The sequence below is a fragment of the Impatiens glandulifera genome, chromosome 5 (genome assembly GCF_907164915.1).
Source record: "Impatiens glandulifera chromosome 5, dImpGla2.1, whole genome shotgun sequence".
NCBI lineage: Eukaryota > Viridiplantae > Streptophyta > Magnoliopsida > Ericales > Balsaminaceae > Impatiens > Impatiens glandulifera.
The window spans coordinates 12,604,004-12,676,092 of record NC_061866.1 but is presented as its reverse complement, the minus strand read 5'-3'; the positions used below and the strand labels follow the sequence as shown (position 1 = coordinate 12,676,092).

Here is a 72,089-nt window from a genome sequence, read left to right as displayed (position 1 = left end):
TTCTATTATTATTATTTAAATCAACTTCTATAATGATTTTAGTTGTAGATTTCTCACAAGGTCACATGTTCTATCTTCAATTTTTATTTATTTATTTATTTATTTAGCTTCTTGTTATTACAACTTTAGTGAATTTAACACACTTATAATTTCTTTTCTAGGTTCTACTCAAGAAACAATTTGAATTACCTAACTTGGAGATCTAGCTATGAACTAGATTTGCCAATACAATCTGATCAAATGATGTCAATGAACGGAGAAGCAAAAGAGAAGAAGATAGCTCGATATTAGAAGTTTAGAAACTATTTTTGTAAATATTTTAATGTAATTTTATTATTTTGAAAATGATTGAGAATATGTAAACTTCAAAATATTGATTAAATGAATTGATGTCAAGTTAAAATGTGTTCTTATATGTGCATGTGTAATGTTTGGGCTTATTTTGAATGAATATTGATTAGTGAATTGGTTTAAGTTTAGTTGAGTTTTAAAACCAGTTTATATATAATTTTTAAAATAAAATTGAATTCAGTTTATTAATTCAAACTAAAATGTGAAACTGGTGGAAATATAATATATTTTTGGAATTAAAGTTTACTGTAAATTAAAAGGTGAAGACAAATAACTCAACCAATAATAATGTCATTGAGTCATCAATAATAACATATTGAAGATTGACATTTAATCAAAAACTGTTGCAATTTGTTAATTAGTTTGTTATGAACAGTTTTATTATGTTTTATATTATGGATGACTCTAAAATGAAATACTAATAACAATGTTTGATGTGTTTTCTTTTGGGTTTGATTGTCTTGTTCGTTTATTAAACATGTCTTATAATTCACTTCTTGTTATTTGAGTTGTGAATGGATTGATAGACAGTTTCATCCAAATGTTTTATAACATATTATATATTCTACCTAGGTTTAATGGCTATGTCCATGACCAGGCCATTTTGTGTCGTTTTATTAATGTTTTGGTTCTATTCATAAATCAAATGTAGTTCGTTGTCTTTTTGATAAGAAATAATTTCATTCATCTGTCATTATTTGGTGGATCGCTTGGATTAATAATCAAACACTGCAAACTAACGGTAAAATCGTAATATGTAACTGTTAGGATCTAGGTCGCTGCTGGGGAACCGGGGGTTGGACCGGTTAGCGGTTCACACTCGAAGGGTGGTGGTTAATCTGGTTAGAGATTAACACCGGGGTTTCAATACTACACAACCTGTCACAAGCCCTTGAACTAGGTTCAAGCGCGGAAGAGGTTTGCTTTCAGGTTGAAGCAGCACACTTGTTTGATAGACAAGGCCGGTTTCGGATGATGGAGATTTGGAAATGGTGGGTCGGTTTCGGTAATCTGGATATTCGGTATGGTTAGTATAAAGTCGGTTTGGAGCAGTGTGGTTAAGTTAGTCGGTTAGATAATGAGGCCGGCAGAAAGTAAATAACAAGACAGATTTTATGGATGTTCGGAGATAAAACTCCTACGTCACCCCTTCCTCTCGAAACCGCGAGAAGGATATTCACTAAGGAATACAAGTACAGGCCGATCGAGACTTATTTCCTGCTCGATAACACTCTTACAATTTACACCGAAATTGTAAAACACACTTTAACTTTCAACACTTAGGCTTTCTAAAACAGCACACTCTTATCACTTGTAGTAAATGCTCTTAGCGCTTGTTATCTCAATAATGTGTCTCTTAATATCTCAATATCACACTGTTTTCCCTTAATGTCCCGCATTTACTCTTCTGCAACTGCCTCCTTTTATAGGTGAAATATGCCAACGGTCATATTTCACTTCCTTGAATCTGATTGGCTGAGCAGAGGTGCAGTGATTCAGTGTTTCAGAGGTTCAGACCTGCGGTCGCTTCCTCAGACCTGGTATTCTGTCTCAGACCTGCCGGTCTGTTCTTCCGGTTTGTAAGACAAACCTCCCGGGTTTGTCTTTTACTTGATGTAGGCACTGTCTGTTGGACAATTGTCTGTACTTGGAAGATTTCCTTTCTGGCTTATCCCGAAGTAGAAGGATCCGGTAGTACTGTTTTCTGCAGCCTACAGTCTTTCCTCAGACTTGCATGAATATGGAAGTATTCAGTCTGTTCCTTTGGTATCATTCTCAACAGATACCCAAATTGTCTTCTTGTACTGGTCGGCCGCTTGACTTAGCCAAAAGGCTTTTGGTATGAGTGATGTAACCGGACTTCTTCCGGTTGTTTCTCTGCATTTTGGATGATCGGCTATTTGATGATTCCGGTTTTAAGCTTTGGCCGATCATTTCTTTGTGCGGTCACGTTCCAAGTATTCTTGATCGGTTTGGTAGCTTGACCGGTTGGTTTTCTTTAGCTGGTTCCGGTTCGGTTCCTTGTTCCTGCATGGAAAGTTTATTTTAAGTTAGGTTTATTTGAACCGGTCTTATTTTATCTAACAATTTCTCCCTTTTTGATTATTTTATTTAAAATTATCAAAATCATGTAGGTTTGCAACCGTAGGCCGGTTGTTTTGTTTGGCCGGATTTTTGAAACTGACTTGGGAGAATTTTTCGAAAAATGTTTGAGAAAATTTTTGGAAGAGTCTTTATAAGAATCTTTATCATTTATCTTATCAATTTCTCCCTTTTTGATTATTTTATTTAAAATTATCAAAACTAAGTAGAAATGCAAAAGATGGTCGGTTTCAAAAAGTAACTTTATATATATATAGGTAACCGAAAGAGACAAAATATATATAAAAGTACTAAGGCAATAAGAGGAAAGGTAGTCCCTATTCAGAGTCCGTGAGGTCATATATGCTCTTCTTCTTCGGTTGCTGTCGACCGGTCGGTTCGAAAGATCGTCATCTTGTAGACCGAGACCGCAGTTGTGCTTCGACTTCATCTTCGATTTGGTCGTCCTGCTGCGATGTACTCGGGATGACCGGTTTAGAGACCTCTCTGAGCAGCTCGGCAATCTGAACCTTCTTAAGGGCCTCCTTTTTAGGAGCTTCCCTCTTCCGCTTTTTCGGCGCTGAGGCGGAGGCGGCCGCCTTCTTCTTCTCGTTTTCCTTTGCATAGCCTTCCAGCCTCAGTGCCTCCCTTTCCAACCGTTCAGCATCCTCTACTGCTAGAGTGGCTACTTTTTCAGCAAACCCTAGGAACAGGGCCTCTCCTCTTTTAATCCGCGCGGCTTCCTCTTCCGCTTCGGTCAGCTGAGATGAGCGCGGTGCCTCTTTATCTTTTCCTACTTCGGCATCCAGCGCATCCTGGACCCTCTTAGCTACTTGAGCATCAGCCGCTACAGCCGCGGCGTCCGCGTTTACCTTGGCCCTTAGAATTTCTGCCATTTGTTCGGAGAGCGCCTTCACTTCGGCCACGAGATTCCCATTTATCTTCTCGAGTTCAGAAACCCGGTTAAGTGTCGTGCCGATCAGATCCTCACTCATCGCAGTCAGCCGTTGATCGGTATCTCTCTCAAGCCGGTCGAGGTCATCCTTTAAATCGGAGGTCATATCCTCCAGAATTGCGGTTCGCTGAACACATTTATCTCGCTGAACCGTCTCTTCCCGCATATCATCGCCGATTTCTGAGATTCGGTCCCGATTGGAATTCAAAAGAAACCATGTGGCATCGGCGAAATTGAGTGCCGAGCCAGTGATTCTTTGGAATCTATCCTTGAATGGTTGAACCACTGTACCTTCGAACTCTTGAAGTCGGTCCTCAACCCATTCTTTAGTAAAGTCTGAAACGGGGACTTCCGGCTGTGGTAGAGGCGATTGCTCGGTGAGATTTGGATCGGCCCTGTCACTGGATTATATAGGTGCCGCATTCTCTTTTGGAGGAGTTGAACAGTTGACCGGAAACCTTTCGATCTCGGGAGCAGTATAGACCGGTACTTGCATTCGGCTGCATATGGCTTCCAACCGCTCGACTTCTTGAATTAGTTCCCCTTTGGCTTTTTCAAGCTTTGCTAACACCCGCGGCGCTAGGGTGTCCACCGATTGATAACATTTCGTTTTTTAATGCAAATTTTACAGAACTGCAATCCACATTGCAATAAAAATTTGAAATATTGCAAATATTTCAATTATATTTTCAACCAAAACGTATTTTTATGAAAAATATAATCTGAAAAATATTTAATGCAAAAGATATTACTAAAAATGAAAAAAATTTAATTTTTTTTAAAATTTATATTAATATATCCTTACAACTAAACTAGTAATAAGGAAGACACAAAATTAATAATACTAACATATATTCACATCAATGTTTGTAAAATCTTTTGCAATAAAATTTATTTTCATTAACTATTATAACAAATGTTCAGTGTTCTAACTGGCGGCCGTGGCAGCCACCTAGGCGATCCAACACCGCTCCGCCTATAAATGAGGCGGTCAAATTATTTAATTATTTATTATTTAATTAATTACTAATATTAATATTAATATATATATATATATATATTTTTTTTAAAAAAAACTTTTTCTCTTCCACTATTTATTTAAATTTTGAAATGACTATTTACATTTCAATTCATTTTTCTTCTTCTTTTTTGTTTCTTATCTCATTCACATCACCTCCCTTGATCATCTACATCTTCTCCGATCATCTAATCATTTATCTCTTCTTCATGTCGTCTAAATACTTATTTTTATTAAATGTTACTATGGTAGAGAATATTAATTTAGTTTTTTTGGTAAAATGATAATTATAGAACATCTTTATTATATTTAAATTTATTTATATTTATATTCAACCGCTTAGGCACCGTCTAAGCATCCGAGGCGGTAGGCAGTCACTTACCGCTCTGCCACCGCCTACCGCCATTTAGAACACTGCAAATATTATATAAATAATATTGTGATTATTGCAAATTAAAATCGCAAATAACTGAGATAATATTGATAAGTAAATATGTAAAAAACATTGCATTAACACAAATAAATAATATATTCGCAACTGGTACGGTAATTCTATTATAATATATTACTACAAACTATATTATAATTTCATATATAATAGTTTTGCAAATATTTTTCGAAATATTCGTAATATTATAGCATTAAGTTATGCATTAATTATATATATAATTTTTTCATAGTCATTTTCTGCAATGGTATGAAATATTATTATTGCAAACTACATTATATATATATATATATATATATATATATATATATATATATATTTATTAGTTTTGAAAATTTCGTTTGACATATTTGTAATATTCCAGCAATATGTTTCGTAATAAAAATTATATATAATTTTTTTCAAGAAGTTCCAATATATCATATTTAATAATTTTGAAAAAAAATTATTAGTAATCTATTACCAATAGGTTTCGCATTAAAAATAATAAATAATACTTTAGCATTAAAATGTGCATTAAACTATATATTAAACTATATGAACTCTTAAAATATTCATAAATATTCAATGCAAGAGTAATGGAGAGTCTTAATAAATTAAGTCTCATCAGTTCTGTTTCACCATCAATTCGGCCAACTATAACCTTCTTTTCAACTTTCACACGTCATCATTAAATTTTCTTCGTCATTTCATCTTTTCCATCTCATAATTTCTTCAACATATTTCTATCTCTTCATCAAATATTTTTTTCAACTCATTTCTCTCTCTATACCTTTCTTTCTTAATTTAATCATGGTTTCAAGCAAGCCAAGTTCATCCACTCCTTGATACGACATAAGCTCCGAAGTTGAGAATGAAACTATATCGGTGTTAGCCACAAATACCGAATCTCCAACCGAGTTGGAGGCTACTAACTTGCTGCTTGGTGAAGAACTAGAAATAATCTTTATACTTGAGTCTGAAATTGAAAGACTCACCACCGGATCGAACGAGAAAGAGACATTGCAAAGGGAGATGAGTTTATTGTGGGCTAATATTTACAGTCTTACCAAAACAACGGTCGAAGTCTTCGAGGGGATGAATAATAAAGTGATGTAAAAATATACTATTTATATATTGATATGTTTTACCCTTTTTGTTTTAATTTGTTTATTATAATGCTAGGTTATAGAATTACTACGGATACAAAGTAACTTGATCAATATTTCGGCAGAAAGCAGAAAGGGAAAGAATATCCATGAAGCAGACGGATCTGATGCAATGAAGAAGAGTAAGTTGGGTTCCGGTGTAGCTGCCCTGACAACTATAGTCGTGGCGAATCATCGTGATCAGCTAGCTGGAATACCGAGGAACAAACTATATTGTTATGCTCTTACGCCTACTAGGTGTATGTCACTTAACATTAGCTTCCAAGTATGCTAACATGATTTCCTCTGTGGTGTTACAGGTAAACACCTTACCTGTTTGTTAAAATGTTTTAGAGAAGAATTCTGGATTTTATATAATTGATCTTTTGACTACAGGATAATTTCTTGCCAAGAACAGCAACACCTTTGGAAGATATCTTTAAATCCATCTTTTGATATCTTTAATTTTTTTCCTCTTTATATTTTGTTTATCTACCCTTGATGATTTGGACAGCTTGCCTTTTTATTGTTAGCGGTTTGCTTGAGAGACATCTTCATACTAGAACTTCATACCAGAAGGCATAAAGCTTAGTGATCGTAGAAGACTATATGCAACTGCTCCTTGTAGAAAGGAAATTTTTCAAGTAAGTCTTAAAAAAAGAAGTAGTTTGATCTTCTATTCTCTTCTCATATTATCTATATGTTTGTTAGATGTGGAATGTTTCCTCCATTAGTAATATATTCTTTGTTGTTCATTTTCTGCCTACAGGGAATGAATACTCGAAAGCTAAGTTAGTTTTCTTTTCATTATATATTCTTCTTAATTAACTCTAGAACCCTAATTCTTCTTCTTTTTTCTTCTACCTACAACCATAAGTCTTCTATTATTGTTGATCTTGGTGTAGAAATTGCATAAACTTTTGCTAAACATTTAACTAAGTGTGGATTTGCGTATAGCTAAACATACTATTCTTAAATTGTTTTCAATAAATTAATAGTTTATTGAAACTGTATGTTATTCTCATTCAATAATAGGTTAAAGTTAATGAGGTGTGAAGAGTTAATATTATATGTCTGTCAAGTTTTCTTTATGTAAGTTAATAGCTATTTGTTTGTTAGTTTTCTTTATGTAAGTTAATAACTATATATCTGTTAGTTTTTTTAGAGTTAACATTTTCTTTGAGAGCAGAAGTAAACTTTCGACAATTATTAAATATTTTCGCCGAGAGTCTTTAAATGATTTCGGTGATAATTTATCTCCGAGAGCTACAAATGCTCTCGCAGATACTCTCTTTTTTCACCGACAAACTTATATCATCGAGACGCTGCGACAAGCTAAGTTAGTTTTCTTTTCATTATATATTCTTCTTAATTAACTCTAGAACCCTAATTCTTCTTCTTTTTTCTTCTACCTACAACCATAAGTCTTCTATTATTGTTGATCTTGGTGTAGAAATTGCATAAACTTTTGCTAAACATTTACCCAAGTGTGGATTTGCGTATAGCTAAACATACTATTCTTAAATTGTTTTCAATAAATTAATAGTTTATTGAAACTGTATGTTATTCTCATTCAATAGTAGGTTAAAGTTAATGAGGTGTGAAGAGTTAATATTATATGTCTGTCAAGTTTTCTTTATGTAAGTTAATAGCTATTTGTTTGTTAGTTTTCTTTATGTAAGTTAATAACTATATATCTGTTAGTTTTTTTAGAGTTAACATTTTCTTTGAGAGCAGAAGTAAACTTTCGACAATTATTAAATATTTTCGCCGAGAGTCTTTAATTGATTTCGGTGATAATTTATCTCCGAGAGCTACAAATGCTCTCGCAGATACTCTCTTTTTTCACCGACAAACTTATATCATCGAGACGCTGCGAGAGCATTTATCGTCCTCGATGAACACTATCACCGAAGTCGTGGCGAATCATCTTGATTAGTTAGCTGGAATACCGAGTAACAAACTATATTGTTATGTTTTTACGCCTACTAGGTGTATGTCACTTAAACTTAGCTTTCAAGTATGCTAACATGATTTACTCTGTGGTGTTACAAGTATGCACCTTACCTGTTTGTTAAAATGTTTCAGAGAAGAATGCTGGATTTTATATAATTGATCTTTTGACTACAGGATAATTTCTTGCCAAGAACAACAACACCTTTGAAAGATATCTTTAAATCCATCTTCTGATATCTTTACTTCTTTTCCTCTTTATATTTTGTTTATCTACCCTTGATGATTTGGACAGCTTGCCTTTTTATTGTTAGCGGTTTTCTTGAGAGACATCTTCATACTAGAACTTCATACCAGAAGGCATAAAACTTAGAGATCGTAGAAGACTATATGCAACTGCTCCTTGTAGAAAGGAAATTTTGCAAGTAAGTCTTGAAAAAAAAGAAGTATTTTGATCTTCTATTCTCTTCTTATATTATCTATATGTCTGTTAGATGTGGAATGTTTCCTTCATTAGTAATATATATTCTTTGTTGTTCATTTTCTACCTACAGGGAATGATGTGTGAGGGAAGTGCTTCAAGCGTCAAGAGAATACTCGAAAGCTAAGTTAGTTTTCTTTTCGTTATATATTCTTCTTAATTAATTCTAGGAACCCTAATTCTTCTTCTTTTTTCTTCTACCTACATCCATAAGTCTTTTATTATTGTTGATCTTGGTGTAGAAATTGCATAAACTTTTGCTAAACATTTAACTAATTGTGGATTTGCATATAGCTAAACATACTATTCTTCAATTGTTTTCAATAAATTAATAGTTCATTGAAATTGTATGTTATTCTCATTCAATAATAGGTTAAAGTTAATGAGGTGTGAAGAGTTAATATTATATGTCTGTCAATTTTTTTTATGTAAGTTAATAGCTATTTGTTTGTCAGTTTTCTTTATGTAAGTTAATAACTATATATCTGTTAGTTTTTTTTTTTTGGGTTAACATTTTCTTTGAGAGCAGAAGTAACCTTTCGGCAATTATTAAATATTTTTGCCGAGAGTCTTTAATTGATTTCATTGATAATTTATCTCCGGGAGTTACAAATGTTCTCGCAGATACTCTCTTTTTTCACCGACAACCTTATATCATTGAGACGCTGCGAGAGCATTTATCGTCCTCGGTGAACACTATCACCGAAGTCGTGGCAAATCATCTTGATTAGCTAGCTGGAATACCGAGGAACAAACTATATTGTTATGCTCTTACGCCTACTAGGTGTTTGTCACTTAAACTTTGCTTCCAAGTATGCTAACATGATTTACTCTATGGTGTTACAGGTATGCACCTTACCTGTTTGTTAAAATGTTTCAGAGAAGAATGCTGGATTTTATATAATTGATCTTTTGACTACAGGATAATTTCTTGCCAAGAACAGCAACACCTTTGGAAGATATCTTTAAATCCATCTTCTGATATCTTTAATTCTTTTCCTCTTTATATTTTGTTTATCTACCCTTGATGATTTGGACAACTTGCCTTTTTATTGTTAGCGGTTTGCTTGATAGACATCTTCATACTAGAACTTCATACCGGAAGGCATAAAGCTTAGAGATCGTAGAAGACTATATGCAACTGCTCCTTGTAGAAAGGAAATTTTGCAAGTAAGTCTTGAAAAAAAAAGAAGTATTTTGATCTTCTATTCTCTTCTCATATTATCTATATGTCTGTTAGATGTGGAATGTTTCCTTCATTAGTAATATATTCTTTGTTGTTCATTTTCTACCTACAGGGAATGATGTGTGAGGGAAGTGCTTCGAGCGTCAAGAGAATACTCGAAAGCTAAGTTAGTTTTCTTTTCATTATATATTCTTCTTAATTAACTCTAGGAACCCTAATTCTTCTTCTTTTTTCTTCTACCTACAACCATAAGTCTTTTATTATTGTTGATCTTGGTGTAGAAATTGCATAAACTTTTGCTAAACATTTAACCAATTGTGGATTTGCATATAGCTAAACATACTATTCTTCAATTGTTTTTAATAAATTAATAGTTCATTGAAATTGTATGTTATTCTCATTCAATAATAGGTTAAAGTTAATGAGGTGTGAAAAGTTAATATTATATGTCTGTCAATTTTTTTTTATGTAAGTTAATAGCTATTTATTTGTCAGTTTTCTTTATGTAAATTAATAATTATATATCTGTTAGTTTTTTTTAGAGTTGACATTTTCTTTGAGAGCAGAAGTAACTTTTCGGCAATTATTAAATATTTTCGCCGAGAGTCTTTAATTGCTTTCGTTGATAATTTATCTCCGAGAGCTACAAATCCTCTCGCAGATACTCTCTTTTTCACCGACAACCTTATATCATCGAGACGCTGCGAGAGCATTTATCGTCCTCGGTGAACACTATCACCGAATGCAATTTTAATTTCTCTGAGGGTTTTTGCTATCCTTAAAAATCAATTTTTTACTAGTGTAGTGTGTACTAATTTTTTTTTGCATTAAACCTTTTAGAAAATTATACTACATTAACGTTTGCATTAAAAATAGAAATTTTATTGCGAGAACTAGTGTATATCGATATACTGTAATTATTTTTGAACTCTTGGATCCAAATCCCCTGTATTAGTTAGTGTAACATTTGCATTAATCCACGTTCATTGCCTCATTGTTGTTATTTTTGCAATAACAATATGTTGTAATTATTTAATAACTCTTGCCCTGTTTGAGAGTGCAGTAAATTTTGCATTAAACAGTGTTCAACGCCGAATTGTTTTAATCTTTGCAAGATTAATAATACGTATTATTGCGAAAACTAGTGCAAAACGAATAGTATTTTTAATAAATATTTTTCAACTCTCTGTTATATTTTCCATGTATGAGAGTCTGATAAATTTTTCGTTAAACCTTTTTCAACCCTGATTTGTTTTAAATTTTATAATAATTATAATACATATTATTGCGAAAACTAGTGTAAACTAAATGACATATATATTATATATATTTATCAACTCTCGGATAGAAATCTTTTGTTTGAAAGTATACTAAATTTGCATTAAATTGTGTTCAAGAAACACAAATTCGAAACAAACTTACTTGGTACAAGTAGTAACAATCACCACGCAAAAATTATGTCAATCTAACATCGTCAAACAAATGCAACCACCTGATGTAACATACAAGTTTTTTGTCCGATTATTCTCTAGAGTGGTGAATAAAAAGTTATTGAGAATTTTATGCATTTGACTAATGTTTTCGAAATTGGTTGTTTCTCTTAAAAACATATAATCTATCAGATAATGATAACAATGAGAACCACTTATTGTCAAACCTAATAGCCTTACATTTATCAAACCAAATCGTCTAAAAAATCATGTTACTTTTGTACATGATCCAACAAGCAAACTATGTTAAATCATGTGATAAGATAAAATGTAATAATTAGAACTAGTATTTCACCCAAACTTAGATCAAGTTAGGCTAGTTGTCATCAGCTTAAGCATCTGACTAATACAAAATTCTATAGTCAATTGTTTTTCAATAAGGAGAGGCTACACTTGACTAATTTCATCACCAACCCTCTTTGTTCTTTTATATATATGATGTTTATATATGTTGCATATGTTCTTAATTAATGTATATGTATGTCTAGCCAAAAAAGAAAAAAGTTGGCATGGCAAAGATTGATTACAAGTTCAATATGCAATGTGTAAGAGAATGGTTAAAACTAAGTATAGAATTAAAAAGCATAAATACTAATAGTTTGAGGATACATTTGGACATATTCAATGATGTATATATATAGGGTTTCTCATTTGCCCTAGTTTTAAGGAGGAAGGTTCTCGACAACTACGCGAAGAGAGAGAGTGTCAGTGTGTGTTTCTGCTCAACAACAATGGTAGCAAGGAATGACAAGGTCCGAATCGATTGGATTATATGAGTTTCTTTAATATTTTCTCCATTTTATTATTATTATTATTTTTACTGAACTAAGTTGAAAACCTAGCTCGAATCCTATAACCCTAAGACATGAGTTCATGTGTCTCCATTTTATTATCTAATAATCTCTTTTGTTGAATCTGTCCATTTTAAAGTCTAATTTCTCTTAATTTTGTAGCTGGGTATGTCTAGGATGGATGTTGCCATTGATGCGATGGGGAGGTTAGGTTACCCAAGAACTCGTGTCCGGAAAAGGGTTAACCAACTTCTTGCTGTGAGTAAAATTCTCATTGAAATTGACATGCTTAGATATGATGATTAATAAAAACACAATTATTCTCTATCTCTTTATAGGCCTAATTCCTCAAGGTAACTCTAATCAAACAGGGTGAAGAAGTATATATGTTATATATAAATGGTTCCAATAAATTTTGAGATTTTAACTGCGCATATGTGTTTATATTTGATGTGTGAATTGATTATAAATATGTTAGTTACATGATACAATTTCCATGACTTCATTTAGATAATTCTTTACTCCCTAAAACATTGGAATAGTTGCAAAATTTAGAGTATAAGCTTTAAAGTAAAAATGTCCTGGTTTGTTTTGATTGTGTTTCTTTAGCATGTCCTCGATTCTTTGGAGATTTTTTTGTTTCGTTTAAGGAAGGGATACCGTCAAGCGGGTGTTAATATATTGGGTTAATTATCCTCGAGTTATTTCAAACTAAATATTCATGATACACTCCCTTGGGGGCAGAATGCACATATTGTATTTGTCCAACTTATCTCTTAATTAGCTCTTCAAATCTTGCTTATGTTAAAATATTGTATTGCATTCAACCTTATCCCATATAATCTTTATATTAATATCCACATGTGAGTTTACACTTCTTATAATAATTGGTCATCTAGGTTTGAAAATCTATATGTTAAGTAATATGTAGGTATATATAGCACAAAGATTCAAATTGCTTCATCTAATTTTATTTAGGAATTATCTTTCTCTTTTATACAATTTGATGTTAAGTGTCATCGACTCTCGTAAGTTAATAGGTCTAAGAAAAATATTTATCCTCAACTTCAAGAGCTTCTAACAAAATATAAATGGGTACAATTCAATCACTTTAATAAATTACTATCTTATTTTACCTCTGATTATCTATAGAAATGATCTACTCAATAATAATAATTAGGACTCTTCTTCCCTAAATATTTTCCGAGAGAAAATTGAGGAACTTCAACTCAGTATAACCCCTATGTAAATTTGTTTCTTGTCATACACTAGCTTTCATATATGATTGGAATCCTCTTGTACTTCTACAAGTTGTCCCTCATTGTAAGACCTTTAATACTTTTACATTACTTTTACATGATTGAAATGTTCAAAAAATAGAGTTAATGCTTTCTACTTGGAAATTGGTCTATTCATTTGGTGGTGAAATGTAAGCAAACAAAGCTTCTTGAAGAGACATAGTATAATTTTGAATAAGTGTTTTATGTTTTAGAACCCAAATTAAATGTTGTTTTAATTAGTACAATTGAAAAGAGGGAACATTTCTAAGTAAATATACTTTTTATCAAACATGTAGAATGTGAATTATGGGATTCACCCTTGATGGTGATTTAAAAAAATAAAATAAGATGAAGTTATGTGTTTCAAAGTGTAAAAATAAGTGATCAAAATTAGGAATATATGAAGATGACAAAATCATAGATGGCTAATGTTTTACTAAAGATATAATTATTGTGAAGTACAAATCAAAAACAAGATTTTATTTACGAGTTTAAGTAAGCTAACGAAGATAATATGTTAAAAGGAATGTGAAGTCTTTTGAATTTTTTCCATAATTTGACTGTTGAATCATATGATATTTTGTATTTCTTCTCGTTGGGAACGATAATTTATTTTATTGTTAGAATATGTTTGTTTTCTCTCGTAAAAGTTCTAAACATAAACCTAAGAAACCAGCTGTTATTGATACTTTCTTTTGATTTCTTCTTCTTTTGAGAACTATTTCATGGCTATAGGGTATATCAATGTTTTAAAAACTATATAAGACAAACAATTTTAACTTCAAATTGTATATTCACACTTTTTTTTATCTAATTTAATGATAACAATGACATAATTTATAGGTTTACGGTGGATTTGAATCGTGGAGGTTCATTGAAGAAGATGCATACAAGGTCCTTCTAGAGTCTCTCCTCAATGAACAAGAGGAGACAACTAACTGCACTGATCAAAAGGTAATTAAACCACCTTTTATTTTCTCAATGGTTCTATGTAATAAATTTGTTAATAATATGTGTCTATGAGTTAAAAAAAAAATGATATATAATGAATTTTGATTTTATTAAGAAGCCGGAGAGAAACAATATAAGGAAAACATTTGATATTTTTTAGTAAATGTTGTTATTGTAGATTGTTAATTAATTAGCTGCTAGCTATATATATGTTACTCAAAAGATTATTTAGTGAAGTGGGGTTGCAATTGAAAACTATCATAAATACTAATTTTTATTTTTATTTTGTAAGAAATGGGTTTTGAGAATAAAATCCAAAACAAAACAAAACAAAAGTGTTAAGAGCATAAATAATGTTTAATTCTAGGAATACTTATTCTTTGTTTTTAGTCTCAATACAATACATATTATTTATTTCCTGTTCAATGTGATTCACATTTTACTTTTCTTTTTTTATTTTGGTGATTGTAATTGTTTCCTTTACTTTATTTTTTTGTTACATATATATATATATATATATATATATATATATATATATATATATATATATATATATATATATATATATATATATATATGTATGTATTGTTTTACTTGTGTTACACTAGGTTTATTATTAAAATCAATACTATTGTTGAGTTTGTTGTAGTTTTAATTATTACCTTTCAAAACAAACATGATCAGTTACAAAAAGGTTTTAGGTTAATTTGTAATCTTGTAATGACTTGCTTATTTTATGCAGGACAACTCATCCGAACAAGAAACAAAAGTTGTCACATATTCTCGTGGAGATGAGAATGCAACTGCAAGTAAGACCGGTCAAATTATAGGCGTTGTTGACAATGTCAATACAATTGACAAGCATATCAAAGACGATGTTGAATCAAGTAAGGATTTGGATAAAAGAAATGACATGTTGATTGAAGAATATGATGAAATGACTTTAGAAGAATTTAAGTCAATTCCTATAGAAAAACGTAAAACTTATGGGATGATACGTCATGAAAGAGATAAAGAAGATGACTTCGAGGACGATGAATATCTCTATTATGCGCGTTATATAAATGAATCAAATACGATAATTCCAAAACAAGAACAAGAGAACGGAAAATAGTAAGGAGTGTACTGCCGGCTGCATAAGAACAAAGTCACTAGAAGAAAAACAAAAGTGGTTAATTTAAAGGTTAATTAGTAGTGTTTATCTTGTTTAAATGATTAAAATATCATTTACATTTTAAGATTTGATAATGAATGATGTAATGTTATTTTGATATTTTATTTTAGTATTAATTTGATAGGACAAATGATTGATAATGTTCTTTTAAAACGCATTGTGAACAAACTTTGGTCTTGTTTCTATTTATCTACTGTTTGACTTCCTTCCATGCATATCAACCGACTTATCGGGCCGGGTACCCAATTTGGTTAGGGTAAATCAGGAATCAAAAATTTGGGTCAAACTCGGGTAGGGTCTAATTCAGGTCGGGTACCCGTTATTGACCCGATAGATAATTGTAATCGAAAAATAGGACATTGTTTTTTTTAAATAAAAACTTTAATATTTTATTTTTATAACATTTAAAATAACATTCTTTTTAATATGGGGTAATAGGTATTTTTGTTACAATTACATTATATTTTGATTGAAATATTTTCATGTACACTAATTTGTTTGATAAATCTCATTGTACATTTATTTTTATTTTTTACTTTAACATGGAATCCGTTAACTTTTTTTTACAGCATAGTGTCATTCAAAATTTATTTTATTTCAATCAAAATATTATCACAAGTTTATTTTGATTTACTTTTTTATAATTTTTAAAAAAAATCTCTCTAAATTTTTTATTTAATCATTAATTAATTAAACTAAATAAACATCAAAATAGCTTACTATTTTATTTTTGTTAGACAAATCTAAAAAAAACCTCCAATAAAAACCAATATATGTAACTTTTTCTAACAATAATACAATATTTATATGAAACTGTAATTTTTAAAAATAGATATCAACTATCTATTATTAGGTATATTTTTAATAAAAAATATTATCTATTTATATAAATTATTTTTTAATTTATAAATATTTTAAATTAATTTAAAAGAATTATAATTATAATTACAAAAACAGGAAAGAAATCAAAATAAAATTTATATAAATTTTTGTTTGTAACTAAAACAAAATTGTAAGGACATGTAACTATGATCTAGACACAAAAAGAAGTTATGGTATTAATAATGAGGAGTAAATCATATAAAAAAAATATACAATTAAGTTTTATAAATAAAAAAAAAGGCCTTCTTCCGATTGGGGATTTAAAAAAACATAACTTCTTATTGGATAATTAAAATTGAATAGTTTTCATATCTAACCTTCTTTCTATAAAATTGAATAAATTAATTAATTTAAGAGATATTTAGCTTTCACCCAGAGGACTTGGGTTCGATTTCTACCATCGGAATATATTTTTTTTTAATTTTTTTTTATTCCACTTAAACAGATTCTCTCATTCTATATGAAACAGAAAAGTTTTTTTTTTTTTAACTTGTGAACTTTCCTATAATTACTAGTTTCAGCTTTTGTGGAATCAAATATTGGCATCAAATTATTCCAATAATCCAAAAAATATGGTGTAAAATGGTATTGCAATGGATTAGATAAGGAATATGGGTGACAACAATTTATAGATAAATCTTGCCATCAAATTACCTCAACCCAAAACATTTGGTGTCAAATCCTATGGTATTGAAACTTTGGATATAACTTTTTATGTTATGACAAATATTTATAACTTTGGAACTTAATTGTTTTCAACAATTGTACCTAATAGCTTCTTCCTTATAATGTTTGGACTCCACCTTCAAACATCTAATTTTAGGTTATTGAGATAACAAGATTACCATTCCCCTTTACTCCATCATCTTTATTTTTACTTTTTATTGGCTATTGTCTTGTATTAACTTTTTTTCAATGTGTTTGTTCTTTATATTTGAAATTTCTTGTTTACTTTACATTTAATCTTCTTTATATAATATTCATTAAATATATTATATCAAAATCCGATGTCGTCCAGCGGTTAGGATATCTGGCTTTCACCCAGGGGACCCGGGTTCGATTCCCGGCATCGGAATTTTTTATATACTATCTTATCTTTTTTTTTCTCAAAAAAATGAGAAAAATAATACCTATAAATTGGAATCAAATTACCTCAATCCACAAAGTATGTTGTAAAATGGTTTGCAATGGATATTAGATGAGGAATATGGGTGATAACTTTGGATGCAAGTTTTTATGTTAAATAATAATAATTCTTGACTTCCTTTGTTTTCATATAATCTTTTTTTTCAATAAAGTAGCAATGGATATTAGATGAGGAATATGGGTGACAACTTTGGATGCAAGTTTTTATGTTACATAATAATAATAATAATAATTCTTGACTTCCTTTGTTTTCATATAATGTTTTTCTTGCAATAAAGTTGTTTTGTGATTTATATTTCTTATTGGCGGACAAAAACAAATGAAATCATTTGTTACTAACATGTCATTGTACAGTGGTGTCTTCTCACATGGAAGGTTAAAAATGTAAATATATATTTTTATTTTATTTTTATAATCCTCGTTACACCTCTTTTTGAGAGTGTACAATGACCCGTTCGTAACAGAGGATCTCATCACCGACAAAAAAAAAAAACACTAATGAAAAGCCTCTCAAAGTAGTGAACTAAGCATTTTGAGTGTACAACTTTTTCGCTAATAAGTTGTTCTTGATATTCAAATCGCTCAAATGTTGTAATTGTTTTGTGCTACATTAAACCTTAACTAGATTTATGGTGTCACAAGCCACATAAAGAAGGTAGACCAAAGAGTGAGGGAAATAGAAGCCAAAATGTATGTCCAAAGCATGATAACTGAACATTCACTCTCTCCAGTTCCAAAAAGCTGAGTTATGGTGCCTGTGTATAATTCAAACAATATAGTTGTAAAACTAATCTGATCTGCTAAAAATTCTACAGCCTATATAATATAACACCTTGTTTGATAAATTAAGTCTTTTTTACATAATAAAAAACTGTCTAAATAATTTTACATCTAGCGAGCTCTTGATTGTCGATAATATTGAGAATTTAAAGCCGTGCATGCAAATTGGTACAAAATTGAGCAATGCACAAGTTATAAAACAACGAAAAATAGATTACTATAAATATAAGAAATAAATGATATTTAGTATAGACGACAATGGAACACAAAAACATGATACCCGCTTTTATTTCACCGATGGGTAATTCAATTCGGGTTTGGGGTCAAGGATATAGAGTAAAATTAATACTCGTCGGTTTGGGAATAAATAGTGGTTAATAACCAGCTCTGAAACCCATACAAGATACATACATAAAAACAACTCATATATATATCTAATCCCACATGGGTACCCAAATACCCGATATTATGACATTTCTCTCCTCAATCTTGTATTTGTCGAATTGAAATAAAAAATTACTAAATTTAAAATTAGAGAGACGAATAGTATATATATATATCGGGTATTTGGGTACCCATGTGGGATTGGATACCCGAATTGAATATGAGGTACCCGTTGGGACGAGATGGGAAATGAGTAACTATATTGAAATTTGGTACGGGATCGGGTATAATACTACTCTACATGTTGTGTTCCCATTTTCATCCCTACATTTTAGTTCATTTAAATTATTTGAATCATATAATGAATTATTTGAGATTAAATTGAAATGACTTAAACCAAACAAGGCCAACTTGAAATAAGACATTTTTAAGATTCTACACACATATTTAATAATTTGGTACAACACTTTATCATTTTGCTTTTGGACATTGAGAAATGATTGTCATTCACCACATGCTACTCGTGTCTTGTTTAAAATTGGTCCAAAATAAGAATTAAAAAGTGTAATGCCCCATATTGTGAGTCCCACAACACATGTGACCATTTAGGATATTTTAATGAAAATCCTAAAACCATGTGAGCATAACATATTTTTTCACATGTTCATCATAATTAGAAAATTCAAACTATCCTACTAATTAGTCTATTTAACATGGTTGAGTAACAACTAATATTATCACATAACCATGTTGATATGTTTTAATCAACATGTGGTTATGGAAAACCTACAACACCACTTCTTAACTTGTCTAAGTAAAAACAACTAAAATTTTCAAATAATCACCTCAGTAAGCTAACTGAATTTTGTTAGTTTTGTTGTGAATCATACCTAATAGGCTTTAAAATTTTGCTGAAATTGCTGTGGTTATTCAGGAACATAATTGAATAGGATAAAAGTTAAGTTAATAAGGAGCATTGGAAGAAGTTTTTGCATACCGATGTTCATTGCAGGAGGAAGGGCAAACTGCAGTAAAAGAACAAATTGATAAAGTGGACTTGGGTTCACTAAACCAATATGCAGTACTCCTTTGACAATGCCAATTCCAATAAGAGGCAATACTATATAACGTGCAATGATAATGCCAACGATAATAGATTTTTGAAGTCCTGCCCCCTTTAGACCTGTAAAAGAAATTCGTCATGAAAAAGAAAATCAATAAATCACAGTTCATTGGAAGAGAAGCAAAAAAGAAAAAAAAAAATGTGTCTAAAGTTGTTTGTTGTTAAAAACACAATTACCTTTCAAAAGGTTCCCTCCAATAATCAAAGTAAGTGTTGGGATAGCTCCATCTCTTAGGGAATTAAGACAATAATTAGTAGGAGCAATTTAGAAACACTTTTTAAAGATGTATTTTCATAATATGTTTTGAATAATTGATATTATCCCAAACAAATGACGAGTCTTGGAATTATACCCGAGCAGAAAAGCAGAATCTTGAATTACACGTAAAGGAGCTTCATCACCAATCAATAACCATTTGATTTGAGGTACAAGGCCTACCACAAATCCAGCAATCTGCATAGATCAAAATTAACATGAAGCTAAGCATTACAAATTTTGTCATCTGATAGAGATCATACAAATTTACCAAAAAAAAACCCTTAAAGTTTCATTTGTAAGAAATTCCAACCAAGTTCTGCTATGGATTTCAATGGGAAAGACTATTCAGTTTTGTAACCATCTTTACCAAACATTGAACCCTCATGTTTCCTTTATTTAAATGAGAAAACAAAGCACTAGAAGCTAAAATAATAAAATAATAGATGACAGCTGATTTTCCACAAACATATAAAGACAAAACTGTTAATAATATACAAAATTACAAAACACAGATCAACTGACATATGAATGATTAAATATTTCATCATACCGCTCCATTAGTTGAAGGTGCAAATAATCTTTTCAGATTCATCTTTTCATCTAACTTTGCAAAATATTGCTTTACCCTCTCTAAGATTGATATCTGTCAGATAATAATTCCATGTATCAGATCTTGAATTAAGTGAATGAATAAATTCAACACTGAACTAAGTAAATAAATAAAGAAATTAAGGGAAAGATACAACTCTTCTATCTTGATAACTGTAACAAAAAAAATATATTGCATTCTCCTTCCTAAAATGTGTAAATTTCTTAATACTAAATAGTACCTGGGATTTGTTTTCAAATATAATTGAAGGAAGATTATCATCAGCAACAGCATATTCAGAAACTATATGTTCCTTTCCTGAAAGTAATGGCTCCTCAATATCCCCTGGTTTTGGTTCTTGGGATGCACTGAAGGCCTTGCTGGCAGAAGAGTTCTTGGCTTCAACCTCTTCTGAGCTTTTCTTACATGAAGATATTCGAACAATGTTGTATACATAAGACCACAAGTAGATTGCACCTATCTAATAAGAATACAAAAACATTGTTTAAAAGAGAATACATAGTATATAAAAAATATAGGTGTTGAGTTGAACAACTTGACCAGACCCTGTAAAATCTTCATAATTGAAATTTCTAAACCCCAATGGAAACATATATATGCATAAAACTTACTGCCATTGACAATGAAGCATAAGTTAGTCCTTTTTCTCGACAAACATCAGGAGATCCAAATGGGCTCCCTTTTTCTTTGCAGACTGCTGGGATTATAATAAGAAGCATGTTTCCTAAATTTCCTGTCAATTACAAGCACAATACAGAATTATGAGTATGGAAGAACTTCTATATTATTACGATGAATGTTAAATGGTTATTATCCTAGTACCTGCAGCACAACACCCTATAATAAGGCCTCGTAAATGTAGAGGAGCTCTTGTCATATGTACAACAACCCATCCAAGTGCCGAACCAACAATAAATGTGAGGAGAATGTTGACAGGCATGAACCATCTGACCATTCAACACTAGGAGAAATCAGGAAAAAATGAATTTCGACAAGGGAAATGTAGTTAGTTTAGAGAAACGAAGAACTCACAACTCAATCATGCTGTCAAATGTTAATGCTTTGGCTAAATTGCTGCAAATAAGTGCTGGACTGAACACATAAAACACTAGCTGTCAACAACCAATGAAACGATGTGAGATTTTTTCACGAAATTCAGTCACGAAATCGTGGAATACAAGTGCATCTCAGCTTATTACATTATTTACATGCTTCCTTGAATCTTCTCCTAGAATGTTAATACGATCTAGAGCAAGATAAGCTCCCAACGCAGTAATCAGCAACACTTTTAGAACCGGCATAGATGCAGCAATAAAAAGTTCCAAAAGCGCCATGTTTGACAACAATTGATATCAAGACTGCAATCTCAAACTTAAATCTTTCTCCTGCATCAGAAAACCCTGTTTTCAATTCCAAAAGAAATTGACAAACTTCTGCAACTTCCGTAAGAATTCAAACCAAAACTACAGAATTGTTACATTAAGTACATACAAGCAATCAAAAGCGATGTAAAGACGATATATTACAATGAATTGGTCATCTCGAAATTATCAATTCATACTAGTAAGCTTAGTCAGGACATCGAGAAGGATTGAAAATGAAAGGAAGGAAGGAAGAAAGCAATGAAATCACCTACTAAGGATTTGTTACAAAAAGGGTTTGATACTCCCTTTTGATTAGGTCGTTCTTCGATTGATTGTTTCCAAATAGGTTGATGAATCTTCTTATAAATGCAATGAATGTGGGGACCAGCTCTTGCTTTGAATTGTATTCAGTCATCTATCATCGTTCATAAGCTGTAGATTGATGGGTACAAGCAGAGCATTAATAAGCACAAAGCTGATTACTGATAGCAACCATGAAAATTGATGAGTAATGAATGTCAAAACAAAAAGGAGATGACAAAACGAGGACAAATATTCTGGGATAAATCACTTTCTTTCTTTTTGTTTACTTTTTAATAAATTTATTAAAATATATTCAAAATAATATTTTTGAAAATAATAGTCATTTAAATATAACAAAAATAAGAGGGTTTACATTGTCACTAATAATTAAGGCGGATAATTTTGGACCCAACACGAAAATATGATCCGAACCGAATATAAAAAAATTAAGTTAGGTCATGTATATTTTTGTTCGGGTCAAAATTAGGTCGACCTGTTTAACTTGATTAATAAACAGGTCAAAATCATGTCTACCTGAAATGACCAAAAGTAGACCCGATAACTCGTTTACAAGTTCTTTTTGTTGAGTTTTATGTTATTCTTTTTATTCAATCACTCATTTTTTTTTGTAAAAATTTTATAAGTGGATTTATGATTTAACTTCATTTTTGTATTGTGTTTATGTCATTTTAATTTGAAACGGAGAGGTGCAAATTAATAATATCAGGTTTGGTTTGAGTTAGGAAAATCAAGTCAAACGGGTCAGGTTCGAGCCAATCACAAATAAACAATTCAAGTTCAGGATAGAGATTTTAACCAGAGTTACTAAACATATCAGATTTAGGTTAGTATCGTTCAACCTGTTAACCTACCAATCTGAACCCGCCAACATGAAACTGACCCAAATTACCAAACACACCCTAAGATCATCTCCAACCCACCTGCAAACTCATCTCCATAATAGATTTTAGCCCTCCAACCCATTTGCAAATTTATCTCCAAAATGAGTTATTCTGCAAATTCTCTCTCCTTCATACCTAAATTTGCAGGGACACTGTTCACATACTCAAAAGTTTTCAAAACTTTCATTTCGATCATTTTGTTTGTTTTTAATTAATTTACATAACTTATTTATATTTTAATTTGTTTACATATTTTATTTATTTATATTTTAATTAATTTATTTATATTTTATTTTATTTATATATTTAATTCATGATAATTTTAATTTGTTTATATGATTAACTTATATTTAAATTTTTTTATATTTATATTTTAATTTTATGCGTGGAAAGTATGTTTTAATAAGGTTTATTTTGTTGTATTTTTTTGTTTGTGAAATATAATTTGTGTTTATTTAATAATGTTTAATTTGTTTTATACAGTTGTATAAATAATTGATTTATAATTAGAATTTAAAAGTAATTAATAAGTTGTTGTAAAGTTATGGGTTCAATTTATAATTTTAGATAAATATATAGATAATATTTAAAAAGTTAAAAATTATTATAAAAAGGAATATTCTGAGAATATTCTTTTGAGTTTGAGTTTGGGTTTTTAGGTTGGAGATGAATTACTGTTTGATGTAATGTTTACTGTATTATTTTAGGTATGAGAATAGGTATTTGGGTTGGAGATGACCTAAAAGGTTGAAACACAACAAAAATATACTCACCAACAAACATAACATTAATAACGTCATTATTATATCTAAAATTCGATTTAAAAAATCAGTAGAGTTAGATGGGAGGATAAAAAAAAACCGAAGATAAGATAAAATTTAGAGCTAACAATAATGAATTCGTCAACTGCCTCGAGTATATATTCAAAATAATATTTCTTATTTTAATCAATATTAAATAAGATACTTGAACAAAATAGTTTAACCACTTTAAAAAAAAAATTCACTTTTATGTGAATATTTGAAAAAAAATATATTATCAACCAAATTTATATAATTTAAAAAAAAATAAAAAAAAATTTATTTATTTTTTTGTCTATTATTTTTATACAAAATTTAATAATTTTCTTTTACATTTTATTTTATTAATTTTAAAAATAATTATAATTATGAAAAAATAGATTCTTTTAAATAAACTTCAAAATGAACAAAATGTGGAAATAAAAGAAAAGTGAGTGGTTGAAAACAAATAGACAAAAAAAAGTCATACAAAAATAAAATAGTGTTTAATGTCATTTTCTTGTTTTAAATAATTAATTAATTGACTTTAAGTATTTGTAATCAATTTGTACTCAAATTTGAATGTTTTTAGTTTATTTTAATTATATGGTGGGGATATTTATAATTTATTTTTTTTATTAATTACTTTTAAATAATTATATCACTTATTTCATTAATAAAATTATTAAAATATTATTTATTTTAAATTATTATTTATTATTTTATTTATATATATCAATACTTTTAAAGTCTTTTTTATCAAAATAATTAATATTTCCTCAAAATTAATAATAATCATTATTTTTTTCTCCATTTATTTTTTTTAAATCTCAATTCAAACAATACCTTAATATGATTTTATGTCCGTACGAATTGACATAAAGTAATAAAGTCATCAAGCGTGCCAAAAAAGAAATATTATTTATTCTCCTTCATTTTTTAAATAATCCAAATAAAACTAATATTTCAATAAATACTCCTCAACAATTTCATTAATCTAAATATTAAAATATTTTCTATTTTTATTTATTTTTTATTTTTTTTATATATATCAATACCTTTTAAATTTTTTTAACAAAAATAATTATTATTTTCTCAAAATCATTAACAATCATTAATTTCTTTTCTTCTCTAAATTTAAAAAAAAAAAACTCCAATAACAACTCCTCAAAACAAAAGTGTGAGCAAATTGTACCTTTCTTTACCTTAAAACTTATTTGATTTGGGTTATTTGATAAATTAAAATTTTAAAAATATTTTTTCACTTTCCTTCTCCTATATTATATTACTCAAATTATTAATTAAAATATTAAAATACTTTTTATTTTAAATTACTATTTTTTATTTTAACATTATATATTAATAGTCTTTAACATAATTATCTTTATCTTCTCAAATCACCACTAATAAATATTTTTTAAAATAATTTAATTTTTTTAAAAAATTCTTTTCCAAACATGACCTTAAAATCAGTTTCATGTTAGTTTTAATATTGGTACAAAATAATATTTAACTAATATTATCGTTTTTATCATCTTCTCACTTAATTTATTATTTAAAATACTAAAATTCTCTTATTTTATTATTAATAATATTTTTAGTTAATAATAATATATTATTTTATAATAAAAAAGGATTAAAATAGAGAATTTGATAAAGATAATGATGTACCACAATATGATAGACGAAAAAATAAAGACAAATAATTAGAGGAGAGAATTTGGGTGAAGAAATAAGAGAGTGTATATCGTGGCATAATCTGATTCGTTGAAAAAATCAAATAATTTCTTTCTCTTCTCTATTTCCTCTCACTTTTCCATTTTTTCAACACGAGTAATGACAAGTTATTCCCTCTCTGTCATTCTCTTCCCCAAATTTTCACTCCCTATCACTCCTCAAAAATAAAATAATTTATCTTTTTTCTCTCTTTCCTCACACTTCTTCTTTTTTCCAACTAAAGAGGAGATGATATCTAATAATTTCCTCTCTCATTTCTCTCAAATTCTCTCTTATTATCACTTCTAAAAAAATAAATAGTTGCAATAATATTGTAAGCTAATATAATATTTATTTAGTAATTATTTAAAAATATAAAAATATAATGTTAAATAAATAAATTATTTTTTGGTATATATATATATATATGAAACAAAAGATTTAAGCGAATGTGTAGTGAAATGATGTGAAAGACTGATTTAAGCGAATGTGCACTGAAATGATATGAAAGGCTGATTTAAGCGAATGTGGACTTAAATGATATGAAAGGCTGTAGACACAATGACTCAATATTTTAAATTTTATTTACCCCTTTACTGTTCATTAATAATTTCTCTCTTTTTTTTTATTAATCATTTATTTTTTTTATCTCTTCTTCAATCTTTATTAATATTTTATTTTTATAGTTAATTTGTAAATATATATTTATATATTTTATTATTTAATTAATTTTTTTATTTAGAATAATAATAATAATAAAGACAATAAAAAATTAAATAAAAAATATATTATATTTGATAAATTAAGATAATAAAAAATTAAATATAAAAATTCTTAATTTTTTAAAATTAATTATTTCTCTCCTCTATATATATATATATATAATTTATATATTTATTTGTTTTTAAAATGAGTTATAATATGGAAAATAAATAAATAAAATATATAAATATATAGTTTTTAAAATTATATATTTTTTTTAATTAAACTCTAGTAGTTGTTTTTCTTTTTTTCTTACTTTAATTTTTTTTTTTATATTTTTTTCTTTTTTTCTTACTTTAATTTTTTTTTTTATATTTCATTTTCTTGTGAATTGTATTATAAACTTAATTAATTAACTACAAATTGAGAGGAATCGAGAATATCTTATAAAAAGACTACATAGCTTTAAGACAGAAGTTATGATGATGTATTCTTATTTGGTTATAAATATGATATCTTCTATTCACTTCATGAATTGAGATTAATAAACTATATATTCTCTCTTCTTATATTATCATATTGGATTAACTCTTATCATTTTTTTATTATTATTTACAATTGAATATTAATATATCATAGTTTGAGTTATATTTATTTTTGTTGGTTTCTTTGCCTAGAATATTCTTTTTGGGTGTTTGTCCCACATAGGAAGTGAGCAAGAAAAATGTCTTGACCTGACCCTATAAATAAAGGGCTTGGGTGTTAGTTTTCTCTTGAACTATTTTGAGTATCTGTAATCCGTGTTAACGATTATAGTGGAATATTTTTCAGTGGCTCTGCCCGTGGATTAGTCAGCACTTTTGCTAGATACCACGTTAAATTGGGTGTCGCTTTCATTCTATCTTTTACTATTATTATTATCATTGTTCTCGCATTCGTTATAACAAATTGGTATTAGAGTAGGGTTGTTCAGATCTGCTCAGGCAAGAACGATGGTTGGAGGTAAAAGTTTGAAAGCCGACAAGTTTACTGGGAGGAATAGTTTCAGTCTGTGGCAGATCAAGGTCCGGGCATTGTTGAAACAACACGGCCTATGGGCTCTCTTGATGAAGCCTACACCTGTCCCACCACCTGCTGATATGGAGTCTTGGAAAGAGAATGCACATTCAACATTGCTCTTGGCTCTAGCAGGCGATATCATTACTGAGGTGGCTGAGGAGGAAACCGCTGCTGGTTTGTGGTCTAAGCTGGAGACTTTATACATGAAGAAGAGCTTAACCAACAAGTTGCTTTTGAAGCAACGTCTGTTCAGTCTGCGTATGCAGGAAGGTACACCTCTTAGAGACCATCTAGATCAATTAAATACAATATTATTAGATCTGCGTAATATTGATATTAAGATAGATGTTGAGGATGTTGCCTTGATTCTGTTAGTTTCTTTGCCAATATCATATGAAAACTTTAGGGAGTCTTTCATTAGTGGTAAAGATTCACTGGCTCTAGAAGAAGTTAGATCTGCCTTTCACAGTAGAGAATTGCGACATAGCTGTAGTGGCACTGTTTCGCATAGTCAGGTTGTTGGGCTAGTTGCAAACAACCATCAAGGATATGGTAAACCGGGAAAAAAGAAGTTCCCCAAGAAACTAGTCAGTAGGGGTTCGAAACCAACAGATGTGTGCAATTACTGTAAGGAAAAGGGACATTGAAAGAATGAATGTCCAAAGAAGAGACAAAGTCAACATGAGAAGGCACCATGTACTGTTGCATTTGCTGAAGATGGTACAAACTCCGAAGAGGATATTGCCTTAGTTGCTGATGGTCACACACATTACACTGATGTGTGGGTTCTGGATTCTGGAACATCTTACCATATTTGTCCTAGGAGGGAATGGTTTTCAACCTATGAGCAGGTGGATGGTGGAAATATTTTTATGGCCAATAGCTCTACATGCAAGGTGGTTGGGATGGGCTCGATCAATATTAGGACTCATGATGGAAAATTCCGTACACTGAACGAAGTTAGACATGTTCCACACATGACGAAGAATCTGATATCTCTAAGTCTTTTGGACAAGAAGGGGTTTAGTTTCAAAGGTGAAAGTGGAGCCTTACATGTTTACAAGGGTTCAGGTGTGATTCTGAAAGGTGTGAAGCGAGGCACTTTGTATTTTCTACAAAGTATTATGATATCTAATTCTGCTGATGTTGCTTCCTCCGAGATTGACCAAGGAGACATGACGAAGTTGTAGCACATAAGGCTTGGGCATATGAGTGAGAGGGGATGCAAATTCTGGCTAAAGATGATCTTTTGTGTGGGCATAAGATAAAGGATCTTGGGTTTTGTGAACATTGTGTTTTTTGGGAAACTACATCGTAGCAAGTTCCCCAAAGCGATTCATAAAACAAAAGGCACACTTGATTACATCCACTCTAATTGTTGGGGGCCGTCACGTGTAAAGTCTTTGGGGGGTCACAGGTATTTTCTGTCGTTGATTGATGATTATTCAAGGATGACCTGGATATTCATAATGAAGCATAAGAGTGATGATTTCAAGAACTTCAAGCAGTGGAAGACATTAGTGGAGAATTAAACTGGGAAGAAGGTCAAGAGGTTACGAACTGATAATGGTTTAGAATTATGTTGGTCTGAGTTTAATGAGTTTTGCAAGACTGAGGGGATTGCCAGACATCATACGGTTAGGAATACACCTCAGCAGAATGGTGTAGCAGAACGTATGAATCAGACACTATTAAAGAGAGCTCGGTGTATGCTCTTAAATACTGGGTTAACAAGAATATTTTGGGCTGAAGCAGTTAACACAACATGCTATCTGATTAATCGTGGACCTCACACAGGTATAAATCTGAAAACTCCTTATGAACTGTGGTCTGGGAAGCTTGCTGATTACTCTATTTTGAGAACTTTTGATTGCACGGTCTACTATCATGTCAATGAGGGGAAGTTGGAGCCAAGAGCAAAGAAGGGAGTATTTGTAGGCTATGGGAATGGGGTGAAAGGATATAGGATCTGGTCTCCTTCTGAGAGGAGGGTTATTCTGAGTAGGAATGTTGTCTTTGATGAAAATTTCATGCTTAACCCAACTGTGAAGTTCACCATTCCAGTAGATTGTGGTGTCGAGAAATAGGTGGAGCATGAAAAGACTGAGGCTAGTTGTGAAGCAGATGATAGTTTTTCTCAACCACTTTTAGCGGCAGATTTTTCAGTTGCTCCATCATCATCTGTAGAACATCAAAATCTAGCTCTTAATCGCCCTAGAAGAGCTAATTTTGGTGTACCTCCTATAATGTATGGCTTTGAGGACATGGTTGTGTATACTTTACAGGTTGCAGAGGAAGTGGATCCTCATTAGCCATCCACCTACAAGGAAGTTGTTACGGGTACTGAGTCTGTCCAATGGCTTGCTGCCATGGGAGATGAGATGGCGTCACTTCAAAAGAATCAGACTTGGGAATTAGCTAGAAGACCACCAGGGAGAAAGGTTGTCACTTGTAAATGGTTGTTCAAGAAGAAGAAATGGTTGTCACCAGCTGAGGGGGTCAAGTATAAAGCTAGGTTAGTTGCTAGAGGGTTCAGTCAGAAAGAGGGAGTGGACTATAATGAGATATTCTCACCAGTAGTCAGACATACTTCCATCAGGGTGCTACTTGCTATAGTTGTACATCAGGACCTGGAACTTGAACAGCTAGACGTGAAGACAACTTTCTTAAATGGAGAGTTGGAAAAATATATATATACATGACTCAGCTAGATGGTTTTCAGGAACCTGGAAAAGAGGAATATGTTTGCAAATTGAAGAAGTCCTTATATGGACTGAAATAGTCTCCGAGGCAGTGGTATAAGCGGTTCGATTGCTACATATTTAAGATTGACTATTCAAGGAGTCCGTATGACAATTGTGTCTACTACAACAAGCTCAAAGATGGTTCCTTCATCTATTTGGTATTGTATGTAGATGATATGTTGCTAGCTGCTGAGAAGAAGTCTGACATTCAAAAGTTGAAGAGACTACTCAGTATAGAATTCGAAATGAAGGATTTAGGTGCTGCTAAGAAAATTCTGAGAATGGAGATCTACAGAGATAGAAGTCATAAGAAGTTATTCCTGTCACAGAAGGAATATATTCAGAAAGTTCTATCGAGGTTTGGAATGGCTACTACTAAGCCCATTGATACTCCTAGTGCTTCAAATTCACATTGTGAGTTGGAAGGCTACTCTGCAGCCGACAGTAACTTTGTCTACTACAGAGGCATAATATATAGCTTTGATAGAATCTGCTAAGGAGGGAATCTGGTTGAAAGGATTGGTTAGTGACTTGGGTCTACACCACGATCAGGCTTCAGTATACTGCGACAGTTTGAGTGCAATATGCTTAACCAAGGATTAAGTTCACCATGAAAGAACAAAACACATTGATGTGAGGTACCATTTTCTAAGAAGTGAGAAGAGGATCAAGGTAAACAAAGTGGGGACTGCAGACAATCCAACTGATATGTTTACCAAGCCGGTTCCGCAGAGCAAGTTTCAACACTGTTTGAACTTGCTCAATGTTAGAAGTTGTTGATTGCCCTTGAAGGGGCAAGGCTTAAGGCAAAGCAGGTCACATCTGGGAATTCAGTATAATGTATCTAGCACATCTGGTATTTAAAGTACATCTGGTGCATCTGGCTATCTGGGAAAATATTTAAGTCAAGGTGGAGATTTGTTGGTTTCTTTGCTTAGAATATTCTTTTTGGGTGTTAGTTTTCTCTTGAACTATTTTGAGTATCTGTAATCCGTGTTAACGATTATAGTGTAATATTTTTCAGTGACTCTACTGTGGATTAGTCAGCACTTTTGCTGGATACCACGTTAAATCATGTGTCGCTTTCATTTTGTCTTTTACTATTATTATTATCATTGTTCTCGCATCCCTTATAACAATTTTGAATATTAGTGATTTGAGTTAGTTCATTTGACAAATTTTTATTTTTCATTATAACTCATTTTAAAAATTAATAAATAGATTATTAATATATAGAGAGAGAAATGATTGAGAGAGGGAATTTGAGGAAGAGAATGATGTGGCGCAATGATTAACCAAAAAAAATAACAAAATTTCTCTATGATAAATGACACATTATTCTCTCCTCATTCTCTCCCTCAAATTTCCTCTTCTATCACTCCTTATATATATAGGAAAATCGCAAATATTAGATATTCGGTTTAATCATGGAATATTCTTTTCTTGTATATTAATTTCTCTCACTATTCTCATTAATTAATTAATTAATTAATTTATCTTTCTCCCTTTTATTAATTATTTCTTCTCTCTCCCACTAATTAATTTCTTTTCTTTTTCTTTTTACAACTAATTAAAATAATTTATTGTCTCACAAAGTATATGGAAGGTTTAGAGTTGACGGTTTATGATTTAAGGTTTAGTGTTTAGGATTTAAGGTGTATATGGAAGGTCTAAGGTTTAAGGTTTAGAGTTTAGGATTTAGGGTTTAAGATTTAAGGTTTAAAGTTTGGGTATATGGTTTAAAGTTTAAGTTGGTAGAAAGAAAAAGAAATTAATTAATTAATAAATATTTAATCTGAGATTTTAATTTTAATTATTTTTTTTCCAACTTTAAACCCTAACCCTACATCTTAAACCTTAAACTCTAAATCATAAACTCTAAACTCAAAAGAGATAAATTAGTAAGAGAGAAAGAGAATTAATGAGAAAGAGAGAGAAAATAATTAATTAGTCGTAAAAAAAATAAAAAAAAATAAGTTATTAGTGAGAAAGAGAAAATAATTAGTGAAAGAGATTAAGATAAATTAATAAATTAATGAAGAGAGTGAGAGAAATTAATTAATTCTAAATAAAAAAGAGATAAATTAGCAAGAGAGAAAGAGAATTAGTGAGAGAGAAAATAATTAATTAGTGGGAAAGAGAAAATAATTAATTAGTCATAAAAAAAGATAAGTTGATTAGTGAGAAAGAGAAAATAATTAATGAAAGAGACTAAAATAAAAATTAACGAAGAGAGTGAGAGAAATTAATTAACGAGAAAAGTGAGAGAAATTAATTAACAAAAAAAAAGAATATTACTAAATATATATTCACGACTTTAGCGGCCATATTCGAATAATTAATTAAAACATTAAGAATTTTTATATTTAATTTTTTATTCTCTTAAATATATATTTATTAAATATAATATATATTTGAAAATATATATTTTTTTATTTTTTATTTCATTTATTATTGTCTCTATTATTATTTTAAATTTTATAAATAAGTTAAATAATAAAATATATAAACATATATTTACAAATTAATAATATAAAAAATTTATTAATGAAGATTAAAGAGATAAAAATAATTGATTAATAAATAGAATAGAGAGAAATTATTAATACATATAAGAGAAATAGATAAAATTTAAAATGTTGAGTCATCATCCATAGTCACACATCAGTTCGTTTGATAAGAATAGTTTAAAATACTTTTTCTTTTAAATTTTATTTTATTATTAAAAAAAAATTAGGAGAATCCAGCAAACACACTTAATCACCAAGCGTAGAACTTGCCGCCTAATAGACTATAACCCAAAAACTTAGGGTTAGTATCAACATTTTATTGCCGCTACACTAGAAGAGCAGATATATTATTTTATTATTATAAATTAATACATTTTAGTTTTTTTTTTTTTTTTAAAAAACGTTAGGAATAAAGTAGAACTAACATGGCACCCCACAAGCATGGTCCATCGCTTAAACTCAAAACACTTCCAGATGAAAAAAATGGGACAACTAATTAAGTATGTAGCCTGCAAACACACTTAACCATTTAACCAGACGCAAAACTTATATTGTCGCCTGACGGGCTCGAACCCAGAAATTTAAGGTTAGTATCTACCTTTTATTGTCGCTAGGTTAGAAGAGGGGATTATCAACATTATTATATATCTACTCCAAATCACCTAAAATAATTGTTTTTAAATAACTCAATCTAAACAAGTTGTCGGCGTTTGAATACATATATGACCTCTAAACTAATTTCTAGTTATGTGATAGCATGTTTGAACAGTTTTATAAGATGCATTATATTTTATTCTCGGCGAAATTTTCACTGACGATAGATTTCTGAAAAAAATATATGATTATTGTGAGTTGTTGTCGTGTGTGTTACAAAGAGGTTAAGACAACTTATCATCTATTTTTACATTGTCACGTTGTTGCAAATATATGAAATTTTGTGTAGAATTTGACTTAAATACAATGGGTTATGCCGGAAACTGTTAGTGGCTATTGGGGCATAGATTGGAGCGACTAAAAATGCGAGACATAAAAGATGAGTCTCTATCCCTATAATTTTTTGGTGGACAATTTAGTTATTAACAATGAAAGTAGAATGTTAATGATTATTCAAAATGAAAGTAGACTTTTAATGATTATTCATAATGTCATTATCACGACGATGTCGAAGATTAAATTCAAAAAACCTGTGAATTTGTGTGGAGATTTTATTGCTTTTTTTTTTAGATTTTCGAGACAATTATCCACTTTCTAAGTTTAAGGCTCTTTGTATTTAATATAGTACGATAAAAAAAAATTAGATGGTTTGAGTCATTTATGTTGTGGCCGGCTCTTAAAATAGTGTCTCTCCTATCAATATAATAATATAATGTGGAAGGCCTACTTCCGTCTTTCCTGGTCTTGAATTCCTCTGTTCACTGAAAGCTTTCACTCTTGAAATTTTGATTTCCGTCCTCAGATTCCCGATCGGACGGCTGTGGTGGGACGTATGGCACTATCTGATTCATGGGAGTGGGGTGAGACGTGAAAACACCCGATCCCATTCCGACCTCGATATGTGAAATCGTCTTGCGCCATATGTACTGAGATTGTTCGGGAGACATGGTAAAAGCCCGGTCTAGCTCTCGCAAGAATTGTATGGGAGTCGTCCTCTTCGGGACTTCCCGAATGATCGTACCGAGGAATTCTACTGTACTACGTGCAGTTATTAACTAACGGGACTTCTGAGGTTCGGAGTTTACTAGTGGAAGACCATAACTCGTTTAGTCGTAATCGTAATTCTATCCGTTACAGTGTTTGTTTACGTATTTAACGAAATCTCTCGTCTTTAAAGAATATATTAAAAAGGAAAACTCTCTTCTAATTATAGAAATAATAGAGAGGAAACACGATATTTACACAATTTTTTTTAATTCGTAAAAATTCAAGAAAAATTATTTTTTTAATTAATCATTTTTTAATAATTATATCACTCATTTCTGTTAATTAAAATATTTAAACATTATATATTTTAAATTATTATTTTTTATTTTATTTATATATATCAATACTTTTATGTTTTTTTATAAAAAAAAAAATAATAATTACCTTTTTAAAATTATTAACAATTATTATTTTCTCTCTTAAAATTAAAAAATAATAATTTCTAATCCAAACAAATAATGAAGAAGTTGAAATTTTAATAATAGTTAAATAATATATCATTATTTTATTAAATGAAAGATTGAGTCAAAATTATCAGCAAGAAGCAATGTAATGATAAAATTTTGACTCTCTATCCTAAATGATGGTTTCTGTCTTCTTTCAATTAAATGTAATGTTGATGTGATTGAAAATAATTAAGGTATTTAATATATTAATATTTTGCTTCATCGTTATTATGAAAATACAAACAAATTTTTTTTCAGTTTATGAAAATAAATATTTATTTTTATTTTATCTACAGCATAATTAAGGCCTTGTTTGATGAAAGGGTTTTTGGGATAAAATCCAGTTTTTATCCCAAACCCAAACATTTTATCAACTATTAAATCAAATAATTTTATCATTTAAATACCAAAATTACCCTCTAATTTTATCTTCTCTCCAAACCATCATTCTCTCACCTACATCATATCTTCTAAAGTCAAAGGGCAAATTAGTCTTTAAATTTTAAAAACCAGTTTTTTCCTATTTTTTATCGAACAAAGAGTTTTTTTGGATAAAATCCAGACAAAATCCAAAAGACCACTTCCTCAAACAAGACCTAAATTAACTCTTTGTTTAGAAAGAAGTTATTTTAATAATCTAGATGATAATTTTTAAATAAAAAATATTTTTTTATTAAAAATTTAAATTATAATAATAATAAAATAAAAAATAATAATTTAAAATAGAGAGCGTTTTTAATATTTTGGTTATAATGTAACGAGAGGAATGAGGAGTGAAATAATAATTTTTGAATTTGAGTTATTGAAATAACCCTTGGTTGATTTGTTTTTAAGGTTTAATTAAGAAAGATAATGTTTCTTTCATAATTATTTATAAAGGGTCACTTGAAAAAATAAAATTTATAACATTTGAATTTTAATGGCTATAATTAAGTTGATTTGTTAGTAATTATAAATGATGTTACTGATCAATACTATATTATATTATAATAATTTGGCAGTTAACAAAAATACTATATGCTAAATTAGAAGAGATAGCATTATATTTAGATTTTGTCGGATATATTAATAATAGAAAATTTACATTTGGTTATTTGTTTAGGTTAGTTTGAGGAACAATTTTATGGAAAATACAAAACAATATCCCATTCTTGCATCCACTATGGAAGCATGGCCGATCCCTAACAGCTCCGAAGTTTGGAACCTATGCTGAAAAAAAAATTCTTATTTTTTATTTAACTTGTTATTTTTTTTATATTATATTGTAAAAATTAATAATTGTATATTATATTTAACATAAATATTTTAGTTGGTTAAATAATATAATATTTTTTTAAATGTCTTAAGTTCATATCTTTCTAAGGTAATTTTTTTTATAATTTTTTTTGGGACCTTAAGATTGAGGGTTGTCTTACCTTAGTGTCGGTCCGGTATGAAATCTGACTTTGTGGCATGCTTTGACTTTGAGACACGCTTAATGATTTATGGGTACGGAATTTTATTTCAAGATTCGAACTTGTCGACACTATCATCAAGTTGCTGAAAATTTATGATGATTATTCCGCAACATTTTCTAAGACCAAGACCAATGCGTATTCTAGAGTTGTTAAACATATGTAATTAAATTATCTTATCTGTAAAGAAAAATTTAAGAAAAAAAATATAAACACCTAATGATGATAGATTCTTTGACAAAAATGATTAAACCTAAGCCATGTAATTAAAAAAAATGAGAATGGTGAGGTACACTTATAATGTTATATATTTTCAATTATGAATGATTTGAAACTCTAAACTAATTTATTTTTGTTATTTCTCATATCGATAAAAATAGACATACAGCCACTGTATTCTTATTGGTTTTTTTCTTAATTATTACATTAATTATTTTGATACTTGTTGGACATTGGGAGAATGTAAATTTAAGGCCCATTTCATATCTTAGAAGCTTTTTTGGTGGAAATAATTTTCATTTGGCTGCTTGCTTTATTATTTCTAAATATATATATATTTCAATTAAACTTACCACATTACTATCTAGTTAGTATAAAAGAAGAACTCGATCAGTAGTAGTTCACTTATGTTTTAGTAATAAGTAGCACTAACATATTAAACTTCGTTTATTAATTTAAAATTAGTTTCACATACCAACAGGGCGGACCCAGAATTTCGAACTAAGGTGGACTTGAAAAAAAAATTAAAGTGAACTTAAAGTAATAACGAGAAAATTTTGAAAAAAACAAGTATATAAAAGTAAAGTTTTACCATCTTATTAATAATTATATAAAAAATTAATGAATTATATTAATTTTTTAAAAAAAATTAAGGGTAATGTCATATTTCTATTGTAAAAAAAAAAAAAATCGGAATGGACTGAAGCCCACCCGAACCCTACATAGATTCGTCTCTGCATACCAACCGTTATTATATAGCTTCATTTTGTTTTCTTTTTAGTTAGTGTCTATTTGTTACTTTATATATTTAAATAAAATTGAATTTATTAGTATTTTATTTAAGAGGACTTAAAGGAGTGTTTATGGAGGAATATTTTACTACCCTAGCAGGTAACATCATTCGTTATACTTCAGAATACCTTATTTCTATTTCGAGCATTACAATGATAAGTATCTGTTTCTATGTTGTATCGACAAGGGTTTGCATTGTGTAAATTATTAACCCCTAGACTGCATGGTTAGTAAGTTTCTCTCTTTTCTGATTAGGTCTTTGTTTGATCTTGGGTTATAGGCCTTGTATGATATAATGGAGTTATTTGTGAACAACCAACTGGTCATTTTTCAATTTATTTTACTGATATTGGGCTTTAGTTGTTCCAACCTATACAATGGTAACTATAGCATTAGCTATCGTGTTCTATATCGGTCTCAATTTCATGGAAACACCTTCTCCAACTTCATTAACTACAATTTTCGGTGAGCTTTTACCAGTATTCTTACATTCATATGTTTTTAATAGAAAATTCCTTTATATGTCAATCTGTTTCATAATTGAGTTGAGGATATATTGTTTTGATTTTACTTGTGCAGATGATTATAGTAGAGATGCTTTGAACTCGTCTGACCTATCCATGGAAGACGATGAGCGGCCAATTGAGCCTATGTCTGATCTCGGGATAGACTTGATAAATGATCTCATGTGAAGGGACACATGGAGCACAGTGACCCATTCATAACACAGACTAAAAAGAACACTAAAGAAAAGCCTCTCAAAGTAGGAACTAAGCATTTTAAGTGCACTACTTTTTCGTTAATAAGTTGTTCTTGATATTCAAATCGCTCAAATGTTGTAATTGTTTTGTGCTACATTAAACCTTAACTAGATTTATGGTGTCACAAGCCACATGAAGAAGGTAGACCAAAGAGTGAGGGAAATAGAAGCCAATATGTATGTCCAAAGCATGATAACTGAACATTCACTCTCTCCAGTTCCAAAAAGCTGAGTTATGGTGCCTGTGTATAATTCAAACAATATAGTTGTAAAACTAATCTGATTTGCAAAACATTCTACAGCCTATATAATATAACGCCTTGTTTGATAAAATTAAGTCTTTTTTATTCAAATAAACTTATTCTTACATCTAGCAAGTTCCTGATTTTCGATAATATTGGTACAAAATAGAGAAATGCACAAGTTATAAAACAACGAAAAAAACATTATTATAAATATATAATAAATAAATGATATTTATTATAGATGACAATGGTACCCAAAAACATGATACCCGCATGTATTTCCCGGATAGGGGTCGGACATGGGTAATTCAAATCGGTTTTAGGGTTAAGCATATGAAGTAAAATTAAAATACTCGTTCGGGAATAAATAGTGGTTAATAACCGGCTCCTAAACCCAATACATATATACATAAAAACAACTCATATATATATTATTATTCTCTCTAATTTTAAATTTAGTAATTTTTTTATTTCAATTCACAGATACAAGATTGAGGAGAGAAATGTCAGTATTTGGGTTATTCATATGAGATTGGATACCCGGATTGAATATGAGGTACTCGATAGGACAGGATGGGGAATGAGTAACTATATTGAAATTTGGTATGGATTGGATTTCGTTGTCATCCCTACATTGTAGTTCATTTAAATTAATTGAATTACTTAATGAATTATTTGAGATTAAATTGAAATGACTTAAACCAAACAAGGCCATAAAATAAGAATTTTTTAAGATTCTACACACATGTGTAATAATTTGGTAAACACTTTTATCATTTTGCTTTTAGACATTGAGAAATATATCATTCACCACATGCTACTCGTGTCTTGTTTAAAATTGGTCCAAAATAAGAATTAAAGTGTAATGTCCCATATTGTGAGTCCCACAACACATGTGACCATATAGGTTATTTTATTGAAAATCCTAAACCATCTGAGCATATATATGTGATTAACAACTAATATTATCACATGACCATGTTGATATGTTTTAATCAACATGTGGTTATGGAGAACCTACAACACCACTTCTTAACTTGTCTAAGTAAGAACAACTAAAATTTTCAAATAATCACCTCGGTAAGCTAATTGAATTTTGTTAGTTTTGTAGTGAATCATACCTAATAGGCTTTAAAATTTGACTGAAATTTCTGTGGTTATTTAGGAACATAATTGAATAGGATAGAAGTTAAGTTTATAAGGAGCATTGGAAGAAGTTTTTGCATACCGATATTCATTGCAGGAGGAAGGGCAAACTGCAGTAAAAGAACAAATTGATAAAGTGGATTTGGGTTCACTAAACCAATATGCAATACTCCTTTGACAATGCAAATTCCAATAAGAGGCAATACTATATAACGTGCAATGATAATGCCAGCGATAATAGATTTTTGAAGTCCCGCCCCCTTTAGACCTGTAATAGAAACTCGTCATGAAAAAAAATCAATAAATCTTAGTTCATTAGAAGAGTAGCAAAAAAAAAATGTGTCTAATGTTGTTTGTTGTTAAAAACACAGTTACCTTTCAAAAGGTTCCCTCCAATAATCAAAGTAAGTGTTGAGATAGCTCCATCTCTTAGGGAATTAAGACAATAATTAGTAGGAGCCATTTAGAAACACTTTTTAAGGATGTATTTTCATAATATGTTTTGAATAATTGATTGTATCCCATACAAATGACGAGGAATTATACCCGAGCAGAAAAGCAGAATCTTGAATTACACGTAAAGGAGCTTCGTCACCAATCAATAACCATTTGATTTGAGGTACAAGGCCTACCACAAATCCAGCAATCTGCATAAATCAAAATTAACATGAAGATAAGCATTACAAATTTGTCATTTGTAAGAAATTCCAACCAAGTTCTGCTATGGATTTCAATGAGAAACAATGAGAATAATAGATCAACTGACATGTGAATGATTAAATATTTCATCATACCGCTCCAGTAGTTGAAGGTGCAAATAATCTTTTCAGATTCATCTTTTCATCTAACTTTGCAAAGTATTGCTTTACCCTCTCTTGGATTGATATCTGTCAGAAAATAATCCCATGAATCAGATCTTGATTCTTGAATTAAGGGAATGAATAAATTCAACACTGAACTAAGAGCTGAAAAAATGACACTAAATAGTACCTGGGATTTGTTTTCAAATATAATTGAAGGAAGATTATCATCAGCACCAACATATTCAGAAACTGTGTGTTCCTTTCCTGAAAGTAAAGGCTCCTCAATATCCCCTGGTTTTGGATCTTGGGATGCACTGAAGGCCTTGCTCGAAGAAGAGTTATTTAATTCAATTTCTTCTGAGCTCTTCATACTTGAAGATATTCGAACAATGTTGTATACATAAGACCATAAGTAGATTGCACCTATCTAATAAGAACACAAAAATATTGTTTAAAAGATAATCCATGGTATATAAGAAATATAGGTGTTTAGTTGAATAACTTGACCATACCCTTATACCCCGTAAAATCTTCATAACTGAAATTTTCAAATATTAAATTCCAAATTTGTATTGGGTGTGGAAATATATATAAGCACACAACTTACTGCCATTGACAATGAAACATAAGTTAGTCCATTTTCTCGACAAACATCAGGTGATCCAAATGGGCTCCCTTTTTCTTTGCAGACTGCTGGGATTATAATAAGAAGAATGTTTCCTAAATTTCCTGTCAATCACAAGCACAATACAGAATTATGAGTATGGAAGAACTATATTATTACGATGAATGTTAAATGGTCATTATCCTAGTACCTGCAGCACAACACCCTATAATAAGGCCTCGTAAATGTGGAGGAGCTCTTGTCATATGTACAACAACCCATCCAAGTGCCGAACCAACAACAAATGTGAGGAGAATGTTGACAGGCATGAACCATCTGATCATTCAACACTAGGAGAAATCAGGAAAATTTGAATTTTCGACAAGGGAAATGTATTTAGTCTAGTTAAAGGAAGAACTCACAACTCAATCAAGCTGTCAAATGTTAATGATTTGGCTAAATTGCTGCAGATAAGTGCTGGACTGAACACATAAAACACTAGCTGTCAACAACCAATGAAACGATGTGAGATTTTTTCACACAATTCAGTCACGAAATCGTGGAATACAAGAGCATCTCAGCTTATTACATTATTTACATGCTTCCTTGAATCTTCTCCTAGAATGTTAATATGATCTAGAGCAAGATAAGCTCCCAACGCAGTAATCAGCAGCACTTTTAGAACCGGCATAGATGCAGCAATGAAAAGTTCCAAAAGTGCCATGTTTGACAATAATTTATATCAAGACTGCAATCTCAAACTTAAATCTTTCTCCTGCATCAGAAAATCCTGTTTTCAATTCCAAAAGAATTTGACAAACATCTGCATATTCCATAAGAATTCAAACCAAAACTACAGAATTGCTACATTAAGTACATAAAATCAATCAAAAGCCATGTAAAGAATCAATATATTACAATGAATTGGTCATCATGAAATTATCGCTTGTAAGTAAACCGAACCAAACCGTCTGAAACCGAACCGAAAACAAGCCTAATCGGTGAACCGAAAAACCAACGGTCTGAAATAGATTAACCAAATTCTTTTATTTGGTTTGTCGGTTTATTGTTTGTCAACCACCACCGACTAAACCGATACATTATAATTTATATTAATGGGTTTGAAGTAAATTTTTTTTTTTTTTTTGGATAAGAGAGGAGCAAAGCTCTTAATCTTTATTCTCATTTATTTGCATATAAATTTTTTTTCTCTCACAAACACTTTTTTATTTTTCAGAATATTTTAAGTTAAATTTTTTATTTTTACCAATTTTAAGTTTAGTTATTTTTTAAATCTGGCAAACAGAATAAACAACGTTTAGACAAACCGATCCCAAAGGTTATATATTTTAGTCTATAAAATGACCGAACCGCTTACTGCATACTAGTATGTTTAGTCCTGACATCGAAAATGATTGAAAATGAAAGTAAGGAAGGAAGAAAACAATGAAACCACCTCTGAAGGATGGGTTTGATACTCCCTTTAGGTTAGGTCGTTCTTGGATTGAATGTTTCCAAATAGGTTGGTGATGAATCTTCATATAAATGCAATGAATGTGGGGACCAGCTCTTGCTTTGAATTGTATATATGCATCTATAATCTTTCTATCATCTTTCACACAAACTATAGATTGATGGGTACAAGCAGAGCATTAATAAGCACAAAGCTGATTACTGATAGCAACCATGAAAAAATTATGAGTAATGAATGCCAAAATAAAAAGGAGATGACAAAACAAGGATTTAAATATTCTGGGATAAATCACTTTCTTTCTTTCTTTTTGTTTTTTTCTACTAAATTTATTAAAATATATTCAAAATAATATTTTTGAAGATAACATAGTTTAAATATAACGGTTCAAATTGTTACCATGTACACATGAAACACAACGAGATTAACCATTTGAAACAATAATGAAAACATAAACCAAAAATACTTGTTTCAACGAATAAACATAACATTAATAACGTCACTATTATGACACTATCTAAAATTCGTTTTAGAAAATTTGTGAAGTCGGTTGAGGAAATCATCGCTCTTCTATAATACTTTTGTGCACGTTAATTATTTTGTTATGCGTGACCTATAGCCTTTTTTCTTCTTTTTATTGTATTTTATTTTTAATTTGTAATGTATACTTTGTTTCGTTGTGAGTAAACGAAATCCATTTTTAATTTATTATAAATTAAAAAAAACAAACATAACATAAAATTTAGGATAAACAAGTTAGGAAATTCTTAAAAATGTTAATGAGTTCGTCGACTACCTCTACAAAATTATATTAAAAATATTTATTTTATTTTAAATTAATATTAAATAAGAAACTTGAACAAAATAATTTAACCACATTTTTTAATCTATTTTTTACTTTTAGGTGAATATTTGACAAATTAATATTATCAACCAAATTTGTAAAATATTTAAAAAAAAATACTTTTTTATTTGTTTTTTATACGAAATTTAATAATTTTTCTTTTATTTTTATTTTAATAGTCTTATAAAATAATTATAATTATGATAAAATAGATTCTTTTAAAATAAACAACACGTAGAAATAAAAGAAAAGTAAAAAATGTCACATGGTATGGTTTCATTCTTAGTTATTTTCTTTTTATTTATTTAACAAAACTTCAAAAACACAATATACATGGACGGATTTACTTAAGGCTCAGGCAGCCCACTCCAAAATAAATAAATAAATATATATATATATATATATATATTTATATTTATATTTATATTTATATTTATATTTATATTTATATTTATATTTATATTTATATTTATATTTACAGTAAAATGTGATATTACTTTTTTTTTAATTAATATAATTCACTGTTTTGTTTATCTAATCATTAGAAAAATTAGGAAGATTTCCGATACACACAGATAAAAATATATTGTTACAACGTCTCGCGTTTATCAAATTTGGTGTTGAATTTAAAATATAAAGTGTTATTAACCTATTTGGTTAAAGAGTTGTACTTGTTTTGTATGTTGCGAGTTCGAAACATACCTATAACATTTTTAACTTTATTTTTAATCGTTTTAAGTTTATGCGCGGGTCAACCCACAATTCGACCCAAGTATCAATTTACTCTCACATATATATCCAAATTAACCACAGCTCTCGACCCGACAATCCAGACACTTTCAAAATTAAGCATCATTTTATATATATATATATATATATATATATATATATATATATATATATATATTAGTTAAAAAGTTGAACTTATATTGTTACAACGTCCCGTGTTTATCAAATTTGGTGTTAAATTTAAAATATAAAATGTTATTAGCCTAGTTGGTTAAGAGTTGTACTTATTTGTTATGTTGCGAGTTCGAAACATACCTATAAAATTTTTAATTTTATTTTTAACCGATTTAAGTTTATGGGCAGGTCAACCCAGAATCCGATTCAAGTATCCATTTACTCTCACATATATATTCAAATTAACCACAGCTCTCGACCCGGCAATCCGGATACTTTTAAAATTAAGCATCATTTTATATATATAGATAGTAAAATTTATATTTATTTATTCGTTTTATCTAAAATTTTATTATTATTTATTTAAACAAATCCTAAATTGTTTTCAATCTTGATCGGACAATACATATCAATACAAATACAAAGTATATATAAAAAAAAAGTGAAAAATAAAATAGCGGTGGAAAACAAATAGACAAAAAGTCAGAAAAAATAAAATAGTGCTTAATGTCATCTTCTTGTTTTGTATAATTAATTAGTTGAATTTAGGTATTTGTAATCAATTTGGACTCAAATTTAAATGCTTTTTTAAGTTTATTTTATATCTGATAAGGACAAATATTATTACAGTATTTTAATATGATTTTCTCTGTCATACGAATTGCACATAAAGTCATCAACATGCCAATAAAAAATGGAATCTTAAAACAAAAAGTCGAAAAGAGCAAATTGTACTTTTCTTTTTACTTTTGCATTGGGTTATTGTAATAACTTAAAAAGAAAATAAATAAAGGATAATTTTAACGAGAATATTTTTGGTAAAATGTATTAATATATAATAATAAAATAATAATTTAAAATAGAGGATATTTTAGTATTTTAAATAATGAATTGAGTGATGTGATTATGGAAAATGGAGTAAGAAGATATTTGAGTGAGTTGAGTTATTTAAATAACCCCAACTGAAAAATGCCTTAATTTGATTTGAATTATTTGAATAACCCAAATTCAAAAAAAAAATTTCGCTCTCCTTCTCCTCCATTATTTTACTCAAATCATTTATTAAAATACTTTATTTTAAATTATTATTATTTTATTTATTATTATATTTTAATACTTCTTAAGTCTTTTTTCTTAAAAATATATCTATTTTCTCAAAATTACCATTAATCATTATTTTTTCAAATAAATCAATTTTTTCAAAAATTCTTTTACGAACATGGCCTTATAACCAGTTTCATATTAGTTTTAATAATTTTTTTACAAAATAATATTTAACATATAAGAATGTGGTGCAGAATAAGAAGGTGGTGAAGAAGAAGGTGGACGATGATTTGTTTGTGGAGAAGAAGGAAGACAAGGTGTAAAAGAAGGACAAACAGAAGGTGGAGGAGAAGGAGGAAGAGGATGTGGTGGAATTGAACGATGCATCTCACATTCAATTTAAGAGAAATTGAGGTCGAAAGCTCTACTTAGTCTCTACACCATCCCTCGTCCAAAAAAGAAGGTGAAAGAAGATGTTGAGGATCCAATCATTGTCGATCCTATGGAAAAGTTTGATCCGAAACTGAAGACAATTTTGATGAAAGAGTTGGCGAAAAGAGGTCAATATAAAAAGATGGAGCTCTGTGTTGGCACTATAGGCTATTAATTCTTCAATACAATTTTGAGGACACGTAATTGGCTAACTGATGTGGAGATCAATGACGGATGTGCTCTACTATGAAAAAGAGCATTCACCTACCCTAAGACGTACGCGACGAATTTCACCATCTTAGATTGTCATTTCGTCCCTTTGTTTATATCACACTATGACAAATTTGTTGTTGATCCGACTGATGCTGATAAACCATAAGGCCATTCTTTTGATGAATCATTTTACTTGTACTACTAGGGTAGAGAAGATAGACACATACTCAATTGGAGCACTGTTGATGACATTTACTTCCCCCTCAACCTCGACCTCGACCTCAAGCACTGGGCACTGGGTGTTCTACGAATGAAAGAATGGAGAATTGATGTTTATGATTGTGATCAGTCAATTTTCAAAGACGACGATTATGCAGAATTCATGATACCCATGTGCCAAATGTTGTCGCCCTTCCTTTATAAAGCAATGTCTGAAATTCAAATGGCCAGGTATCCTAACATGACAATATGGAGACTTTAAGATTTTGTAGAATCCCACATCCAGAAGTACCAAAAGCAACAATTAGTGGGGACTGTGGTGTTTTTGTATTAATGTATATAGAGTACTTGACTGCTAAACTTGGTCTAGAAAATTGCATATCAGATAAGATGAAATTTTATAGAGAAAAGTGGCCAATTAGGTTGTTCCATCAAATTTTAGAGTCATGAAGTTGTAATATGTTGAATATTGTTTAACATGTTGTGTAATACTGAATATTATTGTTGTAACATGTTGTGTAATACTGAATATTATTGTTGTAACATGTTGTGTAATACTGAATAATGTTTATCATCATTAGTTATGTGTTTCTCGTAATTGGTGTATTTCTCGCAAATGGTGTATTTCGAGCATATTGTCACGGCCCATTAGTGTCATGACCCGATCCAGGGGATATCGAGGCTCATTAAAGTCTTGGCCTCATAGTGCGCTAATGTTCTTAGCCCAAGGGGAAGCCCAATCACTAAGAAGGCCCAATGAATCTTCTAATTAAGGAAGAGATTAGAAGATATTCTAAATAAGGAAGAGATTACATGATATATTCTAATTCAAGTAGTGATATTCTAATTAAGGAAGAGATATCCTAAATTAGTGTAATTAAATTATAATTGGTAGACAATTCCTAATTTAATACGTTGTAAGTACTATAAATACCTTAGAGGTATTACACTGTAATTACCAAGTAATCATTTTAATACAATCTTATTCTCAAGATTTGTTTCTCTCTCTAAGTATTCTTGTGTTTGAGTTCTTCTTGCATTGTGAAAAAGGGCTTACTAGCTAGAATCTGAGTCGATCTAGCCTAGTACCACACGGATCTAATTTTAGCCTGTGACAAGTTGTATCAGAGCAAGGTTGTGCTTCCGCACTCAAGATGCAAGAGATGGATTCAAGTACCAACGTCACGAAAGTTTTGATCGTCAAACAAGTGGACAAAGTGCCTAGGAGGGGCAAGTCCGTCGAGAGAAGTGCTGCCATGGAAGCTCGGGTGACCCGGCTTGAGGAAGGCATGAGCGAGCACCAAGAAGCTCTCGAGGTGTTTAGCACAGTGGCTGATAGGGTGAAGGCGCTTGATGAGGAAGGGGAAAAGCTGGAGAATGAAATCATGGGAATCCTCAACAACTCGAAACGTAGCATTCGTGACGAAGTGCTTGAGATGGTTCAAGTGAATATTAATGATATCCGGAATGAGGTACTTGGAGCAGTCCGTGGAGAAGTCCAAGACACGATCAATGCCTTCCGAAGGGAAATGATGGGAAGGATTGAAGGCGTGGAGGGGCGGATTGGGTGGAATGGAGGAGGAGAACTTCGAGGTGCGGCACCTCATCGAATTGATGTTCCTAAACCAACTTCATTCAAAGGCTCAAGGAGCGCAATGGAAGTGGATGACTTCCTATGGAACATGGAGAGGTACTTTAAGGCATCCAACATACTTGAGGATCACATCAAGTTGCAAACGGCGCCATTTTTCTTGGTAAATATGGCATTGTTGTGGTGGAGGAGGCGTGAAGCCGACATTGAACGAGGTACGTTACGAATGGAAACATGGGTGGATTTCAAGACCGAATTCAAACGTTAGTTCTTCCCCGATAATGCCGATTTCGAAGCTCGAAAGCGTTTGAGCCAACTTACACACTCCCAATCCATAAAGGAGTATGTTAGAGAGTTCCAAGAGTTGATGCTAGAGTTACCTGGTCTCACCGAACAGGAGGCCCTGTTCACCTTTGTTAACGGCCTAAAGACGTGGGCGCAGTTAGAACTACAAAGGGCGAAAGTGCAAAACGTCTCGGAGGCAATTACGATTGCAGAAAGACTTATTGAGCTTAAAGCGTCTATTGATAGACAAAAGTTCAATAAGGATAACAAAGAGAGAGGTGGGGGAGACCGCCAACCCAAGAAGGGGAAACCAAACAACAATCCTGGAAGGCAAACCAACGAAACGGGTAAGCCTAAAACTTGTCATATTTGTGGTGCCACCAACCACATCAAGTTCATGTGTCCTTTCAAAGGGAAGAATGTGGCGGCAGTCCAAGGAGCCGAATCTTCCGATGACGAAGAAGGAGCTCAACTGGGATCTTTGAAGTTGTTTAATGCTGTTAAGGCTAGCGTTGTTGAGCCACTCAAAGGAACGAAGAGGGGTTCAATGTTTGTGGAGGCCGTGATCGAGGGAAAGCGCGTGAAAGCCCTTGTCGATACTAGTGCAACCCACAACCTCATGCGTGAAGGAGTGGCTAAGGCGCTTGGTCTCCACATCAACCAATCAAGGGGGACCATCAAGTCCGTGAAATCGAAAGCCAAGCCGGTGGCCGGTGAAGCTAAGGACATGAAAATCCAAATTGGAGACTGGAACGAAAAGGTTTCATTCTCGGTAATCCCCCTCGACGATTACGACGTAGTACTAGGACTACGATGGTTCGATCAGGTACGTGCATGCATAATTCCTTACTCTGATTCGTTGGTCATCTCGGATCATGAAAGGACGAGTGCAATACCGGTGAGAAGAGAACTAAACGGAATGAGAATGTTATCGGCCATACAATTCAGCCGAGGCCTCCAGCGAGGTGAAGAGGCCTTTTCCGCTTTCGCTGTCATAGAAGATGAGAACGATTCCAAGGTAGAAGTAGAAGTTCCCAAAGAAGTGCAAGAACTGTTGGAGGAGTTTAAAGACACGATGCCCAACGAACTCCCAAGGAAATTGCCGCCAAAACGGGACGTGGACCACAAAATCGAGTTGGTGACGGATGCTTTACCACCCTCTCGCACGCCCTATAGAATAGAACCTCCCAAGTTAAAGGAGTTGCAGAAGCAATTGAAAGGGTTGATCGATGCGGGAATGATCCAGCCATCTAAATCGCCCTACGGTGCCCCGGTGCTTTTCCAAAAGAAGCGTGATGGGTCATTAAGGATGTGTGTAGACTATCGTGTGCTGAACAAGCTGACAGTCCGGAATAAATATTCAATCCCGATCGTTGGTGAGCTATTCGATCAACTTGGAAGAGCCAAGTGGTTCTCGAAGATAAACTTGCGATCCGGGTATTGGAAAGTGAGGATTGCAAAAGGGGATGAGACAAAGACCACTATGGTTACGAGGTATGGGTCTTATGAATTCCTTGTCATGCCTTTTGGCCTTACGAATGCACCAGCCACATTTTACACACTTATGAACAAGGTCTTCCACCCTTACTTGGATAAGTTTGTGGTAGTTTACCTTGACGATATTGTCGTATACTCGTCCACGTTGCATGAGCATGTGGAACATTTGAGATTGGTTCTCCAAGCCTTGCGAGAGAATGAGTTATATGCCAAATGAGAGAAGTGCTCGTTTGCCCAAGATCAAGTGATGTTTCTGGGCCGTCGAGTGAAGTCAGGGTGCATTATGATGGATGAGGTCAAGGTCAAAGCCATTCGAGAATGGGAAGCGCCTAAAACCGTGCCTCAACTTCGTTCATTCCTTGGTTTGATGAATTACTACCGCAAGTTCATCACAGGGTACTCAAAAATAGTTGCTCCCTTGACCGACCTCTTGAAGAAAGATCGATCATGGAGGTGGGATGAAAAGTGTGTAGAAGCCTTCGAGGGACTCAAGGCCAAAGTCACCAAACAACCGGTGTTAGCACTGCCGGACCATACCAAGGAGTACGAGGTGCAGACCGATGCATCTAACTTTGCCATCGGAGGTGTGTTGATGCAAGATGGACACCCTATTGCATACGAAAGCCGGAAGTTAAACGACACAGAACGACGATACACCGTCCATGAAAAAGAGATGACGACGGTCGTGCATTGTCTACGTACATGGAGGCATTACTTGCTGGGGAGCAGGTTCATGGTCCGGACTGACAACGTAGCCACTAGCTACTTCCAAACACAGAAGAAGCTAACTCCTAAGCAGGCTAGGTGGCAAGAATTCCTAGCTGAGTTCGACTACACATTGGAATACAAGCCGGGAGTTACCAATCGTGTAGCCGACGCATTAAGCCGCAAGGCAGAGCTGGCCGCCATTAGTCAACCGGAGACCGACCTAAGGGAACGCATTCGGGAGGGCCTAGAGAAGGATCCCATTGTACTAAGTCTGATGGAGTTTTCTAAAAATGGCAAGACTCGAAGATTTTGGGTCGACGACAGGTTACTCATGACAAAAAGAAATCGAGTGTTCGTACCCAAGTGGGGAAGTTTACGACGAGATGTCTTGAAGGAAAGTCATGATTCAAAATGGGCAGGCCACCCAGGAATGCATCGCACCATGGCGCTGATGGAGGATTCGTATTATTGGCCTAGGATGCATGAGGATGTGGAAGCTTATGTGCGGACATGTCTTGTTTTCCAACAAGACAAGATCGAGCAACAACAACCAGGCGGTTTGCTCCAACCATTACCCGTGCCAGAACATCCATTCGAAAGCATCTCAATGGATTACATCACAGCCCTACCAAAGTCTGAGGGGTACGGGTCGATCATAGTGGTGGTTGATCGCTTCTCAAAGTATAGCACTTTTATAGCGACACCATCCGACGTTACGGCTGTCGATACAGCCAAGTTGTTTTTAAAGAACATCGTGAAGCATTGGGGAGTCCAAAAGACGATTGTGAACGACAGGGATCCTCGCTTCACCGGGAAGTTTTGGTCCGAATTGTTCAAATTGATGGGGACCAATTTAGCATTCTCAACCAGCTTCCATCCACAAACCGATGGACAAACAGAAAGGGTCAATGCCTTGCTAGAGTTATATCTGAGACACTATGTGAGCGCTAAACAAAGAGACTGGAGCAGACTTTTGGACACGGCGCAATTCTCATATAACTTATAAAAGAGCGAATCGACTGGACGGAGTCCGTTCGAACTAGCAACATGGAGGCAACCGGCGACTCCGCAAAGTTTGGCTACCGGTTACACTGGACAAAGTCCGTCCGCCTACACTTTCGCCAAATCTTTAGAAGAGGAGGCAGATCTTGCTCGAGCGTCCTTAGACAAATCCAACAAGAAGATGAAGAAATGGGCAGATCTAAAGAGGCGTGCAGTCGAGTTCAAGGAAGGAGACAGACTATTGGTGAAATTACTCCCACAACAATTTAAATCTCTACGATCTGTGTACAAGGGGCTTGTACGTAGATACGAGGGACCGTTTAAAATTGAGCGGCGTGTGGGGAAGGTCGCATATCAGTTGGAGTTGCCACCCAAACTAAAGATTCATCCAGTATTCCACGTAAGTAAACTTAAATAGTTTCACGAATATGTGGAGGATGTTAAAAGGGGACAATCTAGTCGGGCAGCAACCGCTGTCACGACCTCCTTCGACAAAGGCATAAAAGAAATTATATCTCATAAGGAGATTAGAAGAAGAGGCGTTTCTCCTTTTACCGAGTACTTCGTACGATGGGAAGGTCTACCCGATGCCGATAATAGCTGGGAAAGCGGGGATCACTTGTGGCAATTCAGGCAGAAGATTGAAGAGTACCGATCCAAGGTCGAGCCGAGGTCGGCCACGACTTAGGTGGGGGAGTATGTCACGGCCCATTAGTCTCACGACCCGATCCAGGGGATATCGAGGCTCATTAAAGTCTTGGCCTCATAGTGCGCTAATGTTCTTAGCCCAAGGGGAAGCCCAATCGCTAAGAAGGCCCAATGAATTTTCTAATTAAGGAAGAGATTAGAAGATATTCTAAATAAGGAAGAGATTACATGATATATTCTAATTCAAGTAGTGATATTCTAATTAAGGAAGAGATATCCTAAATTAGTGTAATTAAATTATAATTGGTAGATAATTCCTAATTTAATACGTTGTAAGTACTATAAATACCTTAGAGGTATTACACTGTAATTACCAAGTAATCATTTTAATACAATCTTATTCTCAAGCTTTGTTTCTCTCTCTAAGTATTCTTGTGTTTGAGTTCTTCTTGCATTGTGAAAAAGGGCTTACTAGCTAGAATCTGAGTCGATCTAGCCTAGTGCCACACAGATCTAATTTTAGCCCGTGACAATATGGTGTATTTCTCGCATTTTGTGTATTTCTCGCAAATGGTGTATTTCGAGCATATGGTGTGTTTCTCGCAATTGGTGTATTTCTCGTCAATGGTGTATTTCGAGCATATGGCGTGTTTCTCGCAATTGGTGTATTTCTCTCAAATAGTGTATTTCGAGCATATGGTCTATTACAATATGCGTGAGTTATTACTCATGCATATTACAATATGCGTGAGTCATGACTCATGCATATGTAATATGCATGAGTCATAAAATGCGTGAATTGTAATATGGTTTCTCTCTGTTTACTTGAAGATGGTAATTCAACGTGTATCAATAATACAACGAAATGATAGCTGAAACAACTATACTGTTTACCAACATAACAAAAGTAATAAAATAGACAACCCACACATTAAAAAATTGAAGTAAACTTAGAACAATTGCTGAGATGATGATTGATCAAAACCAGCAATCTGTAATCAAAAACCATAGACAATATTCATAAGACAAAACCAACAATAATTGATACAATATTCGTAAGACAAAATCAACAATAATTGATACAATATTCATAAGACAAAATCAACAATAATTGATACAATATTCATAAGATAAAATCAACATTTGTTCAAGCAAGAAATGATGGTTGCTGAGATGATGGCGGCTGAGATGACGGCTGAGATGATGACTGTTGAGATGATGATTGCTGAGATGATGGCGGTTGAGATGTTGCTCTTGCAGCTTTTGTAGTAGAGGGTGTAGACATCACTGATTTGCATGTTGCCCTGTTATAACCTTGACCACCACATGAGCTACATCTTCTCGGTACCTTACGAGTCTCACATTGGGATGACCTACACTTTGTTTGTGCCCGCCCTTTCTTAACCTTAACAGGTGGTTTAAGGCACACTCGTTGTTTGATATTTTCTAGAATATCCCAAGAGTCTTGATGACAAACTGGATAGCATGTCTTCGCATATGCATTGATTCGCAATTCAGTTGAGTAATACCTGAAAAAGATAACAATTGAAAATGTGAGCAATTGGTTAGTTAGTTAGTTAGTTAGTTAGTTAGATTCAAGAGCAAATCATTACCTTGAACAGAACTCATAGGCATCCAATTTATGAGTACGGGTAGTAATCAGGGTATGAGTGCAAGGAAGACCAGATACATCAAATACCCTACAACTACAACTCAATCATTTTTCAAGTCAACTTTAAAATCAGATTCACCGTCATGCACATAAAACTCGAATCGGTTAAGTGGATGGACGTTATATAATCTGGCATTCTCAGCTTGATCACATAAGAACTTTTCATATTAATGAGATAAATGTTCCTTGTGATTGGACGTTTTTTCTTTTCTATTCTTAAACCATTCTTGTATTGTAAATCTTAAATAATCAGCTAAGGTTTTTATGGGATACTTTCTAGCTTCCCTACTTTGACTATTAAAGCTCTCTAAGTAATTGTTTGTCATTTGATTGTATCGTTTACCAGGGAAAAAGACACGACTCCATCTCTCCAACCCAATATCTGCCAAATACATGGCAATACGAGGGTCCTTAGCATTGATCTTGTCAAAATGCTGATTAAACTGCAAGATTATGTATACATGAGAAGCCAATTGAGCTGCAATTGAAAATAGTTCAACAATTATACGCGTATTGTAATGTTATGTTATTGGTTCACATAAAATAAACGTACCCATTTGAGAACCCATTTGAGAACGAAGAGTCGTGGGTCTTCAGCTGCTGAACTTGAACGAATGAAAGGAACTGAGAATATACAATAACCGTAAGTTACCAAACATTGGAAAAGTTAAGCAACATCAGAATATACCAAGTTCGTGAATATACAACATTGGATAAGCTAAGAAATATCATAATATACAATGTTCGTGAATATACAATGATCAGACACATATACCCTATACCATCAATATAAACAAATAAACCCTATACTCTACAAATATCTTAAAACTAAGATCTAGATCTCTCTTTGATTTATTTCAATAACTCTAATAAAAAACATAATTTCACTCTTTTCGCTTTCATCATATCATTAAATTCATTAATTAAAATACTAAAATATTTTTTATTTTACATTTTTTTTATTATTTATCATTATATATTAATAACTTTTAAATATTTTTACCCTAAAATATTCTCATATACTCAAATTCCCCCTACCTAAATATAACCAATATAATAAAGTTTAAGATTTAGGATAAAACTATATGTTATAAATGTGATTGAGTTTTATTAGAAAATATTTTATTATTTTGTTCAGAAAACATAAAATAAAAGTACCCTAGATCTCACTCACTCTGTGATTTCGATCCTGTACCATGTTTATGGCCTTGTTCCTTTAACAGAAGAATCAAGGTACGATTTTTATCGGAAATTGATGTTCATTTCTTGTCTGATGCCTATCAATTGATAGAACATTAGCTATTCACCCTTAATGCTTTCTGTAATACATATTTCTGTTCAATTTTATGAAGTTCTCATCCCTAATTATATAGTCAATTAGATCTTGAAGGTTTATTGAAATCCTAACCCTAAATTATTGTCTTTCGGTGTTGCTGAAATACAGCTTATCCTGTTCTTCTTTTTCTTTTGACATATGTTAAGAAACAAACACTTTATGCATACTCTAATTGAAGTGATTGGTTAGGAGTAATGGAGGAGCCCCATTCCATGAACAGTCCTAGAAGAGTCCTTAGTTTTTCAAGAAAAGGGAAAGATGCATTGTTTGTCCCTAATCCTGATAACAACAGGACTTCTAGAATTGCAGTTTCAGGGCAACATGGACCAAAACCTTCTGAAGTTTATGGATTTGTTGGAGCTATTTCAACTGTTGTGGCTACTGGTATAATTCATAATCTATCTTTTCACAAATGAAATTCTATATCACTTTTGGTTGATGTTTTGAGTATTTAATGTTATTACAGTTATTTTCTTGATATGGGCTTATCTTCCTGAGCATTGGCTACACTCTGTTGGAATATTTTACTACCCTAGCAGGTAACATCATTCGTTATACTTCAGAATGCCCTAATTTCTATTTCGATCATTACAATGATAAGTATCTGTTTCTATGTTGTATCGAGCGCGGTTTGCATTGTGTAAATTATTAACCCCTAGACTGCATGGTTTAATGGAGTTATTTGTGAACAATCACCTGGTCATTTTTCAATTTATTTTACAGATATTGGGCTTTAGTTGTTCCAACCTATACAATGGTAACTATAGCATTAGCTATTCTGTTCTATATCGGTCTCAATTTCATGGCAACACCTTCTCCAACTTCATTAACTACAATTTTCGGTGAGCTTTAACCAGCATTCTTACATTCATATGTTTTTGAATAAAAAATTCCTTTATATGTCAATCTATTTCATAATTGAGTTGAGGATCGTTTTGATTTTACTTGTGCAGATGATTATAGTAGAGATGCTTTGAACTCGTCTGACCTATCCATGGAAGACGATGAGCGGCCAATTGAGCCTATATCTGATCTCGGGATAGACTTGATAAATGATCTCATGTTTAAAGATTGGAAAAGTTAAATCTTTTACGATAATGATTGGAATCCTGCATGTTGTTGAATTGATTTCTAATAACATGGAAAAGATAGAATTGAAGGTCAATTTGTCATATGCAAGGACACATTCTCCATGAAATTAGGCAAGGACTGTAGGGCAACTGGACATCAACTATATAAATAATTTGATATATAATATTCCAATTACATAGTTTAGAATATCTCTTATTTAAGTAAACACATTGAGAACATCTCTTATTGAAGTAAGCATATTTAGAACATCTCTTATTGAAGTAAGCACAATTTTGCATCACCAATAGTTACTTTTTATACATAAAAGAAACCATTTTTATCAACAATCCATATGAGTTCAACTGGTTTCGAATCTTTGCTGCACCAATTGTCTATTTATTTATTATACACAGCATAAGTTTTGGAAGAGTTTTTCGAGTAGTCTAGATTAATCGTGAGAGATGGATTTTTGATTAGTTTTTCGGACGACACTTGATGTAGTGTCAAAAGTTTAGTTGGTGTTGTATTCTAAGTTTGTTTTCATTGCTCTTGGTGTCGTATTCTAAGTTTGTTTTCATTGCTCTGCGTAGAAGCGTCATGTTTGATTATAATTATTTCACTAGTGAAATTAGATAGAGAAATAAATTAAATCTCAAGGGGAGAAGTTTTCTCAATACAAAATTTTGTTTATTGTATGATAAGTGATTAGTATCACTTTGTCATTAAAATAAGTGTTATGAAATTGAGACATTATAATTAGTCTAGTTCGGAATAAACTCTAAATAAGAAAATTAAAATTGAATGTCTTTTCAAAATTTTAAAAATACCTAATTCAAAGTTAGATACACTAGATATAAAATTATATAGATTTGACCAAAAACACAAATACAAACAAACAACTGCAGAATCTGGTAATATACAAATATGTTCTAAATAAGAGCCTTACAAATGAATTGGCCAAAACTTCATATTTTTTACCAAAAGAATCAAGTACTTTTAATAAACAGACAATAAAAACTGTATAAACGGGTTTCATTCATGACAAGTAAGGAAATTGAAGAAAAAGAAATTATAAAGTTTCATTCGAACACTGAAACATCGCCATTCCAGCTACATGAAGCAATCACATTAGGTATGACAGGATGAAAACTAACATCAATGCATGCCTGTTCACAGACCTTGATCTTTTTCACAAGCCTGGACGATTTCGAATTGTAAAGGTATAAGCACCCATCTGAGCTGCCTGAAGCAAGAATATCTCCTTTCATGTTGAAGCTACACTTAATGGGGAAACCCGAAACCCCATGGCCTTCATATCTCTTGTACTTGTCAAGCTTAAAGGGAGGTCTCGATGAGAATATTGCTATATAGTTCCCGTTAGACTGTGCAACAAAATAGGACTCTAATGGGTGTCGCCTAATACAGGGACAGGTATATGCTTCTGCATAAACCTGGAAAAGACCATGAAGAAACGAGCCATTTAGAAAATAAAATAAAATTTATAGCCATTATATAAATGTTGTCTCAAACAAAGAAGCAGAAGTAACCGATTAGCTAATTCATGCTAAGTTTCTCAAAAAGATCGATAATAGTCCTGAAAGAGAAAACAGGGGGAACCAATAGAATCTCAGCTACAAAGGTGAGGATCGAGCTCTTAGGGTTTCGGATTCAGCCATTTAGAATCATGCAAAAAGTATATAGCCTATCTTTGTTTTAAAGAGAATGAAAGAGTAACCTACAAAAAACAAAAGAAGAAAATAAGACAATTTTGATTCTTTTTACTTTTTTTTACAAACACATATTGGAACCGTGGTGAGTTTTGAGCTCTTAAGGATTCAGATTCAGCCATTTAGAATCATGCGAATAGAATGACGAGAGTAACCTACCAAAAAAAGAAAATAGGACAAATTTTTTTTCACAAAGGCATTACCTTTCTCATCAATCTACTGTTTCAAGATCAATATAACTATTGTTTTAGGAATTCAGGGAAGATCATGTTTCAGGCATAAAAAAACAGATAAGCGACCACTGGTTTTGACAAAAAAAAAAACAAATAGAAACAAAAATGTAAAACAAAACAGCTGCAGAATCTGGTAAGAAGTTTTTCATATTTTTTCCTTTTTTTTACAAAGACATGTTAGAACTCGGTAAAATCATAACTAGAGCAGTGAGTTTCGAGCTATCTAGAATAATGCAAAGAGTATCTTTTTTTAAAGAGAACGATGAGAGTAACCTACCAAAGAAAGAAGAAAATAGGATAACCGACAACATTTATTTTATTTTTTTCCTTCACAAAGACATGTTGGAACCCTAGAATCACCAGTGAGTTTTGAGCGATTAAGGTTTCGATTCGGCCATTTAGAATTTTGCAAAGAGTATATAGTATATCTTTGTTTTAAAGAGAACGACGAGAGTAACCTACCAAAAAAAACTATAAGCAATAGGCTTACCCCCTCACCTTCAAATAAATATTTCATGAGTAGTTACGAAGTGTCCCCAAACAAGTGGGGTAGTGAAAAGGATGCCCTGGCCATTTAGATACACTACTTATTTATGTTTATTTATTTGGATAAAGATTCCAGATACAACTACGTTTAGAAATTAAAATAGTCAGATTAAAATGTTGATTGAGGGAAAAAAAACTTAATCAAAGATTGATTCAGAAGTTTATTGGTTGTTTCTTATCTGAATCTGGATTTGAATCCAGATACAGAAATATAAATTATAAGTGTTTTCAAATGGGCCAGTTCTATCTCAATTGTTTACCAACATAGATTGCTATGTATTTGATACAACAGATTCCCAACAGTTAACGTCTTCAAGTACTAGCCAGCACTTCGATTATTAACAAGCAAATAACATTGACCATAAAATTTATTTTGGAAGTGACAACTAAAAAGGATTGGTGAGCAAATGTAAAGGTGTTAGTTTTTTTTAGATCAGTTTTTTTTCAGAAAGAGTATCCCACCGCCATAAGCTCCCATTTGATCAAAATATTTTCAGTAAAAATCTAGCATGAGCCTCTAGTTCAAGACTCTTAGCTACTTAAAGTGGGTGATTACTTTAGAATATGCTAACAACACGGACAACTCATGGAAACACATAGATCACTTCACCTGATTAGACAAGGGAATTTCACGAGATATGTCCCAAACAATGATAGAATTCTCGCTGATTCTGCTTCTGGATATGTCTGTTGAAGAGATGAATTGCTTGGTATCAGTGTTAAATTCAAGATCAAGGATAGGTCCAAGACCACGTTTGTATTGATGAACCATTTCTCCCAATCTAATGTCCCACAAACTAATGAAGCCCTTGGAACCACCTGAGAGGAAGAGGTTGGAGTTATCAGGATGATACTTTATAACATCAACAACTTGATCCTCCTTAAAAATCTGTGTCTCCAATCCTTTGTCAACGTCAGTTAATCTTGTTGAGCAGTCATATCCACAAGAAAGGATAGATAACCCATTTTTTGACCATTTCACATCTTTAACTGCCGCATTGTGACTGCTGAAGACACGAGCTTTCTTGTTGTTTTTACTCCAGACATTCCATATGGAGATTGTATGATCCATTCCAGCAGATGCAAGGAGATGAGCTGGGGACTATCTTTCATGAGAAACAGAAATAAGGACTTGGTATATAAAGAACATACATATTATTAATGAAGAAGCAATTGGATTAAAATGGTATTCTAGGTTCCATCTTGCACAAATCCTGGCCTGTTTTGGTATGACATTTTATCAACTTGCTAAATGTACAATAAATTATACATTTGGCATGAGCACTTGATCTAGAAAAAAATTTGGATCACAGACTCACATTTTAGGAAAAAACTAAAATAGGAACTTGATATGGTGCAATGACTTTGTTTCTTATCTTCCAACCCAATAATCAATATATATATATATATATATATATATATATATATATATATATATATATATATATTGATATATAGTAAGGGTAGAATGGAAAAATCAAAATATAAAAAAGTGGATCAAAAAGTAGCCAAAAGTTTTTATACCAAATGAACATTTTATCTAATTCAATCACACTTTTCATACCAAATATATAAAAATTACTTTCACTTTTTACATTGGAGATTTTTCAATATGACTGAAGAAAAATGTGATAAAATATCAGTTTCTAAAAAGGATCAAAATTAGAGTACTCACCATGGGTTTCAGACCACTCAACTGCATTCACGCACTTGGAGTGGCCATTCAGAACCACTGAAAGCCTTTCAGGCATCTCTCCTAGCCGCATATGAGCCTTTCCCTGATTCCTCACCATGTTTAAAATATCATGCGGAAGATCTGAATCAGAAATACTTCCTACAATATACGAATAACTGTTGGAATCAGGTATTGACAAAGGAAAAACAAACTTCATACATTCAAAGTTATGGCATTTAAGGCCTTATACACAACAAGGGGAAATAATTGAAATAAACTGCATCTAACTTTTAGCGCTAACCCCACTAACATAAAGAACACCCTATTGTGCTAATAAACAGAAACATAAAAGCAAACAGTAACACCTAATTACTATCTATTAATAAGCAAACTAATCAACCCAAATACTTAAACTGTAAATGCACCATACAAATCCCTCCCTTAAACTAATATGCATCTGCCATTAGTTTAACATCAACAACACCCATAGACCTTTTGAAATCTCAATCAAGTTCTCATCATTCCATGTAATAAGCAAATCATCCTCATCATGAAGACACGTTTCAAGCCTGGTTGTGTAAAATAAGAATCAAATCAATCAATATGAGTATATTAAGCCCTTGGTGCCTGCTTTAATCCATATAGTGCCATTTGCAACATATACACCTTATGTTCTTCACCTTTCCTCTCAAATCAAAAGGGAAGTAAGAGCAATTGCCTATTTTACCCTCTTGGTTGGTCAACAAATACTTCTTGAATCAACTCATCATGAAGAAAAGCACTTTTGACATTCATCAGATAAATTATCAATCTTGTTGAGCTGAAATTGCAATGACCAGTCTTATAGCATCCCATCTAGCAACAGGAGAAAACCCTTCACTCAAATCAATTCATTTTTATTGTTCATACCCTTTAACCACCATCAGGTTCAAAGGAAAAACACACTTCATACATTCAATGTTCTAGTCCTTGAACCCTTACACCCAGCAAAGGGAAATAACTGTAATATAACCCCACTAACATAAACTAACCTAAGTTGTGCTAATAAACAGAAACATAACTAACTATTGATAGCAAACTAATAAACCCAAATACTTAAACCTGTAAATACACCATACAATAGCGTGGCGAGATGAGATTACTGTTCTAACAGATCATGCTTGTTCTTTAATAAGATCTCAACAAATCAATTTACACTTAATTTGAAAGAGAGAAAAACAAACCAGGCGATATGGAAACTGTGGTATGTGAAGTTGATTCAGGAGATGTTGTAACAGCCTCCAGAGCTGCCCTCTCTCTCTTGGAGATATATCTGCCGGTGATAAGAGTTTCGGCCGGAGGATACTTGGTGGGGATTGGAAGAATCGGCGGTAGGAAGGGTTTAGCAGGGAATTGAGGGTAAAATTGAGGATAAAAATCGAGTCTTGAACGCTTCGGCGATGAGGGTTGTGATGGCCTTCCATGTTCTTCTCCGTCGTCGTCGTCGTCGTCTGAAGCGGGTGAATACGCGGTGCGGAGAAGATCCATTTTACTTTGGCGAACCCGGTTTTAATTCTTTTCTTCCTCTATTACATAAAGATAGATAAATAGATATTATAAATAATAATATTATTTTAGTTATTTGTAAATTGTATTACCTAATATTACATAAATCATATTTTATTTATTATCTCTTATTAATTATAAGTAATTAAAAATATTTTGTTTTGTTATGATATTTTAATTTACAAAATATATGATCATTAAACCACTAAGCAACTACTTTAGATGTGAAATTTTTTTAATTTGATTTTAATATACTATCATATCATAGGTTAACTTAATAATTTTATTTTAAAATAAGATATAATAAAATATTATAAAATTATAATTTTATTTTAAATGTTTTAATAAGATTAACCATTTTAATTTTATATATAATTTGATTTAAAAGTTTTAATAAAATTAAAAATGCAAACATTTATAATTCTAAATAGAAAGTGGTTCCCAAATTGAGATTAATTGTCCAATTTTCTATTTCAATAATAATAATAAAAAAAAAAACATATCTCAATGTGCTTTAGTGTAAACTTGATTACAATAATTTTTAAATTAATCTTTTTTTTAAAACTAACATTTTCTTACAAAAACAAAAACTTCACTCAAATTATTATAAATGAAAAGACTGGATTTACAGTAAAATACTATTACATATTTTTTAACATGAAATATATAATATATAAAAATTTCTCAATTTTTTTTTTGAAAGATAGATGATTATTTAGAAGTTAGTAGTCTCTCAAATTTAAGAAAATTTAAGAATAGTTTGATGAATGAGTTATTGGAATAAAACCTAATTTTTATCTCAGAATCTAACTCACATGATTAATTTAATAAATTTATTTATCTTTTAAAATACCAAAATTATCTCTTACTTTTTTTAATATAAATTATTTATTAAATAAAAATCTAAAGAGATAAATTTAATTAAAAATAAATAAAAACCATTTTTTTACTTTTAATCAAAAAAAAAAAAAGATTTTTTTAAAAAAAAAACCACTTCCTCAACCAAACCAAGCTCAAAATCTCCATTGTACCCAACAAAAACAAAGAACACGTACAAGTCATTAAAAAACCAAATCATCACAAACTGAATTTTTATAGTACTAGGAAGAAAAGGACATAAATATTTATAGATATATGACCAAAATTGAACCTTCGTGGATAGTGAATAATAATAATCACGACAGTTCCCGATGGGATTCACAATTGCTCTTTTTCTCTCTCACACATATGCACACATTCAAGTATATATAACTAAATATAATTATTTGTTTAATTCACAAAATTCAATATTAACACATAAAATTGCACTAACCCATGAAAAAATAAAAGACTAATATTAGTCAAAAACAAAAAATATTAAGCAAATTAATGTTTTGCTAGATGTGCCAAGGAAGAAAAGGAAGGGTTAAATATGCTATATATGTTCCAATGAGACATGACCATCCACGTTTAACAACAATGAGATTTTGGTTTTTGATTTATAAATAAATAATCTTGAATAAGAGAGAATGCAAAGAATGTAATAAGAAATATAGAAAAAAAGATAATTATTATTAGAAAACTATCATCTCCATTCTTGAGAGAATTCACGACCACAAATCAACTCTCCAACAAGAGAACATTTTTGTTGAGATTGTGAGGAGGTTGGAGAAAATGAAAACACAAATTATTAAAATCAAAACTAAAAAAGAGACATAAATTGTATATATAGCAAGTAAACCATGATCAATGAGAACAAAATGTTATAGCATGTTGTTGATGCACTCGGCAAGAAAATAGCTTGCAAAGTTTATATTGGTCCTTTCAAAGAATTTTGATGGTATTCTTTTTAAAGATGGTTGGGTGTGAATGCGATTGGAGTTTCGTTCAGTCCTCTTGTTTATCGATTCCGTTGCACCACTATCTCACACAAAGGAGACAACCCTCTCTCTAGCATCCAAACACCACAAAGGAATTTGACATCTGCCCCCCACCAAAAGAGTAGTATCTATTTATAGTATTAGGTCAAGTCCAGTAAGTGAGTTACTAGAGATTGGACCACAATGTTGGGCCAACCAATACACAACAATCTCCACATTTGACCCAAAATAGTGCAAAACACAATCACAGAATCACAAGACACATCATCACCAATTTATTACTACCGAGACAACAAAGAGAATACTCAAGGTAAAATCGTGTCACAAAGACCAGGGACAAGAGAACAAGACATGCAAAAATCACAAAGATCAAACGCAAGAGCACAAGAATGCGAAAATCACAAAGATCAAACGCAAGAGCACAAGAATGCGAAAATCACAAAGATCAAATGCAAGAGCACAAAGCATGGGAAAATCACAAAGATCTAACGCAAGAGCACAAAGAATGCGAAAATCACAAATATCAAATGCAAGAGCACAAAGCATGCGAAAATCACAAAGATCAAACGCAAGAGCACAAAGCATAGGAGAATCACAAAGATTGAAGGCAAAATCACAAAGCATGCCATGTCCACAAAGGACGAACCTCAAAGAGTTTTCCCTAAGTCAAAGTTTAAAATCCGTTGACATGAAATAAATTTTTCAGCAGGTAAACACTTAGTACCCATATCAGTAGGATTAAATTCTGAAGGAATTTTATCTAACTTAACAATGCTCTTTTCAACAATATCCCAAATGTAATGAAACCTAACATCAATGTGTTTAGTTCTATCATGAGAAATAGGATTTTTACACAGTTGAATAGCAGATTGACTATCTAAAATACAACGACATTTTTGTCAAGAAAACTAATTTCAGACAAAATAGCCCTAAGCCAAATTGCTTCCTTAAAAGCTTCAGTGGCAGCTACATACTCAGATTCTGTAGTAGATAAAACAACAATGGGTTGAAGTTGAGACTTTCAACTTATGCAAGAGCCACACAAAGTAAACACATATGAAGTAGTAGACTTTCTATTATCACTATCATTAGCATAATTAGAATCCACATAACCAACCAACTTAGTACCTACAGAACACTTAGAGAAAATCAAGCCAACATCCACAGTGATTTTTAGATATCTCAAAAGTCATTTCAAAGCATTCCAATGAGGCATACCAGGGTTAGACATAAATCTACTCAAGCAACTAACTGTATATGCAATATTAGGCATAGTACTAATCATGAGATACATAATAGATCATATAGCATTGGAATAAGGCACATTCTTCATTTCAGTTATTTCAATTTCAGTCTTAGAAGACTGATCCTTACTTAACACAAAGTGGGAAGCAAGAGACACATTCACAAATTTAGCATCAGACATAGAAAATTTACTCAAAATTTTAGCAACATATGTACTTTGATTCAACACAAAAGAAAATTTTGTTCTATCTTTAATGATATTCATGCCCAAAATCTTCTTAGCAACACTTAAATCTTTCATGTCAAAATTTTCACAAAGCGATTTTTGCACATGCATACAAACTTCAGACATGGGCTAACAATTAACATGTCATCCACATACAATAATATAAATACATGCACAAAGTCTATATTCTTGAAGTAAAGGAATGATCAGAAGAAATTCTTTTAAATATCAAAGATTGCATGCACTTATCGAACTTGATATTCTATTGCCTAGGAGATTGTTTTAAATCATACAAGACTTTTTTAACAAACAAACATGATTAGGCAAAGTGATGCATATAAATATTCTTATCAAGTTCACCATGTAAGAAAGCAGTAGTAACATCTATTTTCTTCAATTCTCAATCAAAGTGAGCAACTAAAGCAAGCATAATTCTAACAGTAGTGAATTTGACAACATGAGCACAAATTTCAGCATAATCTATTCCCTCATTTTGAGTAAATCCCTTGTCTACTAACCTAGCCTTGAATCTAACTTTTTCATACTCTTGCTTCACCTTATATAACCACTTGCAATCCACTAAGGAGCAATTATGAGGTTTAGTAACAAGTTTCTAAGTATCATTGATTCTCAAGGAATTCATCTCATTATTCATAGCAACAATCCATTTAGTAGAAAACTTATACCTCAAAACTTCTTTGTAAGAGTTAGGCTCATTACAGTCTAGAGATTCAAATATGTTAAAAACAAATTCAGACATATTACAAGTATTCAAATTATCATCCCTAAATTTAGCAGGTATTCTAACCGTTCTTCTACTTTTATCCCTAGCAAGTTGATAGTCAAGCAAATAATCAGACAAATCATGTGAATCAGACAACACATTTGAATCATTCAAATCATCAAGAAAATCATGTGAATCAGACAAAATATTTGAATCATGTAAATAATCAATATCATGCACATTATCATGCTCCACCTCATTGAGAACATTCACATCATGTTCAGTAGGTTGATCAAAAACTACAGGCACGTGCTCCACCTTATTAGGAACATCATTAACAGGAGTGGGGGACATAGACAAGCAAGGAAAATCATTCTCATTAAAGACAACATCTATACACAATCCTAAGCTCATGTTCACTCTTATCCCAAAGCCTATAACCTTTTATTCCATCAGGGTAGCCTAAGAACACACATTTCTTGGACCTATGCTCAAACTTGTCAACCTTCTAATGCATATAACCAACATAATCAAAAACTTTTAAGTTGCTCAAATCAAGAGGTTTACCTGAGAACACAGATTCAGGACATTTCCCTCCTAAGGGAACACTAGGGGACCTATTTATTAAATAAGCAGCAGTATGTAAAGCATCCCCCCAAAACTTTTTAGATAACCCAGATGACGCTAACATAACTCTCACCCTCTCTAGAAGTGTCCTATTCATCCTCTCAGCAACACCATTCTACTGTGGTGTGTACGGCACTGACCTATGTCTTTTAATACCCCATGTAACACATAAATAATTCATCTGTTTATTACATAATTCAAGACAATTATCTGTCCTCAGAGTTTTGATTCTCTTACCTGTTTGATTCTCAATCAAAATTTTCCACTCCTTAAATTTTTCAAAAATAAGACTTATATTTTAAAAGTAACACCCAAACATGTACATAACAAGAAATGAAGCAAATATGTCAATCATATAGGCTCCAAATTTCCAAAATTTACGAATGCTCGAGGTAGGTAGGATCCCAGCTCACCATAGGTTGTGCAACAAATGGACATTTAAAAGGTCATGTGATCTAGTGTGCATTCAAAGGTTGAGCAACCGTGGGAGCAAAGCCACAATGAAGACTTGTGTTCGGAAGCAATGATTAAATTTAGGACACCCTTAATTAACATAGTCTTCAAATCAACCTCACAAGATAAGATGCAAGTCATCCTCATGAAATCCAATATAAGATATTCTACCAATTTCTTTGTGGAAAACAATAGTTTCTATACCATTTGTATATATACATGTGATGTGGGTATGATAGTGGTAGAAGTGTCTTCCAAATCCTAATTACATTTGAGTCTTTCATGCTCAATTGAATGTGCACAATGAATCCTTCGAAGGTGGAGGTGTGGGATTTAGTTACAAGTAACGGTAACAAAAACGATGAGTTAGCGATCAAATTTAATAGATGATAACCTATAACAAAAATATTTTAAGTGAAAAAAACACTACCTTCAACCTTTAGATGGGTCCCCATAAAAAAAATGTTAAAAACTATTGAATAATTCTAAGCATTTACAATGTTATATATTAGAGAACTCTACAATTAAAGGCAAAGAGTAACCAATTAATTTTCTTAATTTTCATTTTATAACTTTTAAATTGATTGGAATTTCTTACATATTTTGCCTCTTTAGTTAGTTTATATAAATTCATACTCTTTGTAATTGTAATCATATACATAAAATAATTCTCAATATATAACATTTTTTACTCTATCTTAGCTGTTATAATATTATCTCGTCTAACTTTATCTTATCTCGTGTCTTGAATGCTAGCTACCTTATTAAACGAAAGAACTTTAGGTTATTGCAATACATTTCCTCTTCGAATGATGATTATACTAATGTTGACGTTGATTAATGTTTATATTAAGGGTTTATTTTGTTTGGATTATTTAAATAACATAATTTAATTCAACATCATTTTACTTCTTTTGTTCATCTATTAAATTACTCAATTCATTATTTAAAATAATAAAGTATCATCTATTTTTTATTTTATCAATATATATTAACCCTCTTTGATATTTTTTTTATCAAAAAAAATCTTCACTTTTTTCAAAATAATTACCATGAATACAATGTATGATCAAACCTCTTTGCTACATACAAGAATACAATGTATGATCAAACCCTAAGATGATTCATATTAATGTCTACATACAAGAATACAATGTAGAGTGAATATCTGAAAGAGGTTGAAACCATGGTGATTTTGATGATATACTATTTACAAGGAACACATTTAGGAAGGAGAATGAAATAGTGTAAGGGTAAATCAAAAGTGGTGGAGTTAAAAAAATAACTTAAGGGTATGTTCAAGATATTTTTACGGAGAAAAGTAAAATAATGTTAGATTAATTTAAATTATTTAAATAATCTTTAACCGATTAAGCTCCAATTATCTAGAGTTTACCAAGTTTGTACTTGTTAAGCTTTTGTGAAATGTTAACACTCTGAGTATTAATTTATATATTATTGAATTGTTTTGAGTTAAATGATCTATTTGTAAATATTTAAAGATGGAGTGGGTTTGTGTTTTAACTAACAATTCTTATTGAATTGTTCATATATATATATATATATATATATATATATTCATAATTAAAATATATTTCAAAAAAATATTTTATTTAAATAAATATACAAATAAAATATGTAAAAAAATTAATTTAAAATATATTTTTTTTGTCTAGCTCCAAATAACGATTCCAATTAGGGTCCATATTATCTGTTTGTTTGGATTTATTCTTTGGAGGAAAGTGTTAATAATGTATATATCCTCACATTTTCTCTCAAGTCTTTCTCATTTTCTTGTTTTTTTACAATGGTCCGAACCATGACAGGACATAGATTTTCTTTTCATTTTTTGTTTCTCATTTTTTTTTTGTTTTTCATTTTGATTTTTAGTGTACTATTGGGTAATATTGGCCTTGAACTTAATTTGGGTTTTGAATCAAAATATAATTTTAGTAGATTTAAATATTTTATTTTAGTATTAATTTAGATTAAATAATGTTTTTCTTTACAAATTAAAATCTCTTAATCATGAGTTAATTGCTTCTAATATTATCTTGGAGTTGTATTTATGTTTTATTCAAGTGAATAACTCATGAAAAACTTTGTCATATAGTTATATTTTGAATGTATTATTATTTAAATGTTTCAACTTATTGGAGAGTTTATTTGCTCATTTGTTCCCAATTATTTATAATGTATTTTGATTGTATATTCATAAATATGATTAAAAGTGATTAATTAAATAGTCCTAAGATAAGAGTATAGATAGGAAACTTCTTTTAATTTTCCATATGAAATGATGAAATAAAAGATACATAAAATCCAAACACGTGATTTGTTTCATCCAAATAATTAATCAGAATTGTTGGCCTTTGTGCAAACCAATTCCCCTGCGGCTTCCCTTCTAATATCCCTTTCTCTCTCTCTCTCTTTTGCCATCATATATCTATTAGAACAACATAAAACATCCATTGTTGATTCCCTGCAATTTCCTGGAAGCAGAGAAACACCATAGATTGTTAGAAGAAGTTAAATTAGTGAAACATCTCAAGAAGCTCCCTCCATTTCTTATCTCATTCTCTTCCTCTTCCTCTATATAAGTTATAATCTGTCTCCTTCTAGCTCACAACAACTCTCTCCAATTGAGAAAAAGATTAAAGCTTGAATCTTTAAACATGGCTTTGAGTTTGATGATGGAAGACCCACTTTGCCAATTTGAAGATTACTTCCCTTCAATGATTCAAATGATGGGTGCAGAGGAATTCATGAGAGAACTCTGTTATGGGTTTTGTCTTTTGATGGATATTGAGAAAGGTTTAATAACATTTGAGAGCTTGAAGATGAATAGTGTTGTATTGGGTTTGGAAGATATGAGAGATGATGATATTATTTGTATGTTGGCTGAAGGAGATTTGGATGGAGATGGAGCTCTTAATCAAATGGAGTTTTGCATTCTTATGTGTAGATTGACTCCTGGACTTATTGATGATCATCATCATCATCATTCCAAATCATCATCTATGGATATTGATAATCAATTTGTCTATTGAACATATAAGAATGATAATGATAATGATAATAATAATAATAATAATGATAGTGTTCTCTCCCAATGGTTGGGATTTAAGCTAATAAATGTCTTTTTGTTTGATTTAATAATTTGTAATCTTTCCCCATTGTTGAATGAGCTTGATAGATAGCTTAATCAATCTATTTCATGTATATTGTAATCAATTTGTGGAATAATTATCATTTAGTGGTTCATCTCTTCATTTTTATTTTGTTTATTGAAAATAATAATCATTTCATTAATCAACATTTGTGATAATACTAAATAAAACTTATTTTTAAAATGTTGAATTAGGTTAATTTTGAGAAGTGGTAACTTAAAATATATATTGATTAATGTGATTGATAATAGAATAAACAAAATAATATTTGATTATGATTAGGTTAAAATGCATTCAATTCAATTTTACTATATTTTTATTAAAAGAGTGATAATAAATTATAGACAAATGAGTACAAACATTACAAAAAAAAAAACAAAAATTCAGATTAGGAAATATAAATCTATTATCTGTAAAAAGACAAAAGAAATTCAAATTGAGGTGAACAAAACCCAATAAAAATATTTAATATAAATTATAACAAGAATTATCATAAATTATAGATAAAATTAAAAAAAAAATCTAAATCTATTGTATTGACTGTGGTTTTATTTTGTGAGAATTTATTTTAGGGGCTAACATTATTCTTTATAATTATAACATTTTTTTTTAAAAAATCAGAGGGTTTTTGTTGGAAATCAAATCTAAAAACTTTAATTTTAACCTAAAACTTTTTGTGCTAATTTAAGTATACTCATTTAATTTATGTCAATTTTATAATATATATATATATATATATATATATATATATATTAAATAATTCATAAAATTTTATATAATGCATGACCAAAACAAAGAGAACATCAGACCAATTAAAATTCAATAAATATATTCAAAGGAGAAAAACAAAGACCGTTAAGTCACGAATAATAAGAGATTAACGTGCATTAATATTAAAAAAAAAATAAGCTCCCAACCAATTTCACACTAAGAGCTTATTTGATCTTGTGATTTTTTGGGTTTTATCTGGGATTTTAAAAAATAAAAATTATTTAACTAAACTTTTTCAAAAACTAATTTTTCAAAATTTATTGATTATTCTACTATTAAAATAGATGAGATAAAAGATGAGAAATGAGATATTAAATAAGATATATTTTAGTATTTGTATGAATAAAATAATAGATAAAGTAAAAAAGATGAAATATTAGATTTCAGATAAAAGTCCAAACAAAAAAATCCAATATATAAAAAAAGAGTACAACATTTTTTTTGGAAATAGATAATTGGGATAATAATGTCAAATTTAATTAAGTTGTTTGTGTCAGCAAAAGCAAAAGTTTATACTGAATATATATATATATATATATATATATATATATATATATATATATATATATATATAAAGATATGTTAAAATGTACTAATAATTAATATATAGTTAGCATAAAAGGAAGGATATGAAATTTGTACAATGAAAAAAGTGCAACTAGCAAGCTAGGCTGGTTCGTCTCTTGTTTGTACTGAATACAAAGAAAAAGACATTGAATAATGTTGTTTTTTAGTGCCAGATGTGTGGCCCAATTATTTGTTTTATGAAGACCAAGCTTACTTATGAAACTTCGGCTTAAAGTCATTTCTTTACAAATTTATACATAAGAGCAGACAACATCCTACAATAAATCAAATTAACTTTGTCCCTATTCTAACTAAAAGAAACCAAGCATAAGAACTTAATATTTTTATCAATTAAGGTTTCCGTTTTTTAGTCGTCTTCTCGTGAACTCTTGAGTCGAACTCTTATAGTGAAAGAGTACTTTTCCCTATGTGTTATGTTTCATTTGATTTATTTATATGCCAAACAAGCTTAAAACCTAGAAGATAGTGGCAATAGTTATAAATTAGGAACATACTAATTAGAGATGGTAATGGGGACGGTTCGGGACGGGAATGCATTTATCATTCCCGCACCGTTTTCATTTCGGGGATCTTTTTAATACCATTCCCGCCCCTTCAGTTTTTTTTTTGTTTCGGAGAATCCCACGGAACACCGTTAATAATTTTGTTTTTTTTAAATAAATAAAAATTATAAAATAAAATTATATATAGAAATTTTTTAATATAATATATATTGTAATATATTAAAATTTTATATTATTATAAAGAATAAGTTTACTACTCTTATAAAATATAGTGAATAAATAAATATATTGGTGATTTAATATATTTAATTATGTTTATGATGTTCGGGGAGAATCGAGATAAAATCGGGGCGGGAGACACAAATACCATCCATGCCCCATCCCCGTTCGGTTTCGGAGAAAAACTGTCCCAAATGGGACAATTCGATTTTTGCGGACGGTTTCAAATTGTCATCCTTAATACTAATTCTATGGTGAGGACTTTCTTTTGGAGGACTTGTCTTTTGGTTCTTCATGATGGACCATTTTTTATTGCATGATG

General features: G+C 31.2%; 6 protein-coding genes and 1 non-coding gene across 9 annotated transcripts; 4 read left to right on the top strand and 3 right to left on the bottom strand.

The window, feature by feature from the left end:
• The first annotated feature begins 17,172 nt into the window (after nt 1-17,172).
• Nucleotides 17,173-17,244, top strand: TRNAE-UUC. The gene has a single exon. It is a non-coding gene; the product is annotated as a tRNA-Glu (tRNA).
• Nucleotides 17,245-17,736: 492 nt separating this feature from the next.
• On the bottom strand, nt 17,737-22,245 carry LOC124938143 (protein PIN-LIKES 3-like). Of its 2 annotated transcripts, none has more exons than XM_047478520.1 (11): nt 22,108-22,245; nt 21,671-21,856; nt 21,504-21,583; nt 21,294-21,418; nt 21,083-21,204; nt 20,692-20,931; nt 20,412-20,504; nt 19,956-20,056; nt 19,780-19,832; nt 19,477-19,662; nt 17,737-18,070 (listed from the first exon to the last, which is right to left on the bottom strand). In XM_047478520.1, the coding sequence occupies exons 2-11, from the start codon at nt 21,803-21,805 to the stop codon at nt 17,943-17,945; spliced, it is 1,263 nt and encodes a 420-aa protein (XP_047334476.1). In that variant the 5' UTR covers nt 21,806-21,856; nt 22,108-22,245; the 3' UTR covers nt 17,737-17,942. The 2 variants fall into 2 exon arrangements, with proteins under 2 accessions (XP_047334476.1, XP_047334475.1); XM_047478519.1 differs by having other exon boundaries at nt 22,104-22,242.
• A 15,706-nt stretch (nt 22,246-37,951) lies between these two features.
• LOC124938669 (protein PIN-LIKES 3-like) lies at nt 37,952-41,582 on the bottom strand. The gene is made up of 10 exons (XM_047479152.1): nt 41,310-41,582; nt 41,143-41,222; nt 40,932-41,056; nt 40,724-40,845; nt 40,304-40,543; nt 40,108-40,200; nt 39,860-39,960; nt 39,689-39,741; nt 39,396-39,581; nt 37,952-38,164 (listed from the first exon to the last, which is right to left on the bottom strand). Exons 1-10 carry the CDS (start codon nt 41,442-41,444, stop codon nt 38,037-38,039), a joined length of 1,263 nt encoding a protein of 420 aa, XP_047335108.1. The 5' UTR covers nt 41,445-41,582; the 3' UTR covers nt 37,952-38,036.
• Nucleotides 41,583-47,009: 5,427 nt separating this feature from the next.
• LOC124939022 lies at nt 47,010-49,436 on the top strand. The gene is made up of 2 exons (XM_047479539.1): nt 47,010-47,652; nt 47,734-49,436. The coding sequence occupies exons 1-2, from the start codon at nt 47,010-47,012 to the stop codon at nt 49,434-49,436; spliced, it is 2,346 nt and encodes a 781-aa protein (XP_047335495.1).
• A 4,927-nt stretch (nt 49,437-54,363) lies between these two features.
• LOC124940106 (phosphatidylinositol N-acetylglucosaminyltransferase subunit P) lies at nt 54,364-55,769 on the top strand. Of its 2 annotated transcripts, none has more exons than XM_047480591.1 (5): nt 54,364-54,482; nt 54,764-54,969; nt 55,052-55,124; nt 55,309-55,427; nt 55,539-55,769. In XM_047480591.1, exons 2-5 carry the CDS (start codon nt 54,780-54,782, stop codon nt 55,667-55,669), a joined length of 513 nt encoding a protein of 170 aa, XP_047336547.1. In that variant the 5' UTR covers nt 54,364-54,482; nt 54,764-54,779; the 3' UTR covers nt 55,670-55,769. The 2 variants fall into 2 exon arrangements, with proteins under 2 accessions (XP_047336547.1, XP_047336546.1); XM_047480590.1 differs by having other exon boundaries at nt 54,386-54,482; nt 54,775-54,969.
• Nucleotides 55,770-56,544: 775 nt separating this feature from the next.
• LOC124938563 (WD repeat-containing protein 25-like) lies at nt 56,545-61,391 on the bottom strand. Its single transcript, XM_047479030.1, has 4 exons — nt 61,061-61,391; nt 59,838-59,996; nt 58,773-59,257; nt 56,545-57,107 (listed from the first exon to the last, which is right to left on the bottom strand). The coding sequence occupies exons 1-4, from the start codon at nt 61,362-61,364 to the stop codon at nt 56,736-56,738; spliced, it is 1,320 nt and encodes a 439-aa protein (XP_047334986.1). The 5' UTR covers nt 61,365-61,391; the 3' UTR covers nt 56,545-56,735.
• Nucleotides 61,392-69,128: 7,737 nt separating this feature from the next.
• Nucleotides 69,129-69,788, top strand: LOC124939909 (calcium-binding protein PBP1-like). Its single transcript, XM_047480371.1, has one exon. It carries the CDS (start codon nt 69,192-69,194, stop codon nt 69,564-69,566), a length of 375 nt encoding a protein of 124 aa, XP_047336327.1. The 5' UTR covers nt 69,129-69,191; the 3' UTR covers nt 69,567-69,788.
• Nucleotides 69,789-72,089: the final 2,301 nt, after the last annotated feature.

Coding starts and splice junctions, on each gene's coding strand:
- LOC124939909 (XM_047480371.1), top strand. CDS start 69,192: ATGGCTTTGAGTTTGATGATGGAAGACCCACTTTGCCAATTTGAAGAT.
- LOC124939022 (XM_047479539.1), top strand. CDS start 47,010: ATGGATTCAAGTACCAACGTCACGAAAGTTTTGATCGTCAAACAAGTG. Junction 47,653..47,733: donor TGAAGCCGACATTGAACGAG/GTACGTTACGAA, acceptor CCGATTTCGAAG/CTCGAAAGCGTTTGAGCCAA.
- LOC124940106 (XM_047480591.1), top strand. CDS start 54,780: ATGGAGGAGCCCCATTCCATGAACAGTCCTAGAAGAGTCCTTAGTTTT. Junction 54,970..55,051: donor TTCAACTGTTGTGGCTACTG/GTATAATTCATA, acceptor ATGTTATTACAG/TTATTTTCTTGATATGGGCT. Junction 55,428..55,538: donor TTCATTAACTACAATTTTCG/GTGAGCTTTAAC, acceptor TTACTTGTGCAG/ATGATTATAGTAGAGATGCT.
- LOC124938563 (XM_047479030.1), bottom strand. CDS start 61,364: ATGGATCTTCTCCGCACCGCGTATTCACCCGCTTCAGACGACGACGAC. Junction 59,258..59,837: donor TGAGTGGTCTGAAACCCATG/GTGAGTACTCTA, acceptor GATAGTCCCCAG/CTCATCTCCTTGCATCTGCT. Junction 57,108..58,772: donor AAATTCCCTTGTCTAATCAG/GTGAAGTGATCT, acceptor GGTCTTTTCCAG/GTTTATGCAGAAGCATATAC.
- LOC124938669 (XM_047479152.1), bottom strand. CDS start 41,444: ATGGCACTTTTGGAACTTTTCATTGCTGCATCTATGCCGGTTCTAAAA. Junction 40,201..40,303: donor TATTTGAAAACAAATCCCAG/GTACTATTTAGT, acceptor ATTTTCTGACAG/ATATCAATCCAAGAGAGGGT. Junction 39,961..40,107: donor CACCTTCAACTACTGGAGCG/GTATGATGAAAT, acceptor TGATTTATGCAG/ATTGCTGGATTTGTGGTAGG.
- LOC124938143 (XM_047478520.1), bottom strand. CDS start 21,805: ATGGCGCTTTTGGAACTTTTTATTGCTGCATCTATGCCGGTTCTAAAA. Junction 21,419..21,503: donor TTTGACAGCATGATTGAGTT/GTGAGTTCTTCG, acceptor TTGAATGGTCAG/ATGGTTCATGCCTGTCAACA. Junction 19,663..19,779: donor TGGAGGGAACCTTTTGAAAG/GTAATTGTGTTT, acceptor TTTCTTTTACAG/GTCTAAAGGGGGCAGGACTT.